The sequence below is a fragment of the Oncorhynchus kisutch genome, linkage group LG17 (assembly GCF_002021735.2).
Source record: "Oncorhynchus kisutch isolate 150728-3 linkage group LG17, Okis_V2, whole genome shotgun sequence".
In the NCBI taxonomy this organism is placed as follows: domain Eukaryota; kingdom Metazoa; phylum Chordata; class Actinopteri; order Salmoniformes; family Salmonidae; genus Oncorhynchus; species Oncorhynchus kisutch.
In genome coordinates, this window is record NC_034190.2 from 56,022,449 (window position 1) to 56,079,899 (window position 57,451).

The 57,451-nt window shown below is 40.3% G+C and overlaps 5 protein-coding genes across 5 annotated transcripts in view; all 5 read left to right on the plus strand.

The window, feature by feature from the left end:
- LOC116354355 (WAP four-disulfide core domain protein 2-like) overlaps nucleotides 1-13,251 on the plus strand; it is an 18,125-nt gene extending 4,874 nt beyond the window's left edge. Inside the window, exons 3-5 of the mRNA XM_031793309.1 lie at nucleotides 7,323-7,460; nucleotides 8,215-8,351; nucleotides 13,192-13,251. Coding sequence (XP_031649169.1) covers nucleotides 7,323-7,460; nucleotides 8,215-8,351; nucleotides 13,192-13,251 — 335 coding nt within the window. The remainder of the gene's footprint in view (nucleotides 1-7,322; nucleotides 7,461-8,214; nucleotides 8,352-13,191) is intronic.
- Nucleotides 13,252-16,464: 3,213 nt separating this feature from the next.
- LOC116354356 (perlwapin-like) lies at nucleotides 16,465-20,844 on the plus strand. Its single transcript, XM_031793310.1, has 6 exons — nucleotides 16,465-16,585; nucleotides 17,403-17,540; nucleotides 18,208-18,342; nucleotides 19,066-19,202; nucleotides 20,181-20,193; nucleotides 20,738-20,844. Exons 1-6 carry the CDS (start codon nucleotides 16,483-16,485, stop codon nucleotides 20,842-20,844), a joined length of 633 nt encoding a protein of 210 aa, XP_031649170.1. The 5' UTR covers nucleotides 16,465-16,482.
- A 6,725-nt stretch (nucleotides 20,845-27,569) lies between these two features.
- On the plus strand, nucleotides 27,570-34,628 carry LOC116354472 (WAP four-disulfide core domain protein 3-like). The gene is made up of 8 exons (XM_031794939.1): nucleotides 27,570-27,688; nucleotides 28,504-28,641; nucleotides 29,016-29,153; nucleotides 29,806-29,952; nucleotides 30,248-30,385; nucleotides 31,052-31,198; nucleotides 31,493-31,630; nucleotides 34,323-34,628. The coding sequence occupies exons 1-8, from the start codon at nucleotides 27,586-27,588 to the stop codon at nucleotides 34,427-34,429; spliced, it is 1,056 nt and encodes a 351-aa protein (XP_031650799.1). The 5' UTR covers nucleotides 27,570-27,585; the 3' UTR covers nucleotides 34,430-34,628.
- Nucleotides 34,629-41,165: 6,537 nt separating this feature from the next.
- Nucleotides 41,166-45,172, plus strand: LOC116354473 (WAP four-disulfide core domain protein 18-like). The gene is made up of 3 exons (XM_031794940.1): nucleotides 41,166-41,284; nucleotides 42,102-42,239; nucleotides 45,003-45,172. Exons 1-3 carry the CDS (start codon nucleotides 41,182-41,184, stop codon nucleotides 45,107-45,109), a joined length of 348 nt encoding a protein of 115 aa, XP_031650800.1. The 5' UTR covers nucleotides 41,166-41,181; the 3' UTR covers nucleotides 45,110-45,172.
- Nucleotides 45,173-53,148: 7,976 nt separating this feature from the next.
- On the plus strand, nucleotides 53,149-56,576 carry LOC116354357 (WAP four-disulfide core domain protein 18-like; the record flags this gene model as incomplete). Its single annotated transcript, XM_031793311.1, has 3 exons — nucleotides 53,149-53,272; nucleotides 54,090-54,227; nucleotides 56,470-56,576. Coding segments are annotated over 3 exons (369 nt in total), but the record flags the coding sequence as incomplete, so codon positions are not given.
- Nucleotides 56,577-57,451: the final 875 nt, after the last annotated feature.

Consider the following 57,451-nt stretch of genomic DNA (forward strand, 5'->3'; position numbering starts at 1 on the left):
TGGGGTTATTTGAGACTCGTGTGGTGCTCAGTGAATATCCTTCATTTTCCGGCTTCAGACCAATGCCTGTTCTCAGTTTAAACATAGTGTTTTGTTTTTAATTTCCATGGTTTTTACACCGGAAGGTGATCGTGCAACCTTATTATAGAACATTATAATTAAGCAAAAATGCACAAGGAGGTGTGGTATAGGCCAATATACCATGCTAAGGACTGTTCTTAGCACGTGCCTTCACATACAGCCCTTGGCCGTGGTATATTGGCCATATACCACAAACCCCCGAGGTTCCTTATTGCTATTATAAACTGATTACCAACGTAATTGAAGCTGTAAAATAAATGTTTTGTCATACCCGTGGTATATGGCCTGATATTCCACGGCTGTCAGCCAATCAGCATTCGGGGCACGAACCACCCACTTTATAATATAGTTTAACACATGCTCTCCTTGTGAATCTTCACGATGTTGTACGTTTTATTTATTGATAAGATCCATGGTCATAATCATACTGATCATGCTCACAGAAAATTGGCGGGAGCAAGGAAACAAAGACTGAAGCAAATATTTACTATGCGATTACACAATGTAGCTGGCTAGATAGACGACTACACACAGCCGGAAATATGGCCGAGCTGTTCTCAGTTGAAGGGTTCTGAAATATTCTCTCTCGCCGAGTCGAGTTGTGACCGTGAATATCGTCATCCATCTCGGTGGAAACAACTTGGACACACAAAGGGGACAGCCCTGGTGCGTCAGATGTGAGATGATTTGGAGGTAGTCCGCATGTCCCCTGGGACAATGGTGAGCTACTCTGACATCAAACAGTGGAATATTGCATTTCCTCCGTGGCAGGCGCATGCCCACAATCCACCACTTTGCATTAAATCACTGTGTCCCTGGGCAGTACCATAGGGCAGGGTTTCCCAAACTCGGTCCTGGGGCTCCTCCTGGGTTCACGTTTTGGTTTTTGCTCTAGCTCTACACAGCTGATGAAAGAATAATCAAAGCTTGATGATGAGTTGGTTATTTGAATCAGCTGTGTAGTGCTAGGGCAAAACCACAAATGTGCGCCCAGTGGTCCCTGTTAACAACCATTCCTGAACCTGACTACAAAAACAAGCCACCGATGGACATACCAAATAGATACTCTTATTGATTCTGTTCAATCCCCATATACTGAGCATCTTTTTGTAGCGGAATCTTATATAATACTTAAATTAAAAAGAAAATATTACTTCATAATCTGATGCCATGGTATTGGGATATCGAAAATCGTTCCCAACTATCTTGAATTTTAATGCGGTATAGTTTGTCAACCCTCTTGACCATAAGTGAAACTGATACATTTTACGATTCATATTGGTCATTTTAAGCCATTACGATTAATTAATTCCTTTCTCTTTTAAGTATTGCCTCTTCCATTTTCGGTGGCAGAGCTGCGATGAACTGGTTATAATTTTGTATTGAGCATACATTTCCTTATACGTGATTAATTGCTTGTGTGACATAATTTGACCTTTGTTGTTACAATGTCATTCTTAACATGACACGTTCCTTAGGCATTCTCTACAAGAAAAAGTTTTTCCTCTATCGGTACTTTCGAGATTTGCCATATATTTGCTGCCCTCTTCTGGAGGATAACATTTAAATAGTAGCCTACTCTGTTTGGCTAATTAAAAATGATACTTTAACAGAGTTCCATTGTCAATCCACCAGAAATGGATGGTTTTAATTTGTATAACCGCAAAGAGAACCGTTTTGAAATGGCTGTCTAGCACAGGTGGTTGGTGGCACCTAATTGGGGAGGAAGGCCCAACCAAGTGCTCAGCATATGTGGTGGAAACTCCTTCAAGACTGCTGGAAAAGCGTTCCAGGTGAAGCTGGTTGGAGAGAATGCCAAGCATGTGCAAAGCTGTCATCAAGGCAAAGTGTGGCTACTAAGAAGAATTTAAAATATATTTTATTTGTTTAACACTTTTTGGTTACTACTTGATTCCATATGTGTTATTTCATAGTGTTGATGTCTTCACTATTATAACACAATGTAGAAATAGTAAAATAATAATAATAATAATAATAAATGAAAAAACCTGGAATGACTAGGTGTGTCCCAAACTTTTGACTGGTACTGTATGTAAATGAGATATTTCTGTATTCACGTTCATAAATTAGCCAAACATTTCTAAAATCATGTTTTCTACTGTCATTATGAGATATTGTGGGCAGATTCTTTTTTAATGCTTTGCTGGTGGTGAAATTAGCAAAGGGGGGATGGGGGGATTGGACGTGTAGGTTACTTTTTGCAAGGGTTGGATACTCCCAATTGCTAACATGTATAGAGAGCAATAGTAATGATGTCTCTTTGTAGGGACTAACTCCATCATGGTTCTTTGAACAAAGCCTATGGGAAAATGTATTGAGTTTTTGTAGGGTTTTTGGATAAACGCTGAAATTACGTTTTGTGGTGAAGACCGGTTTGGGAGATCTATACGTTTTGTTCTATGAGATAATCTTCATCAGCTAATGTCACTTTTTGCGAATTTTGAAGCATTTATGTAATTAAGAAAAGCATTTAATTGACTAAAAACATTATGTTACTCAACATAGAGTTTGTCTGAAGTTACACATCACCATATCGCAACAGCGTGAACCGTTTCGGAATATTGTGTGCTTATTGTTTAGAAAGTATTTAGTATTTATTATGTATAAATAGCCCACACTTTAGATGAGGCCACGCAAAAAGACTAACTGATTATTAGTAAAGTCGTTTATAAAGACCTATATTACATATCTTGTGTAATGGTCTTATGAATATTAGTGTAACGATGTGCGCTGAGAGTGGGAAGCAAGTTCAGGGAGTGAGTGATTTAATCAATAAACAAAACATAATAGAAAACAAGAAACACAAACAACGCACAGACCAAACTGAAACAGAAACAATGACGCCTGGGGAAGGAACCAAAGCGAGTGACAAATATAGGGCAGGTAATCAGGGAGGTGATGGAGTCCAGGTGAGTGTCACAACACACTGATGACCGTAACGATGGTGACAGGGCTGCGCCATAACGAGCAGGCTGGTGACCTAGAGGACGGAGAGGGAGCACACGTGACATTTGCCCCTCCCTGACGCGCGGCTCCAGACACAGGACGCAGACCAAGATACGGTCCCGGGGATCAGGAGCAGACCGGTCACCTCTGATAAGGAGCCGGAACCTGTCGACCTAGAGCAACAGAGATCTTATAATAAATGCTCGCTTAGAGACAAGTAACACTGAAACATGCACGAGAGCATCAGCTGTTCCGGACAACTGTGTGATCACGCTTTCCGCAGCCGATGTGAGTAAGACCTTCAAACAGGTCAACATTCACAAGGCCGCAGGGCCAGACAGACTACCAGGGACATGTTCCCAGAGCAGGCGCTGACCAACTGGCAAGTGTCTTCACTGACATTTTCAACCTCTCCCTGTCTGAATCTGTAATACCAACATGTTTCAAGCAGACCACCATAGTCCCTGTGCCCGAGAAAAACTAAGATAGCCTGCCTAAATGATTACCGACCCGTGGTACTCATGTCTGCAGCATTCACCACACCAAAAGATCCACACACTATGCAAGCTCTATTGCACTCCACACTGCCCTGTCACACCTGGACAAAATGAACACCTATGTGAGAATGCTATCATTGACTACAGCTCAGTGTTCAACGCCATAGTGCCCTCAAAGCTCATCACTAAGCTAAGGACCCTGGGACTAAACACCTCCTTCTGTAACTGAATCCTGGATTTCATGATGGGCCGCCCCCAGGTGGTAAGGGTAGGGGCGCGTGCTCAGCCCCTTCCTGTACTCCCTGTTCACTCATGACTGCACGGCCAGGCACTATTCCAACACCATCATTAAGTTTGCTGATGACACAACAGTTGTAGACCTGATCACCGACAACGATGAGACAGGCCTATAGTGAGGAGTTCAGAGACCTGACCGTGTGGTGCAAGGACAACAACACCCACTCAACGTGATCAAGACAAAGGAGATGATTGTGGACTGCAGGAAAAGGAGGACCGAGCACGCCCCATTCTCATTGACGGGGCTGTAGTGGAGCAGGATTCAAGATCCTTGGCGTCCACATCACCAACAAACTAACATGGTCCAAACACACCAAGACAGTTGTAAAGAGGGCACGACAAAACATATTCCCCCTCAGTAGACTGAAAAGATTTGGCATGGGTCCTCAGATCCTCAAAAGATTTTACAGCTGCATCATCGAGAGCATCCTGACAGGTTGTTCACTGCCTTGTATGGCAACTGCTTGGCCTCTGCCTGCAAGGCACTACAGAGGGTAGTGCTTACGGCCCAGTACATCACCGGGGACAATCTTCCTGCCACCCAGGACCTCTATACCAGGCGGTGTCAGAGGAAGGCCCTAAAAATGGTCAAAGACTCCAGCCACCCTGGTCATAGACTGTTCTCTCTGCTACCGCACGGCAAGCAGTACCGGAGCGCCAAGTCTAGGTCCAAGAGGATCCTAAATAGCTTCTAACCCAAGCCATAAGACTCTTGAACAGCGAATCAATTGGCTAATCACTTTGTCAACCACAACATGTTATAGACTGACTGTACAAATATTATGAACATAGACTGATATAGACTGACCAGGTGAAGCTGCGATCCCTTATTAATTTCACCTGTTAAAACCACTTCAATCAGTGTAGATGAAGGGTAGGAGACAGGTTAACAGTCAGTCATATAGAATGTGATGTGTATAGTCCTACGACGTTATTGTGAGAGAATAATGTAAGAAAATCCAATGTTGAGAATTTATTTAGTCCGCCAAATAGTTGTCCGCTCTAAGCTACAAGATATCAGTGTAGTAAAATGATAAAAGCGTATAGGTCTGCCCATCATGAACAAGACAGATGAGAGAGAAAATATTTGATAGAAATTCAAAAAGTTATTTTGGGACATGTATAGGCCTATTTCTTAAAACGAATTACAAGTAAAAAATCATATACCATGTAAACATTTCCCAACCGTTGCCCAAAAATCAACCCATCAACAGTGTTATAGCTCTCCACATACTGTACTTTGAAACATTTCGTTATGAATGATTATACATTGTGGATTTTCACCTGCAGTTTAACAGTCATTGAACGACAAACTCAGTTGAAGACACACTATTGAAAATCAAATCAAATCAAATGTTTATTTGTCACATACACATGGTTAGCAGATGTTAATGCGAGTGTAGCGAAATGCTTGTGCTTCTAGTTCCAACAATGCAGTAATAACCAACAAGTAATGTAACTAACAATTCCAAAACTATATATATATAGTTATATAACTAGATATATGAAAGAGTGATGGTACAGAGCGGCATAGGCAAGATACAGTAGATGGTATCGAGTACAGTATATACATATGAGATGAGTATGTAAACAAAGTGGCATAGTTAAAGTGGCTAGTGATACATGTATTACATAAAGATGCAGTAGATGATATAGAGTACAGTATATACGTATACATATGAGATGAATAATGTAGGGTATGTAAACATTATATTAGGTAGCATTGTTTAAAGTGGCTAGTGATATATTTTACATAATTTCCCATCAATTCCCATTATTAAAGTGGCTGGAGTTGAGTCAGTGTGTTGGCAGCAGCCACTCAATGTTAGTGGTGGCTGTTTAACAGTCTGATGGCCTGATGGCCTTGAGATAGTTGTGAATTGTTTACATCAAATTTTGACTTAATTTCTGGACAATATTACTGTCCATTTGGGGGACCACTTTTGGATCAAGAGCACCCCCAGAGGCACAAGTTCCATATATCCTCTTTAATTATTCTCATTACATGTGACCTAAGCAAGTGTTCAGATCCGAACTCGGAATGTAATTTGATGGGCATAGGGACCCTGCAGATGCATTGTTCCTTGTGCATTCATCTTTTCTATGGTCTCTCCCCAATGATGTATATAAACCCTGGATTGCTGATGCTTTGTAATGGCCAATGAGAGGCTTTGAAGCCACAGGCTGCCACATTGGCACATCCCAGAAAGAGCAGTCCTCTATAGGAATGAATGGAATTCTACAATATTTAAATCAAATGTTTCAAGGACACAATTTCATGTATTTAAGTAATTCTTTGTTGTGGTGGGGGCAGTAACATTAACACTCTCAAAATATAAAATGTTCATGTTCAATTCAATTCATATAATTTGCATGTATGCATTAAGGTGTCTGTAATAGAATATATTTGTCAAATGAAGGAGGAGTACCAAAATGGCTGTGCGATGGCTTCAAAGCAGCGCTCCCCTCTTAGTCATCTAAGGTTAATACATATTATGGTCTCCTCCTCTTCTATTAAATTGATTTGGACTGCATTTGCTCTAACAGTCTTGAAGTCAGCATGGACATGAATTTGTCAGCGCGTTGTGCTTTGGTTCTTTTTCTGTTGGCATTTGTAGATTTGAAAATAGTCTCTGCTGCAGAAACGGAAGGCACATCTACAGGTGAGTTGTTCTAATTAGCCTACTTTGCATTATTTGTCATGAAACACACTGTGACAATTTGATGATTTATTTTAAGAAGCCTGCTACACTTGACTTAGGTGTTAAAGCCTACCTAATTGGTTATAAACAATAGCCTATAGTTGTGCATAGCCCCTTTGCAACCTATTTTGTTGCAACCTTACTAAGAAATACAAGCCAGCCATTATGACTTTGAAACAACCCAGCCTACCCTTGGCCATTTTTCGCATACACTGTCAAATAAATTCTAGTTGTTTCAACAAATGATTATGAAGTAAGTGGTTCCAAAGCCTTTTTCAGTTTATTCAACTTCTAGATAAAAATGTTACCTGAACTTATCATTTTTAGTTGGCCCAAACTTAGCTCCAACTTGAGAAAACATATGCAACAATTCAGTCAACATATAATGATGTGTTTGTCAATTTGTCTCATATGTTCATTTAACTAGAAATGATTATTTCTGCATCTTAAAAGCACTGTTTGTGTGTCTGTGTGTAACTAGCTGCACAGCCCATTTGAGTTAACATACAATGTTTTCAACCTACTTCTTTGAACCAATAGATTGTGAGTGTTCAGAAGGCTGTCATGCATTTTCATGGGTGTTATGGGGGAAACATTGATGATGGGGGACAAATGTCTCCAAAACTATTAATTAGACACTAAATTACTTGGAGTATGGCCTACAAACTTTCCAGAGATGCAAATAGATTTTCATAAATTGGTTCAGTCCAATTGTGTCTATGTCTCTTTGTGGCAAGTTGGGTTCCCTGACATCTGCTCAAATTGTGTTGTCCCAAAGCAAAGCCTGGAGTGTGCCCTGTTAGACGATGGGGCATGGGGATATGTGCAGAGTTATGTTCCAATGACAGTGACTGCCCCAATGACGAAAAATGCTGCCACAATGGATGTGGGCATAACTGCATTGCACCTTACACAGGTAGGATATGGTCCCAGAGTGACAGATACACCCATCTATTGCATTCATTATTGCTGCATTACTTTGGAAACAAGAAAGATGGAGCTTGTAATGTACATTTCATTCACATAGATCAATATGTTTCACATACACTCAAATTAGAGCTGAGACACTCAATTAAGAAGATTTCTGAGAGCCATGTAGGTATTTAGAGTTTTATATGTATATATATAAATATATATATATATATATATATATATATATATATATATATATATATATATATATATATATATATACACCATAAACATTTTGTAATGGGTACATTTAAGACCAGTAAAGCTCATATTTAATTTAGAGTGATCAACACAATGTTTAGTATAGAGCTTCTGTAATACACATGATTTCCATTGTTCTTCTTGTGACATTCAAGGTGTGGGTTGATGCTCACTAGACTTGATGATGAATGTTATGGATTGTTCTCATATCTGTTGATAGTGATTGACGCCAGACTGGAGGTCCCAGTAGAAGGACCGAGGACACACTGATTATTCACTGTTGTATTGTATTGATGACATTGTGGAACACTGTGTGATTCTGTAGCAGCTGACAATGTCACCGCTTTCTGTTTTGACTTCCTACAAATGCAAATGCCTATTTATCGTAACCATCTCCATTTCCAGAAAATGGTTCAGTCCAATTTTGTCCGTGTTCATGTCTCTTTGTGGTATGTCGGGTCCCCTGACATGTCTGCTCAAATTGTGTTGTCCTAAAGCAAAGCCTGGAGTGTGCCCTCGTAGACGATGGGGCATGGGGATGTGTGTGGAGTTCTGTTCCAATGACAGTGACTGCCCCAATAATGAAAAATGCTGCCACAATGGATGTGGGCATAACTGCATTGCACCGACACAGGTAGGAATGGTCCCAGAGTGACAGATACACACATCCACTGCATTCATTATTTGCTGCATTACTCTGGAAACAAGAAAGCTGGGGCTTGTACATTTCATACACATAGATAGATATTTTTCACATACACTCTCTTTAGAGCTGAGACACTCAATTAAGAAGATTTTCAAGATCCATGCAGGCCTTTAGAGTATATACCAATGTTATGCAACATCTATACACTCTGAGTATACCAAACTTTAGGAACACTTTCCTATTTTTGAGTTGCACCCCCATTTGCCCTAAGAAAAGCCTCAATTCATCAGGGCATGGGGTCTACAAGGTGTTTAAAGCGTTCCATAGGGATGCTGGCCCATGTTGACTCCAATGCTTCTCACAGTTGTGTCATGTTGGCTAGATGTCCTTTGGTTGGTGGACCGTTGTCGGCAGGGTAGCCTAGTGGTTAGAGCGTCGGACTAGTAACCGAAAGGTTGCAAAAGCAAATCCCTGAGCTGATAAAAATCTGTCGTTAAGAACAAGGCAGTTAACCCACTGTTCCTAGGCCGTCATTGAAAATGAGATTTTTTTCTTAACTGACTTGCCTAGATAAATAAAAGTAAAATATTTCAGGGAAAAAGGATTTTGGGAATATCAGGCTGAGACTTCAGAGGAGTAGCAACATACGTTTCTTACGATACAGCAATTCACAATTCACTGCCCATAGATTACTTTGTATATTTCTATGTTTTGGTTGGTCAGGGTGTGAGCTGAGTGGGCATTCTATGTTTCATGTCTAGTTTGTCTATTTCTATGTCTGGCCTGATATGGTTCTCAATCAGAGGCAGGTGTTAGTCATTGTCTCTGATTGGGAACCATATTTAGGTAGCCTGGGTTTCACTGTGTGTTTGTGGGTGATCTGTTCCTGTCTCTGTGTTTGCACCAGATAGGGCTGTTTCGGTTTTCGTTAAGTTTCCACGTTTGTAGTTTTTGTATTGATTCGTGTTTTACGTTTGTTGATTAAACATGGATCGCAATCTACACGCCGCATTTTGGTCCGACTCTCCTTCACCACAAGAGAACCGTTACATGTATATTCATGTACATACATTTTACATATACATTTTATATGGATATCGGCAGTGTATCAAATCAAAATCGGCAGTGTATCAAATACTTGTTCTCCCCACTGTACCACAAGAGAACCGTTACATGTATATTCATGCACATACATTGTACATATACATTTTACATGTATCGATTTATTATGGATAGATTTGATTGACTTTACCTGCGACTGCTTTTCTCGATTGTTATCCTGGAAATTCCTATTACACGTATGTTTCTACTGTATAACTAACAACTTTTAATTTGTTACCATAGTGAAGCCCGGTCGCTGTGTCCTGCCCAACGGGACCTACATGTGTGCCGAGTACTGTTACAAAGATGGCCAGTGCCCCGAGGAACAGATGTGTTTCCGGATATGTTGATTCTATGCCTGCAGTGAGCCATTGAAGCTTTATTGGAAATTCTTATTAGTTATAAGAAATAAGTAGAAAATACAAATCATTACATGTACAATTATGTCTATGAAAACTGATGATTTTATGCAATAATAAATATGAAAAATGATCATAGCTTTTATGGAAACTGGACCATTTTCATGGGCAGTATGTGAATTGACAAACGGCAGTATGTGAATGGACAAACTCATGTGGACTGCTGAATTTGAATAAAACAAGATTTTGAACACCTGTGCTTGGTTTTTTAGGGGGTTATTTGAGACTCGTGTGGTGCTCATGTGAATATCCTTCATTTTCCGGCTTCAGACCAATGCCTGTTCTCAGTTTAAACATAGTGTTTTGTTTTTAATTTCCATGGTTTTTACACCGGAAGGTGATCGTGCAACCTTATTATAGAACATTATAATTAAGCAAAAATGCACAAGGAGGTGTGGTATACGGCCAATATACCATGCTAAGGACTGTTCTTAGCACGTGCCTTCACATACAGCCCTTGGCCGTGGTATATTGGCCATATACCACAAACCCCCGAGGTTCCTTATTGCTATTATAAACTGATTACCAACGTAATTGAAGCTGTAAAAATAAATGTTTTGTCATACCCGTGGTATATGGCCTGATATTCCACGGCTGTCAGCCAATCAGCATTCGGGGCACGAACCACCCACTTTATAATATAGTTTAACACATGCTCTCCTTGTGAATCTTCACGATGTTGTACGTTTTATTTATTGATAAGATCCATGCTCATAATCATACTGATCATTGCTCACAGAAAATTGGCGAGAGCAAGGAAACAAAGACTGAAGCAAATATTTACTATGCGATTACACAATGTAGCTGGCTAGATAGACGACTACACGAGCCGGAAATATGGCAGAGCTGTTCTCAGTTGAAGGGTTCTGAAATATTCTCTCTCGCCGAGTCGAGTTGTGACCGTGAATATCGTCATCCATCTCGGTGGAAACAACTTGGACACACAAAGGGGACAGCGCTGGTGCGTCAGATGTGAGATGATTTGGAGGTAGTCCGCATGTCCCCTGGGACAATGGTGAGCTACTCTGACATCAAACAGTGGAATATTTGCATGTTCCTCCGTGGCAGGCGCATGCCCACAATCCACCACTTTGCATTAAATCACTGTGTCCCTGGGCAGTACCATAGGGCAGGGTTTCCCAAACTCGGTCCTGGGGCTCCTCCTGGGTTCACGTTTTGGTTTTTGCTCTAGCTCTACACAGCTGATGAAAATAATCAAAGCTTGATGATGAGTTGGTTATTTGAATCAGCTGTGTAGTGCTAGGGCAAAACCACCAAATGTGCGCCCAGTGGTACCCATGTTAACAACCATTCCTGAACCTGACTACAAAAACAAGCCACCGATGGACAGTACCAAAATAGATACTCTATTGATTCTGTTCAATGCCCCATATACTGAGCATTCTTTTTGTAGCGGGAATCTTATATAATAGCTTAAATTAAAAAGAAAATATTACTTCAATAAATCTGATGCCATGGTATTGGGATATCGAAAATCTGTTCCCAACTATCTTGAATTTTATGCGGTATAGTTGTCAACCCTCTTGACCATAAGTGAAACTGATACATTTTACGATTCATATTGGTCATTTTAAGCCATTTACGATTAATTAATTCCTTTCTCTTTTAAGTAATTGCCTCTTCCATTTTCGTGGCAGAGCTGCGATGAACTGGTTATAATTTTGTATTGAGCATACATTTCCTTATACTGTGATTAATTGCTTGTGTGACATAATTTGACCTTTGTTGTTTACAATGTCATTCATTAACATGACACCTTCCTTATGCATTCTCTACAAGAAAAAGTTTTTTCCTCTATCGGTACTTTCGAGATTTGACATTATTTGCTGTAATATAGCCTATGTTCTGCCTCTTCTGGAGGATAACATTTAAATAGTAGCCTACTCTGTTTGGCTTAATTTAAAAATGATACTTTAAACAGAGTTCCAGTGTCAATCCACCAGAAATGGATGGTTTTAATTTGTATAACCGCAAAGAGAACCGTTTTTGAAAATGGCTGTCTAGCACAGGTGGTTGGTGGCACCTTAATTGGGGAGGAAGGGCCAACAAGTGCTCAGCATATGTGGGGAACTCCTTCAAGACTGCTGGAAAAGCGTTCCAGGTGAAGCTGGTTGAGAGAATGCCAAGCATGTGCAAAGCTGTCATCAAGGCAAAGTGTGGCTACTAAGAAGAATTTAAAATATATTTTTATTTGTTTAACACTTTTTTGGTTACTACTTGATTCCATATGTGTTATTTCATAGTGTTGATGTCTTCACTATTATAACACAATGTAGAAAATAGTAAAATAATAATAATAATAATAATAATAAATGAAAAAACCTGGAATGACTAGGTGTGTCCAAACTTTTGACTGGTACTGTATGTAAATGAGATATTTCTGTATTTCACTTTCAATAAAGTAGCAAACATTTCTAAAATCATGTTTTCACTGTCATTATGAGATATTGTGGGCAGATTCTTTTTTAATGCTTTGCTGGTGGTGAAATTAGCAAAGGGGGGATGGGGGGATTGGACTGTGAGGTTACTTTTGCAAGGGTTGGATACTCCCAATTGCTAACATGTATAGAGAGCAATAGTAATGATGTCTCTTTGTAGGGACTAACTCCATCATGGTTCTTTGAACAAAGCCTATGGGAAAATGTATTGAGTTTTTGTAGGGTTTTTGGATAAACGCTGAAATTACGTTTTGTGGTGAAGACCGGTTTGGGAGATCTTATACGTTTTGTTCTATGAGATAATCTTCATCAGCTAATGTCACTTTTTGCGAATTTTGAAGCATTTATGTAATTAAGAAAAGCATTTATTGACTAAAAACATTATTTAGAAAGTATTTAGTATTTATTATGTATAAATAGCCCACACTTTAGATGAGGCCACGCAAAAAGACTTAACTGATGATTAGTAAAGTCGTTTATAAAGACCTATATTACATATCTTGTGTAATGGTCTTATGAATATTAGTGTAACGATGTGCGCTGAGAGTTGGGAAGCAAGTTCAGGGAGTGAGTGATTTAATCAATAAACAAAACATAATAGAAAACAAGAAACACAAACAACGCACAGACCAAACTGAAACAGAAACAATGACGCCTGGGGAAGGAACCGAAGCGAGTGACAAATATAGGGCAGGTAATCAGGGAGGTGATGGAGTCCAGGTGAGTGTCACAACACACTGATGACCGTAACGATGGTGACAGGGCTGCGCCATAACGAGCAGGCTGGTGACCTAGAGGACGGAGAGGGAGCACACGTGACATTTGCCCCTCCCTGACGCGCGGCTCTAGACACAGGACGCAGACCAAGATGACGGTCCCGGGGATCAGGAGCAGACCGGTCACCTCTGATAAGGAGCCGGAACCTGTCGACCTAGAGCAACAGAGATCTTATAATAAATGCTCGCTTAGAGACAAGTAACACTGAAACATGCACGAGAGCATCAGCTGTTCCGGACAACTGTGTGATCACGCTTTCCGCAGCCGATGTGAGTAAGACCTTCAAACAGGTCAACATTCACAAGGCCGCAGGGCCAGACAGACTACCAGGACATGTTCCCAGAGCAGGCGCTGACCAACTGGCAAGTGTCTTCACTGACATTTTCAACCTCTCCCTGTCTGAATCTGTAATACCAACATGTTTCAAGCAGACCACCATAGTCCCTGTGCCCGAGAAAAACTAAGATAGCCTGCCTAAATGATTACCGACCCGTGGTACTCATGTCTGCAGCATTCACCACACCAAAAGATCCACACACTATGCAAGCTCTATTGCACTCCACACTGCCCTGTCACACCTGGACAAAATGAACACCTATGTGAGAATGCTATTCATTGACTACAGCTCAGTGTTCAACGCCATAGTGCCCTCAAAGCTCATCACTAAGCTAAGGACCCTGGGACTAAACACCTCCTTCTGTAACTGAATCCTGGATTTCATGATGGGCCGCCCCCAGGTGGTAAGGGTAGGGGCGCGTGCTCAGCCCCTTCCTGTACTCCCTGTTCACTCATGACTGCACGGCCAGGCACTACTCCAACACCATCATTAAGTTTGCTGATGACACAACAGTTGTAGACCTGATCACCGACAACGATGAGACAGCCTATAGTGAGGAGTTCAGAGACCTGACCGTGTGGTGCAAGGACAACAACACCCACTCAACGTCATCAAGACAAAGGAGATGATTGTGGACTGCAGGAAAAGGAGGACCGAGCACGCCCCATTCTCATTGACGGGGCTGTAGTGGAGCAGGATTCAAGATCCTTTGCGTCCACATCACCAACAAACTAACATGGTCCAAACACACCAAGACAGTTGTAAAGAGGGCACGACAAAACATATTCCCCCTCAGTAGACTGAAAAGATTTGGCATGGGTCCTCAGATCCTCAAAAGATTTTACAGCTGCATCATCGAGAGCATCCTGACAGGTTGGTTCACTGCCTGGTATGGCAACTGCTTGGCCTCTGCCTGCAAGGCACTACAGAGGGTAGTGCTTACGGCCCAGTACATCACCGGGGACAATCTTCCTGCCACCCAGGACCTCTATACCAGGCGGTGTCAGAGGAAGGCCCTAAAAATGGTCAAAGACTCCAGCCACCCTGGTCATAGACTGTTCTCTCTGCTACCGCACGGCAAGCAGTACCGGAGCGCCAAGTCTAGGTCCAAGAGGATCCTAAATAGCTTCTACCCCAAGCCATAAGACTCCTGAACAGCGAATCAAATGGCTAATCACTTTGTCAACCACAACATGTTATAGACTGACTGTACAAAATATTATGAACATAGACTGATATAGACTGACCAGGTGAAGCTGCGATCCCTTATTAATTTCACCTGTTAAAACCACTTCAATCAGTGTAGATGAAGGGTAGGAGACAGGTTAACAGTCAGTCATATAGAATGTGATGTGTATAGTCCTACGACGTTATTGTGAGAGAATAATGTAAGAAAATCCAATGTTGAGAATTTATTTAGTCCGCCAAATAGTTGTCCGCTCTAAGCTACAAGATATCAGTGTAGTAAAATGATAAAAGCGTATAGGTCTGCCCATCATGAACAAGACAGATGAGAGAGAAAATATTTGATAGAAATTCAAAAAGTTATTTTGGGACATGTATAGGCCTATTTCTTAAAACGAATTACAAGTAAAAAATCATATACCATGTAAACATTTCCCAACCGTTGCCCAAAAATCAACCCATCAACAGTGTTATAGCTCTCCACATACTGTACTTTGAAACATTTCGTTATGAATGATTATACATTGTGGATTTTCACCTGCAGTTTAACAGTCATTGAACTACAAACTCAGTTGAAGACACACGATTGAAAATCAAATCAAATCAAATGTTTATTTGTCACATACACATGGTTAGCAGATGTTAATGCGAGTGTAGCGAAATGCTTGTGCTTCTAGTTCCGACAATGCAGTAATAACCAACAAGTAATGTAACTAACAATTCCAAAACTACTGTCATATACACACACAAGTGTAGGGGGATAAATAATATATACATAAAGATATATGAATGAGTGATGGTACAGAGCGGCATAGGCAAGATACAGTAGATGGTATCGAGTACAGTATATACATATGAGATGAGTATGTAAACAAAGTGGCATAGTTAAAGTGGCTAATGATACATGTATTACATAAAGATGCAGTAGATGATATAGAGTACAGTATATACGTATACATATGAGATTAATAATGTAGGGTATGTAAACATTATATTAGGTAGCATTGTTTAAAGTGGCTAGTGATATATTTTACATAATTTCCCATCAATTCCCATTATTAAAGTGGCTGGAGTTGAGTCAGTGTGTTGGCAGCAGCCACTCAATGTTAGTGGTGGCTGTTTAACAGTCTGATGGCCTGATGGCCTTGAGATAGTTGTGAATTGTTTACATCAAATTTTGACTTAATTTCTGGACAATATTACTGTCCATTTGGGGGACCACTTTTGGATCAAGAGCACCCCCAGAGGCACAAGTTCCATATATCCTCTTTAATTATTCTCATTACATGTGACCTAAGCAAGTGTTCGGATCCGAACTCGGAATGTAATTTGATGGGCATAGGGACCCTGCAGATGCATTGTTCCTTGTGCATTCATCTTTTCTATGGTCTCTCCCCAATGATGTATATAAACCTTGGATTGCTGATGCTTTGTAATGGCCAATGAGAGGCTTTGAAGCCACAGGCCGCCACATTGGCACATCCCAGAAAGAGCAGTCCTCTATAGGAATGAATGGAATTCTACAATATTTCAATCAAATGTTTCAAGGACACAATTTCATGTATTTAAGTAATTCTTTGTTGTGGTGGGGGCAGTAACATTAACACTCTCAAAATATAAAATGTTCATGTTCAATTCAATTCATATAATTTGCATGTATGCATTAAGGTGTCTGTAATAGAATATATTTGTCAAATGAAGGAGGAGTACCAAAATGGCTGTGCGATGGCTTCAAAGCAGCGCCCCCCTCTTAGTCATCTAAGGTTAATACATATTATGGTCTCCTCCTCTTCTATTAAATTGATTTGGACTGCATTTGCTCTAACAGTCTTGAAGTCAGCATGGACATGAATTTGTCAGCGCGTTGTGCTTTGGTTCTTTTTCTGTTGGCATTTGTAGATTTGAAAATAGTCTCTGCTGCAGAAACGGAAGGCACATCTACAGGTGAGTTGTTCTAATTAGCCTACTTTGCATTATTTGTCATGAAACACACTGTGACAATTTGATGATTTATTTTAAGAAGCCTGCTACACTTGACTTAGGTGTTAAAGCCTACCTAATTGGTTATAAACAATAGCCTATAGTTGTGCATAGCCCCTTTGCAACCTATTTTGTTGCAACCTTACTAAGAAATACAAGCCAGCCATTATGACTTTGAAACAACCCAGCCTACCCTTGGCCATTTTACGCATACACTGTCAAATAAATTCTAGTTGTTTCAACAAATGATTATGAAGTAAGTGGTTCCAAAGCCTTTTTCAGTTTATTCAACTTCTAGATAAAAATGTTACCTGAACTTATCATTTTTAGTTGGCCCAAACTTAGCTCCAACTTGAGAAAACATATGCAACAATTCAGTCAACATATAATGATGTGTTTGTCAATTTGTCTCATATGTTCATTTAACTAGAAATGATTATTTCTGCATCTTAATAGCACTGTTTGTGTGTCTGTGTGTAACTAGCTGCACAGCCCATTTGAGTTAACATACAATGTTTTCAACCTACTTCTTTGAACCAATAGATTGTGAGTGTTCAGAAGGCTGTCATGCATTTTCATGGGTGTTATGGGGGAAACATTGATGATGGGGGACAAATGTCTCCAAAACTATTAATTAGACACTAAATTACTTGGAGTATGGCCTACAAACTTTCCAGAGATGCAAATAGATTTTCATAAATTGGTTCAGTCCAATTGTGTCTATGTCTCTTTGTGGCAAGTTGGGTTCCCTGACATCTGCTCAAATTGTGTTGTCCCAAAGCAAAGCCTGGAGTGTGCCCTGTTAGACGATGGGGCATGGGGATATGTGCAGAGTTATGTTCCAATGACAGTGACTGCCCCAATGACGAAAAATGCTGCCACAATGGATGTGGGCATAACTGCATTGCACCTTACACAGGTAGGATATGGTCCCAGAGTGACAGATACACCCATCTATTGCATTCATTATTGCTGCATTACTTTGGAAACAAGAAAGATGGAGCTTGTAATGTACATTTCATACACATAGATCAATATATTTCACTTACACTCTCTTTTGAGCTGAGACACTCAATTAAGAAGTCACATAATAGAAAGACTTCATTGGGAAGAGTCAGTGTAGGCTGACAAGTTGCTACCATAAACCTATTTGTAATGGGGAAATGTAGGATCACTAAAGATCATATTTAGTTGAGAGTGATCAACAAAACATTTAGCGTATACAGTTTATGTTATACACAATGGTTCCAGTATCCTAGTTGTGACATTCAAGGTGTGGGTTGATGGTCACTAGACTTGATCCTGAATGTTATGGATTGTTCTCATATCTGTTGATAGTGATTGACGCCAGACTGGAGGCCCCAGTAGAAGGACCGAGGACACACTGATTATTCACTGTTGTATTGTACTGATGACGTTCTGTGACCACTGTGTGATTCTGTAGCAGCTAACATTTATCGCAACGATCTCCACACAAATGTGACAGATTTTCAGAAAATGGTTCAGTGTAATTGTGTCCATGTTCATGTGTCTTTGTGGTAAGTCGTGTTCCCTGACATGTCTGCTCAAATTGTTTTGTCCCAAAGCAAAGCCTGGAGTGTGCCCTCGCCCATGGGGCGTAGGGACGTGTGCAGAGTTCTGTTCCAATGACAGTGACTGCCCCAATGATGAAAAATGCTGCTACAATGGATGTGGACATAACTGCATTGCTCCGTACACAGGTAGGATATGGTCCCAGAGTGACAGATACACCCATCTATTGAATTCATTATTGCTGCATTACTTTGGAAACAAGAAAGCTGGAGATTGTAATGTACATTTCATTCACATAGATCAATATATTTCACATACACTCTCTTTAGAGCTGAGACACTCAATTAAGAAGATTTCTGAGAGCCATGTAGGTATTTAGAGTTTTATATGTATATAAATAAATATATATATATATATATACACCATAAACATTTTGTAATGGGTACATTTAAGACCAGTAAAGCTCATATTTAATTTAGAGTGATCAACACAATGTTTAGTATAGAGCTTCTGTAATACACATGATTTCCATTGTTCTTCTTGTGACATTCAAGGTGTGGGTTGATGCTCACTAGACTTGATGATGAATGTTATGGATTGTTCTCATATCTGTTGATAGTGATTGACGCCAGACTGGAGGTCCCAGTAGAAGGACCGAGGACACACTGATTATTCACTGTTGTATTGTATTGATGACATTGTGGAACACTGTGTGATTCTGTAGCAGCTGACAATGTCACCGCTTTCTGTTTTGACTTCCTACAAATGCAAATGCCTATTTATCGTAACCATCTCCTCACAAATATGACTGATTTCCAGAAAATGGTTCAGTCCAATTTTGTCCGTGTTCATGTCTCTTTGTGGTATGTCGGGTCCCCTGACATGTCTGCTCAAATTGTGTTGTCCTAAAGCAAAGCCTGGAGTGTGCCCTCGTAGACGATGGGGCATGGGGATGTGTGTGGAGTTCTGTTCCAATGACAGTGACTGCCCCAATAATGAAAAATGCTGCCACAATGGATGTGGGCATAACTGCATTGCACCGACACAGGTAGGAATGGTCCCAGAGTGACAGATACACACATCCACTGCATTCATTATTTGCTGCATTACTCTGGAAACAAGAAAGCTGGGGCTTGTAATGTACATTTCATACACATAGATAGATATTTTTCACATACACTCTCTTTAGAGCTGAGACACTCAATTAAGAAGATTTTCAAGATCCATGCAGGCCTTTAGAGTATATACCAATGTTATGCAACATCTATACACTCTGAGTATACCAAACTTTAGGAACACTTTCCTATTTTTGAGTTGCACCCCCATTTGCCCTAAGAAAAGCCTCAATTCATCAGGGCATGGGGTCTACAAGGTGTTTAAAGCGTTCCATAGGGATGCTGGCCCATGTTGACTCCAATGCTTCTCACAGTTGTGTCATGTTGGCTAGATGTCCTTTGGTTGGTGGACCGTTGTCGGCAGGGTAGCCTAGTGGTTAGAGCGTCGGACTAGTAACCGAAAGGTTGCAAAAGCAAATCCCTGAGCTGATAAAAATCTGTCGTTAAGAACAAGGCAGTTAACCCACTGTTCCTAGGCCGTCATTGAAAATGAGATTTTTTTCTTAACTGACTTGCCTAGATAAATAAAAGTAAAATATTTCAGGGAAAAAGGATTTTGGGAATATCAGGCTGAGACTTCAGAGGAGTAGCAACATACGTTTCTTACGATACAGCAATTCACAGAACTTTAAGCTGCCAATTTGTCAAGGGCCACCAACAAAAATCCAACTCATTGTAATAGTAAGACCTCAATTCAAAGAATCAGTGTACAGATGATTTCCAGTGTTCTACTTGTGACACTCAAGGTGTGGATTGATGGTCACTAGACTTGATGCTGAATGTTATGGATTGTTCTCATATCTGTTGATAGAGGTTCACGCCGGACTTGAGGTATAAGGGCCGAGGACACACTGATTATTCACTGTTATGTTGTATTGATGACATTCTGTGAACACTGTGTGATTCTGTAGCAGCTGACAGCCTGTTTGTTTTGACTTCCTACAAGCCTCTAGAGCTGGTGTTTACAGAACATTTGGTGCTGTCTGATTAGAATGTAAAGGACATGTCTCCAAGATGCCAGTTAGACATTTTCTATGCTTCTGTGCTGGAAGTGTCTCCCTGTTGCAGCTTGTAATAAACTGGATATAATTATTTTCTAAATAAAAAAGAATTAATATTAACCAATCCACCTCTTTGGAGGACACAAATATTTTGGAGTTTTACAGTTTTTCTGCTGTATATTCATGTACATACATTTTACATATACATTTTATATGGATATCGGCAGTGTATCAAACCAAAATCGGCAGTGTATCAAATACTTGTTCTCCCCACTGTACCACAAGAGAACCGTTACATGTATATTCATGCACATACATTGTACATATACATTTTACATGTATCGATTTATTATGGATAGATTTGATTGACTTTACCTGCGACTGCTTTTCTCGATTGTTATCCTGGAAATTCCTATTACACGTATGTTTCTACTGTATAACTGACAACTTTTAATTTGTTACCATAGTGAAGCCCGGTCGCTGTGTCCTGCCCAACGGGACCTACATGTGTGCCGAGTACTGTTACAAAGATGGCCAGTGCCCCGAGGAACAGATGTGTTTCCGGATATGTTGATTCTATGCCTGCAGTGAGCCATTGAAGCTTTATTGGAAATTCTTATTAGTTATAAGAAATAAGTAGAAAATACAAATCATTACATGTACAATTATGTCTATGAAAACTGATGATTTTCTGTAATAATAAATATGAAAAATGATCATAGCTTTTATGGAAACTGGACCATTTTCATGGGCAGTATGTGAATTGACAAACGGCAGTATGTGAATGGACAAACTCATGTGGACTGCTGAATTTGATTAAAACAAGATTTTGAACACCTGTGCTTGGTTTTTTAGGGGGTTATTTGAGACTCGTGTGGTGCTCATGTGAATATCCTTCATTTTCCGGCTTCAGACCAATGCCTGTTCTCAATTTAAACATAGTTTTTTGTTTTTAAATACCATGGTTTTTACACCGGAAGGTGATCGTACAACCTTATTATAGAACATTATAATTAAGCAAAAATGCACAAGGAGGTGTGGTATACGGCCAATATACCATGCTAAGGACTGTTCTTAGCACGTGCCTTCACATACAGCCCTTGGCCGTGGTATATTGGCCATATACCACAAACCCCCGAGGTTCCTTATTGCTATTATAAACTGATTACCAACGTAATTGAAGCTGTAAAAATAAATGTTTTGTCATACCCGTGGTATATGGCCTGATATTCCACGGCTGTCAGCCAATCAGCATTCGGGGCACGAACCACCCACTTTATAATATAGTTTAACACATGCTCTCCTTGTGAATCTTCACGATGTTGTACGTTTTATTTATTGATAAGATCCATGCTCATAATCATACTGATCATTGCTCACAGAAAATTGGCGAGAGCAAGGAAACAAAGACTGAAGCAAATATTTACTATGCGATTACACAATGTAGCTGGCTAGATAGACGACTACACGAGCCGGAAATATGGCCGAGCTGTTCTCAGTTGAAGGGTTCTGAAATATTCTCTCTCGCCGAGTCGAGTTGTGACCGTGAATATCGTCATCCATCTCGGTGGAAACAACTTGGACACACAAAGGGGACAGCCCTGGTGCGTCAGATGTGAGATGATTTGGAGGTAGTCCGCATGTCCCCTGGGACAATGGTGAGCTACTCTGACATCAAACAGTGGAATATTTGCATGTTCCTCCGTGGCAGGCGCATGCCCACAATCCACCACTTTGCATTAAATCACTGTGTCCCTGGGCAGTACCATAGGGCAGGGTTTCCCAAACTCGGTCCTGGGGCTCCTCCTGGGTTCACGTTTTGGTTTTTGCTCTAGCTCTACACAGCTGATGAAAATAATCAAAGCTTGATGATGAGTTGGTTATTTGAATCAGCTGTGTAGTGCTAGGGCAAAACCACCAAATGTGCGCCCAGTGGTACCCATGTTAACAACCATTCCTGAACCTGACTACAAAAACAAGCCACCGATGGACAGTACCAAAATAGATACTCTATTGATTCTGTTCAATGCCCCATATACTGAGCATTCTTTTTGTAGCGGGAATCTTATATAATAGCTTAAATTAAAAAGAAAATATTACTTCAATAAATCTGATGCCATGGTATTGGGATATCGAAAATCTGTTCCCAACTATCTTGAATTTTATGCGGTATAGTTGTCAACCCTCTTGACCATAAGTGAAACTGATACATTTTACGATTCATATTGGTCATTTTAAGCCATTTACGATTAATTAATTCCTTTCTCTTTTAAGTAATTGCCTCTTCCATTTTCGTGGCAGAGCTGCGATGAACTGGTTATAATTTTGTATTGAGCATACATTTCCTTATACTGTGATTAATTGCTTGTGTGACATAATTTGACCTTTGTTGTTTACAATGTCATTCATTAACATGACACCTTCCTTATGCATTCTCTACAAGAAAAAGTTTTTTCCTCTATCGGTACTTTCGAGATTTGACATTATTTGCTGTAATATAGCCTATGTTCTGCCTCTTCTGGAGGATAACATTTAAATAGTAGCCTACTCTGTTTGGCTTAATTTAAAAATGATACTTTAAACAGAGTTCCATTGTCAATCCACCAGAAATGGATGGTTTTAATTTGTATAACCGCAAAGAGAACCGTTTTTGAAAATGGCTGTCTAGCACAGGTGGTTGGTGGCACCTTAATTGGGGAGGAAGGGCCAACAAGTGCTCAGCATATGTGGGGAACTCCTTCAAGACTGCTGGAAAAGCGTTCCAGGTGAAGCTGGTTGAGAGAATGCCAAGCATGTGCAAAGCTGTCATCAAGGCAAAGTGTGGCTACTAAGAAGAATTTAAAATATATTTTTATTTGTTTAACACTTTTTTGGTTACTACTTGATTCCATATGTGTTATTTCATAGTGTTGATGTCTTCACTATTATAACACAATGTAGAAAATAGTAAAATAATAATAATAATAATAATAATAAATGAAAAAACCTGGAATGACTAGGTGTGTCCAAACTTTTGACTGGTACTGTATGTAAATGAGATATTTCTGTATTTTACTTTCAATAAATTAGCAAACATTTCTAAAATCATGTTTTCACTGTCATTATGAGATATTGTGGGCAGATTCTTTTTTAATGCTTTGCTGGTGGTGAAATTAGCAAAGGGGGGATGGGGGGATTGGACTGTGAGGTTACTTTTGCAAGGGTTGGATACTCCCAATTGCTAACATGTATAGAGAGCAATAGTAATGATGTCACTTTGTAGGGACTAACTCCATCATGGTTCTTTGAACAAAGCCTATGGGAAAATGTATTGAGTTTTTGTAGGGTTTTTGGATAAACGCTGAAATTACGTTTTGTGGTGAAGACCGGTTTGGGAGATCTTATACGTTTTGTTCTATGAGATAATCTTCATCAGCTAATGTCACTTTTTGCGAATTTTGAAGCATTTATGTAATTAAGAAAAGCATTGATTGACTAAAAACATTATGTTACTCAACATAGAGTTACACATCACCATATCGCAACAGCGTGACCGTTTCGGAATATTGTGTGCTTATTGTTTAGAAAGTATTTAGTATTTATTATGTATAAATAGCCCACACTTTAGATGAGGCCACGCAAAAAGACTTAACTGATGATTAGTAAAGTCGTTTATAAAGACCTATATTACATATCTTGTGTAATGGTCTTATGAATATTAGTGTAACGATGTGCGCTGAGAGTTGGGAAGCAAGTTCAGGGAGTGAGTGATTTAATCAATAAACAAAACATAATAGAAAACAAGAAACACAAACAACGCACAGACCAAACTGAAACAGAAACAATGACGCCTGGGGAAGGAACCGAAGCGAGTGACAAATATAGGGCAGGTAATCAGGGAGGTGATGGAGTCCAGGTGAGTGTCACAACACACTGATGACCGTAACGATGGTGACAGGGCTGCGCCATAACGAGCAGGCTGGTGACCTAGAGGACGGAGAGGGAGCACACGTGACATTTGCCCCTCCCTGACGCGCGGCTCCAGACACAGGACGCAGACCAAGATGACGGTCCCGGGGATCAGGAGCAGACCGGTCACCTCTGATAAGGAGCCGGAACCTGTCGACCTAGAGCAACAGAGATCTTATAATAAATGCTCGCTTAGAGACAAGTAACACTGAAACATGCACGAGAGCATCAGCTGTTCCGGACAACTGTGTGATCACGCTTTCCGCAGCCGATGTGAGTAAGACCTTCAAACAGGTCAACATTCACAAAGCCGCAGGGCCAGACAGACTACCAGGACATGTTCCCAGAGCAGGCGCTGACCAACTGGCAAGTGTCTTCACTGACATTTTCAACCTCTCCCTGTCTGAATCTGTAATACCAACATGTTTCAAGCAGACCACCATAGTCCCTGTGCCCGAGAAAAACTAAGATAGCCTGCCTAAATGATTACCGACCCGTGGTACTCATGTCTGCAGCATTCACCACACCAAAAGATCCACACACTATGCAAGCTCTATTGCACTCCACACTGCCCTGTCACACCTGGACAAAATGAACACCTATGTGAGAATGCTATTCATTGACTACAGCTCAGTGTTCAACGCCATAGTGCCCTCAAAGCTCATCACTAAGCTAAGGACCCTGGGACTAAACACCTCCTTCTGTAACTGAATCCTGGATTTCATGATGGGCCGCCCCCAGGTGGTAAGGGTAGGGGTGCGTGCTCAGCCCCTTCCTGTACTCCCTGTTCACTCATGACTGCACGGCCAGGCACTATTCCAACACCATCATTAAGTTTGCTGATGACACAACAGTTGTAGACCTGATCAACGACAATGATGAGACAGCCTATAGTGAGGAGTTCAGAGACCTGACCGTGTGGTGCAAGGACAACAACACCCACTCAACGTGATCAAGACAAAGGAGATGATTGTGGACTGCAGGAAAAGGAGGACCGAGCACGCCCCATTCTCATTGACGGGGCTGTAGTGGAGCAGGATTCAAGATCCTTGGCGTCCACATCACCAACAAACTAACATGGTCCAAACACACCAAGACAGTTGTAAAGAGGGCACGACAAAACATATTTCCCCTCAGTAGACTGAAAAGATTTGGCATGGGTCCTCAGATCCTCAAAAGATTTTACAGCTGCATCATCGAGAGCATCCTGACAGGTTGGTTCACTGCCTGGTATGGCAACTGCTTGGCCTCTGCCTGCAAGGCACTACAGAGGGTAGTGCTTACGGCCCAGTACATCACCGGGGACAATCTTCCTGCCACCCAGGACCTCTATACCAGGCGGTGTCAGAGGAAGGCCCTAAAAATGGTCAAAGACTCCAGCCACCCTGGTCATAGACTGTTCTCTCTGCTACCGCACGGCAAGCAGTACCGGAGCGCCAAGTCTAGGTCCAAGAGGATCCTAAATAGCTTCTACCCCAAGCCATAAGACTCCTGAACAGCGAATCAAATGGCTAATCACTTTGTCAACCACAACATGTTATAGACTGACTGTACAAAATATTATGAACATAGACTGATATAGACTGACCAGGTGAAGCTGCGATCCCTTATTAATTTCACCTGTTAAAACCACTTCAATCAGTGTAGATGAAGGGTAGGAGACAGGTTAACAGTCAGTCATATAGAATGTGATGTGTATAGTCCTACGACGTTATTGTGAGAGAATAATGTAAGAAAATCCAATGTTGAGAATTTATTTAGTCCGCCAAATAGTTGTCCGCTCTAAGCTACAAGATATCAGTGTAGTAAAATGATAAAAGCGTATAGGTCTGCCCATCATGAACAAGACAGATGAGAGAGAAAATATTTGATAGAAATTCAAAAAGTTATTTTGGGACATGTATAGGCCTATTTCTTAAAACGAATTACAAGTAAAAAATCATATACCATGTAAACATTTCCCAACCGTTGCCCAAAAATCAACCCATCAACAGTGTTATAGCTCTCCACATACTGTACTTTGAAACATTTCGTTATGAATGATTATACATTGTGGATTTTCACCTGCAGTTTAACAGTCATTGAACTACAAACTCAGTTGAAGACACACTATTGAAAATCAAATCAAATCAAATGTTTATTTGTCACATACACATGGTTAGCAGATGTTAATGCGAGTGTAGCGAAATGCTTGTGCTTCTAGTTCCGACAATGCAGTAATAACCAACAAGTAATGTAACTAACAATTCCAAAACTACTGTCATATACACACACAAGTGTAGGGGGATAAATAATATATACATAAAGATATATGAATGAGTGATGGTACAGAGCGGCATAGGCAAGATACAGTAGATGGTATCGAGTACAGTATATACATATGAGATGAGTATGTAAACAAAGTGGCATAGTTAAAGTGGCTAGTGATACATGTATTACATAAAGATGCAGTAGATGATATAGAGTACAGTATATACGTATACATATGAGATTAATAATGTAGGGTATGTAAACATTATATTAGGTAGCATTGTTTAAAGTGGCTAGTGATATATTTTACATAATTTCCCATCAATTCCCATTATTAAAGTGGCTGGAGTTGAGTCAGTGTGTTGGCAGCAGCCACTCAATGTTAGTGGTGGCTGTTTAACAGTCTGATGGCCTGATGGCCTTGAGATAGTTGTGAATTGTTTACATCAAATTTTGACTTAATTTCTGGACAATATTACTGTCCATTTGGGGGACCACTTTTGGATCAAGAGCACCCCCAGAGGCACAAGTTCCATATATCCTCTTTAATTATTCTCATTACATGTGACCTAAGCAAGTGTTCGGATCCGAACTCGGAATGTAATTTGATGGGCATAGGGACCCTGCAGATGCATTGTTCCTTGTGCATTCATCTTTTCTATGGTCTCTCCCCAATGATATATATAAACCCTGGATTGCTGATGCTTTGTAATGGCCAATGAGAGGCTTTGAAGCCACAGGCCGCCACATTGGCACATCCCAGAAAGAGCAGTCCTCTATAGGAATGAATGGAATTCTACAATATTTCAATCAAATGTTTCAAGGACACAATTTCATGTATTTAAGTAATTCTTTGTTGTGGTGGGGGCAGTAACATTAACACTCTCAAAATATAAAATGTTCATGTTCAATTCAATTCATATAATTTGCATGTATGCATTAAGGTGTCTGTAATAGAATATATTTGTCAAATGAAGGAGGAGTACCAAAATGGCTGTGCGATGGCTTCAAAGCAGCGCCCCCCTCTTAGTCATCTAAGGTTAATACATATTATGGTCTCCTCCTCTTCTATTAAATTGATTTGGACTGCATTTGCTCTAACAGTCTTGAAGTCAGCATGGACATGAATTTGTCAGCGCGTTGTGCTTTGGTTCTTTTTCTGTTGGCATTTGTAGATTTGAAAATAGTCTCTGCTGCAGAAACGGAAGGCACATCTACAGGTGAGTTGTTCTAATTAGCCTACTTTGCATTATTTGTCATGAAACACACTGTGACAATTTGATGATTTATTTTAAGAAGCCTGCTACACTTGACTTAGGTGTTAAAGCCTACCTAATTGGTTATAAACAATAGCCTATAGTTGTGCATAGCCCCTTTGCAACCTATTTTGTTGCAACCTTACTAAGAAATACAAGCCAGCCATTATGACTTTGAAACAACCCAGCCTACCCTTGGCCATTTTACGCATACACTGTCAAATAAATTCTAGTTGTTTCAACAAATGATTATGAAGTAAGTGGTTCCAAAGCCTTTTTCAGTTTATTCAACTTCTAGATAAAAATGTTACCTGAACTTATCATTTTTAGTTGGCCCAAACTTAGCTCCAACTTGAGAAAACATATGCAACAATTCAGTCAACATATAATGATGTGTTTGTCAATTTGTCTCATATGTTCATTTAACTAGAAATGATTATTTCTGCATCTTAATAGCACTGTTTGTGTGTCTGTGTGTAACTAGCTGCACAGCCCATTTGAGTTAACATACAATGTTTTCAACCTACTTCTTTAAACCAATAGATTGTGAGTGTTCAGAAGGCTGTCATGGGTGTTATGGGGGAATGGGGGAAACATTGATGATGGGGGACAAATGTCTCCAAAACTATTAATTAAACACTAAATTACTTGGAGTATGGCCTACAAACTTTCCAGAGATGCAAATAGATTTTCATAAATTGGTTCAGTCCAATTGTGTCTATGTCTCTTTGTGGCAAGTTGGGTTCCCTGACATCTGCTCAAATTGTGTTGTCCCAAAGCAAAGCCTGGAGTGTGCCCTGTTAGACGATGGGGCATGGGGATATGTGCAGAGTTATGTTCCAATGACAGTGACTGCCCCAATGACGAAAAATGCTGCCACAATGGATGTGGGCATAACTGCATTGCACCTTACACAGGTAGGATATGGTCCCAGAGTGACAGATACACCCATCACCCACCATTGCATTGACATTCAAGGTGTGGATTGATGGTCACTAGACTTGATGCTGAATGTTATGGATTGTTCTCATATCTGTTGATAGTGATTGACGCCAGACTGGAGGCCCCAGTAGAAGGACCGAGGACACACTGATTATTCACTGTTGTATTGTACTGATGACGTTCTGTGACCACTGTGTGATTCTGTAGCAGCTAACATTTATCGCAACGATCTCCACACAAATGTGACAGATTTTCAGAAAATGGTTCAGTGTAATTGTGTCCATGTTCATGTGTCTTTGTGGTAAGTCGTGTTCCCTGACATGTCTCCTCAAATTGTTTTCTCCCAAAGCAAAGCCTGGAGTGTGCCCTCGTAGACCATGGGGCGTAGGGACGTGTGCAGAGTTCTGTTCCAATGACAGTGACTGCCCCAATGATGAAAAATGCTGCTACAATGGATGTGGACATAACTGCATTGCTCCGTACACAGGTAGGATATGGTCCCAGAGTGACAGATACACCCATCTATTGCATTCATTATTGCTGCATTACTCTGGAAACAAGAAAGCTGGAGATTGTAATGTACATTTCATTCACATAGATCAATATGTTTCACATACACTCTCTTTAGAGCTGAGACACTCAATTAAGAAGATTTCAGAGAGCCATGTAGGTATTTAGAGTTTTATATATATATACCATAAACATTTTGTAATGGGGACATTTAAGACCAGTAAAGCTCATATTTAATTTAGAGTGATCAACACAATGTTTAGTATAGAGCTTCTGTAATACACATGATTTCCATTGTTCTTCTTGTGACATTCAAGGTGTGGGTTGATGGTCACTAGACTTCATGATGAATGTTATGGATTGTTCTCATATCTGTTGATAGTGATTGACGCCAGACTGGAGGTCCCAGTAGAAGGACCGAGGACACACTGATTATTCACTGTTGTATTGTATTGATGACATTGTGGAACACTGTGTGATTCTGTAGCAGCTGACAATGTCACCGCTTTCTGTTTTGACTTCCTACAAATGCAAATCCCTATTTATCGTAACCATCTCCTCACAAATATGACAGATTTTCAGAAAATGGTTCGGTCCAATTGTTTCCTATTCCTCCTGCTCTCTCACAGTGCCGATCCCCCCGAAGGCAGGTCAGTGCCCACTGCTTCTGAATGTCGTGCCGTCACACAAGGGATGTGTCCGCGATGAGGACTGTCCTAAAGATGACAAATGCTGCATCTTTGACTCTGACACCTTGTGTGTCCCACCTGACTTCAGTAAGAACCTGACTGGTTTATTAACAGTGTTCAGGAGGCTGCCATGCGTTTTCATGGGTGTTATGGGGGAAACATTGATGATGGTGGCCAAATGTCTCCAAAACTAATTAGACACAAAAAATATTAGGGGTATACTCTGCAATCTTTTCACAAATACAAATTCCTATTTATCGTAACCATCTACTCACAAATATGACAGATTTTCTGAAATTGGTTCAGTCCAAATGTGTCTATGTTCATGTCTCTTTGTGGCAATTTGGGTTCCCTGACATCTGCTCAAATTGTGCTCACAAAGCAAAGCCTGGAGTGTGCCCTCGTAGACGATGGGGCGAAGGGACGTGTGCAGAGTTATGTTCCAATGACAGTGACTGCCCCAATGATGAAAAATGCTGCCACAATGGATGTGGGCATGACTGTATTGCACCGTACACAGGTAGGATATGGTCCCAGAGTGACATATACACACATCCATTGCCTTCATTATTGCTGCATTTCTCTGGAAACAAGAAAGATGGAGCTTGTAATGTACATTTCATACACATAGATCAATATATTTCACTTACACTCTCTATAGAGCTGAGACACTCAATTAAGAAGTCACAAAATATAAAGACTTCAATGGCAATAGTCAGTGTAGGCTGACAAGTTGCTACCATAAACCTATTTGTAATGGGGAAATGTAGGATCGCTAAAGATCATATTTAGTTGAGAGTGATCAACAAAACATTTAGCGTATACAGTTTATGTTATACACAATGGTTCCAGTATCCTAGTTGTGACATTCAAGGTGTGGGTTGATGGTCACTAGACTTGATCCTGAATGTTATGGATTGTTCTCATATCTGTTGATAGTGATTGACGCCAGACTGGAGGTCCCAGTAGAAGGACCGAGGACACACTGATTATTCACTGTTGTATTGTATTGATGACATTGTGGAACACTGTGTGATTCTGTAGCAGCTGACAATGTCACCGCTTTCTGTTTTGACTTCCTACAAATGCAAATCCCTATTTATCGTAACCATCTCCTCACAAATATGACAGATTTTCAGAAAATGGTTCGGTCCAATTGTTTCCTATTCCTCCTGCTCTCTCACAGTGCCGATCCCCCCGAAGGCAGGTCAGTGCCCACTGCTTCTGAATGTCGTGCCGTCACACAAAGGATGTGTCCGCGATGAGGACTGTCCTAAAGATGACAAATGCTGCATCTTTGACTCTGACACCTTGTGTGTCCCACCTGACTTCAGTAAGAACCTGACTGGTTTATTAACAGTGTTCAGGAGGCTGCCATGCGTTTTCATGGGTGTTATGGGGGAAACATTGATGATGGTGGCCAAATGTCTCCAAAACTAATTAGACACAAAAATATTAGGGGTATACTCTGCAATCTTTTCACAAATACAAATTCCTATTTATCGTAACCATCTACTCACAAATATGACAGATTTTCTGAAATTGGTTCAGTCCAAATGTGTCTATGTTCATGTCTCTTTGTGGCAATTTGGGTTCCCTGACATCTGCTCAAATTGTGCTCACAAAGCAAAGCCTGGAGTGTGCCCTCGTAGACGATGGGGCGAAGGGACGTGTGCAGAGTTATGTTCCAATGACAGTGACTGCCCCAATGATGAAAAATGCTGCCACAATGGATGTGGGCATGACTGTATTGCACCGTACACAGGTAGGATATGGTCCCAGAGTGACATATACACACATCCATTGCGTTCATTATTGCTGCATTTCTCTGGAAACAAGAAAGATGGAGCTTGTAATGTACATTTCATACACATAGATCAATATATTTCACTTACACTCTCTATAGAGCTGAGACACTCAATTAAGAAGTCACAAAATATAAAGACTTCAATGGCAATAGTCAGTGTAGGCTGACAAGTTGCTACCATAAACCTATTTGTAATGGGGAAATGTAGGATCGCTAAAGATCATTTTTAGTTGAGAGTGATCAACAAAACATTTAGCGTATACAGTTTATGTTATACACAATGGTTCCAGTATCCTAGTTGTGACATTCAAGGTGTGGGTTGATGGTCACTAGACTTGATCCTGAATGTTATGGATTGTTCTCATATCTGTTGATAGTGATTGACGCCAGACTGGAGGTCCCAGTAGAAGGACCGAGGACACACTGATTATTCACTGTTGTATTGTATTGATGACATTGTGGAACACTGTGTGATTCTGTAGCAGCTGACAATGTCACCGCTTTCTGTTTTGACTTCCTACAAATGCAAATGCCTATTTATCGTAACCATCTCCTCACAAATATGACATGTCTGCTCAAATTGTGTTGTCCTAAAGCAAAGCCTGGAGTGTGCCCTCGTAGACGATGGGGCATGGGGATGTGTGTGGAGTTCTGTTCCAATGACAGTGACTGCCCCAATAATGAAAAATGCTGCCACAATGGATGTGGGCATAACTGCATTGCACCGACACAGGTAGGAATGGTCCCGGAGTGACAGATACACACATCCACTGCATTCATTATTTGCTGCATTACTCTGGAAACAAGAAAGCTGGGGCTTGTACATTTCATACACATAGATAGATATTTTTCACATACACTCTCTTTAGAGCTGAGACACTCAATTAAGAAGATTTTCAAGATCCATGCAGGCCTTTAGAGTATATACCAATGTTATGCAACATCTATACACTCTGAGTATACCAAACTTTAGGAACACTTTCCTATTTTTGAGTTGCACCCCCATTTGCCCTAAGAAAAGCCTCAATTCATCAGGGCATGGGGTCTACAAGGTGTTTAAAGCGTTCCATAGGGATGCTGGCCCATGTTGACTCCAATGCTTCTCACAGTTGTGTCATGTTGGCTAGATGTCCTTTGGTTGGTGGACCGTTGTCGGCAGGGTAGCCTAGTGGTTAGAGCGTCGGACTAGTAACCGAAAGGTTGCAAAAGCAAATCCCTGAGCTGATAAAAATCTGTCGTTAAGAACAAGGCAGTTAACCCACTGTTCCTAGGCCGTCATTGAAAATTAGATTTTTTTCTTAACTGACTTGCCTAGATAAATAAAAGTAAAATATTTCAGGGAAAAAGGATTTTGGGAATATCAGGCTGAGACTTCAGAGGAGTAGCAACATACGTTTCTTACGATACAGCAATTCACAGAACTTTAAGCTGACAATTTGTCAAGGGCCACCAACAAAATACCAACTCATTGTAATAGTAAGACCTCAATGGAAAGAATCAGTGTACAGATGATTTCCAGTGTTCTACTTGTGACACTCAAGGTGTGGATTGATGGTCACTAGACTTGATGCTGAATGTTATGGATTGTTCTCATATCTGTTGATAGAGGTTCACGCCGGACTTGAGGTATAAGGGCCGAGGACACACTGATTATTCACTGTTATGTTGTATTGATGACATTCTGTGAACACTGTGTGATTCTGTAGCAGCTGACAGCCTGTTTGTTTTGACTTCCTACAAGCCTCTAGAGCTGGTGTTTACAGAACATTTGGTGCTGTCTGATTAGAATGTAAAGGACATGTCTCCAAGATGCCAGTTAGACATTTTCTATGCTTCTGTGCTGGAAGTGTCTCCCTGTTGCAGCTTGTAATAAACTGGATATAATTATTTTCTAAATAAAAAATCATTAATATTAACCAATCCACCTCTTTGGAGGACACAAATATTTTGGAGTTTTACAGCTTTTCTGCTGTATTGTCACACCCTGACCATAGATTACTTTGTATATTTCTATGTTTTGGTTGGTCAGGGTGTGAGCTGAGTGGGCATTCTATGTTTCATGTCTAGTTTGTCTATTTCTATGTCTGGCCTGATATGGTTCTCAATCAGAGGCAGGTGTTAGTCATTGTCTCTGATTGGGAACCATATTTAGGTAGCCTAGGTTTCACTGTGTGTTTGTGGGTGATCTGTTCCTGTCTCTGTGTTTGCACCAGATAGGGCTGTTTCGGTTTTCGTTACGTTTCCACGTTTGTAGTTTTTGTATTGATTCGTGTTTTACGTTTGTTGATTAAACATGGATCGCAATCTACACGCCGCATTTTGGTCCGACTCTCCTTCACCACAAGAGAACCGTTACATGTATATTCATGTACATACATTTTACATATACATTTTATATGGATATCGGCAGTGTATCAAATCAAAATCGGCAGTGTATCAAATACTTGTTCTCCCCACTGTACCACAAGAGAACCGTTACATGTATATTCATGCACATACATTGTACATATACATTTTACATGTATCGATTTATTATGGATAGATTTGATTGACTTTACCTGCGACTGCTTTTCTCGATTGTTATCCTGGAAATTCCTATTACACGTATGTTTCTACTGTATAACTGACAACTTTTAATTTGTTACCATAGTGAAGCCCGGTCGCTGTGTCCTGCCCAACGGGACCTACATGTGTGCCGAGTACTGTTACAAAGATGGCCAGTGCCCCGAGGAACAGATGTGTTTCCGGATATGTTGATTCTATGCCTGCAGTGAGCCATTGAAGCTTTATTGGAAATTCTTATTAGTTATAAGAAATAAGTAGAAAATACAAATCATTACATGTACAATTATGTCTATGAAAACTGATGATTTTATGCAATAATAAATATGAAAAATGATCATAGCTTTTATGGAAACTGGACCATTTTCATGGGCAGTATGTGAATTGACAAACGGCAGTATGTGAATGGACAAACTCATGTGGACTGCTGAATTTGAATAAAACAAGATTTTGAACACCTGTGCTTGGTTTTTTAGGGGGTTATTTGAGACTCGTGTGGTGCTCATGTGAATATCCTTCATTTTCCGGCTTCAGACCAATGCCTGTTCTCAGTTTAAACATAGTGTTTTGTTTTTAATTTCCATGGTTTTTACACCGGAAGGTGATCGTGCAACCTTATTATAGAACATTATAATTAAGCAAAAATGCACAAGGAGGTGTGGTATACGGCCAATATACCATGCTAAGGACTGTTCTTAGCACGTGCCTTCACATACAGCCCTTGGCCGTGGTATATTGGCCATATACCACAAACCCCCGAGGTTCCTTATTGCTATTATAAACTGATTACCAACGTAATTGAAGCTGTAAAAATAAATGTTTTGTCATACCCGTGGTATATGGCCTGATATTCCACGGCTGTCAGCCAATCAGCATTCGGGGCACGAACCACCCACTTTATAATATAGTTTAACACATGCTCTCCTTGTGAATCTTCACGATGTTGTACGTTTTATTTATTGATAAGATCCATGCTCATAATCATACTGATCATTGCTCACAGAAAATTGGCGAGAGCAAGGAAACAAAGACTGAAGCAAATATTTACTATGCGATTACACAATGTAGCTGGCTAGATAGACGACTACACGAGCCGGAAATATGGCCGAGCTGTTCTCAGTTGAAGGGTTCTGAAATATTCTCTCTCGCCGAGTCGAGTTGTGACCGTGAATATCGTCATCCATCTCGGTGGAAACAACTTGGACACACAAAGGGGACAGCCCTGGTGCGTCAGATGTGAGATGATTTGGAGGTAGTCCGCATGTCCCCTGGGACAATGGTGAGCTACTCTGACATCAAACAGTGGAATATTTGCATGTTCCTCCGTGGCAGGCGCATGCCCACAATCCACCACTTTGCATTAAATCACTGTGTCCCTGGGCAGTACCATAGGGCAGGGTTTCCCAAACTCGGTCCTGGGGCTCCTCCTGGGTTCACGTTTTGGTTTTTGCTCTAGCTCTACACAGCTGATGAAAATAATCAAAGCTTGATGATGAGTTGGTTATTTGAATCAGCTGTGTAGTGCTAGGGCAAAACCACCTAATGTGCGCCCAGTGGTACCCATGTTAACAACCATTCCTGAACCTGACTACAAAAACAAGCCACCGATGGACAGTACCAAAATAGATACTCTATTGATTCTGTTCAATGCCCCATATACTGAGCATTCTTTTTGTAGCGGGAATCTTATATAATAGCTTAAATTAAAAAGAAAATATTACTTCAATAAATCTGATGCCATGGTATTGGGATATCGAAAATCTGTTCCCAACTATCTTGAATTTTATGCGGTATAGTTGTCAACCCTCTTGACCATAAGTGAAACTGATACATTTTACGATTCATATTGGTCATTTTAAGCCATTTACGATTAATTAATTCCTTTCTCTTTTAAGTAATTGCCTCTTCCATTTTCGTGGCAGAGCTGCGATGAACTGGTTATAATTTTGTATTGAGCATACATTTCCTTATACTGTGATTAATTGCTTGTGTGACATAATTTGACCTTTGTTGTTTACAATGTCATTCATTAACATGACACCTTCCTTATGCATTCTCTACAAGAAAAAGTTTTTTCCTCTATCGGTACTTTCGAGATTTGACATTATTTGCTGTAATATAGCCTATGTTCTGCCTCTTCTGGAGGATAACATTTAAATAGTAGCCTACTCTGTTTGGCTTAATTTAAAAATGATACTTTAAACAGAGTTCCATTGTCAATCCACCAGAAATGGATGGTTTTAATTTGTATAACCGCAAAGAGAACCGTTTTTGAAAATGGCTGTCTAGCACAGGTGGTTGGTGGCACCTTAATTGGGGAGGAAGGGCCAACAAGTGCTCAGCATATGTGGGGAACTCCTTCAAGACTGCTGGAAAAGCGTTCCAGGTGAAGCTGGTTGAGAGAATGCCAAGCATGTGCAAAGCTGTCATCAAGGCAAAGTGTGGCTACTAAGAAGAATTTAAAATATATTTTTATTTGTTTAACACTTTTTTGGTTACTACTTGATTCCATATGTGTTATTTCATAGTGTTGATGTCTTCACTATTATAACACAATGTAGAAAATAGTAAAATAATAATAATAATAATAATAATAAATGAAAAAACCTGGAATGACTAGGTGTGTCCAAACTTTTGACTGGTACTGTATGTAAATTAGATATTTCTGTATTTCACTTTCAATAAATTAGCAAACATTTCTAAAATCATGTTTTCACTGTCATTATGAGATATTGTGGGCAGATTCTTTTTTAATGCTTTGCTGGTGGTGAAATTAGCAAAGGGGGGATGGGGGGATTGGACTGTGAGGTTACTTTTGCAAGGGTTGGATACTCCCAATTGCTAACATGTATAGAGAGCAATAGTAATGATGTCTCTTTGTAGGGACTAACTCCATCATGGTTCTTTGAACAAAGCCTATGGGAAAATGTATTGAGTTTTTGTAGGGTTTTTGGATAAACGCTGAAATTACGTTTTGTGGTGAAGACCGGTTTGGGAGATCTTATACGTTTTGTTCTATGAGATAATCTTCATCAGCTAATGTCACTTTTTGCGAATTTTGAAGCATTTATGTAATTAAGAAAAGCATTTATTGACTAAAAACATTATGTTACTCAACATAGAGTTTGTCTGAAGTTACACATCACCATATCGCAACAGCGTGACCGTTTCGGAATATTGTGTGCTTATTGTTTAGAAAGTATTTAGTATTTATTATGTATAAATAGCCCACACTTTAGATGAGGCCACGCAAAAAGACTTAACTGATGATTAGTAAAGTCGTTTATAAAGACCTATATTACATATCTTGTGTAATGGTCTTATGAATATTAGTGTAACGATGTGCGCTGAGAGTTGGGAAGCAAGTTCAGGGAGTGAGTGATTTAATCAATAAACAAAACATAATAGAAAACAAGAAACACAAACAACGCACAGACCAAACTGAAACAGAAACAATGACGCCTGGGGAAGGAACCGAAGCGAGTGACAAATATAGGGCAGGTAATCAGTGAGGTGATGGAGTCCAGGTGAGTGTCACAACACACTGATGACCGTAACGATGGTGACAGGGCTGCGCCATAACGAGCAGGCTGGTGACCTAGAGGACGGAGAGGGAGCACACGTGACATTTGCCCCTCCCTGACGCGCGGCTCCAGACTCAGGACGCAGACCAAGATGACGATCCCGGGGATCAGGAGCAGACCGGTCACCTCTGATAAGGAGCCGGAACCTGTCGACCTAGAGCAACAGAGATCTTATAATAAATGCTCGCTTAGAGACAAGTAACACTGAAACATGCACGAGAGCATCAGCTGTTCCGGACAACTGTGTGATCACGCTTTCCGCAGCCGATGTGAGTAAGACCTTCAAACAGGTCAACATTCACAAGGCCGCAGGGCCAGACAGACTACCAGGACATGTTCCCAGAGCAGGCGCTGACCAACTGGCAAGTGTCTTCACTGACATTTTCAACCTCTCCCTGTCTGAATCTGTAATACCAACATGTTTCAAGCAGACCACCATAGTCCCTGTGCCCGAGAAAAACTAAGATAGCCTGCCTAAATGATTACCGACCCGTGGTACTCATGTCTGCAGCATTCACCACACCAAAAGATCCACACACTATGCAAGCTCTATTGCACTCCACACTGCCCTGTCACACCTGGACAAAATGAACACCTATGTGAGAATGCTATTCATTGACTACAGCTCAGTGTTCAACGCCATAGTGCCCTCAAAGCTCATCACTAAGCTAAGGACCCTGGGACTAAACACCTCCTTCTGTAACTGAATCCTGGATTTCATGATGGGCCGCCCCCAGGTGGTAAGGGTAGGGGCGCGTGCTCAGCCCCTTCCTGTACTCCCTGTTCACTCATGACTGCACGGCCAGGCACTATTCCAACACCATCATTAAGTTTGCTGATGACACAACAGTTGTAGACCTGATCACCGACAACGATGAGACAGCCTATAGTGAGGAGTTCAGAGACCTGACCGTGTGGTGCAAGGACAACAACACCCACTCAACGTGATCAAGACAAAGGAGATGATTGTGGACTGCAGGAAAAGGAGGACCGAGCACGCCCCATTCTCATTGACGGGGCTGTAGTGGAGCAGGATTCAAGATCCTTTGCGTCCACATCACCAACAAACTAACATGGTCCAAACACACCAAGACAGTTGTAAAGAGGGCACGACAAAACATATTCCCCCTCAGTAGACTGAAAAGATTTGGCATGGGTCCTCAGATCCTCAAAAGATTTTACAGCTGCATCATCGAGAGCATCCTGACAGGTTGGTTCACTGCCTGGTATGGCAACTGCTTGGCCTCTGCCTGCAAGGCACTACAGAGGGTAGTGCTTACGGCCCAGTACATCACCGGGGACAATCTTCCTGCCACCCAGGACCTCTATACCAGGCGGTGTCAGAGGAAGGCCCTAAAAATGGTCAAAGACTCCAGCCACCCTGGTCATAGACTGTTCTCTCTGCTACCGCACGGCAAGCAGTACCGGAGCGCCAAGTCTAGGTCCAAGAGGATCCTATATAGCTTCTACCCCAAGCCATAAGACTCCTGAACAGCGAATCAAATGGCTAATCACTTTGTCAACCACAACATGTTATAGACTGACTGTACAAAATATTATGAACATAGACTGATATAGACTGACCAGGTGAAGCTGCGATCCCTTATTAATTTCACCTGTTAAAACCACTTCAATCAGTGTAGATGAAGGGTAGGAGACAGGTTAACAGTCAGTCATATAGAATGTGATGTGTATAGTCCTACGACGTTATTGTGAGAGAATAATGTAAGAAAATCCAATGTTGAGAATTTATTTAGTCCGCCAAATAGTTGTCCGCTCTAAGCTACAAGATATCAGTGTAGTAAAATGATAAAAGCGTATAGGTCTGCCCATCATGAACAAGACAGATGAGAGAGAAAATATTTGATAGAAATTCAAAAAGTTATTTTGGGACATGTATAGGCCTATTTCTTAAAACGAATTACAAGTAAAAAATCATATACCATGTAAACATTTCCCAACCGTTGCCCAAAAATCAACCCATCAACAGTGTTATAGCTCTCCACATACTGTACTTTGAAACATTTTGTTATGAATGATTATACATTGTGGATTTTCACCTGCAGTTTAACAGTCATTGAACTACAAACTCAGTTGAAGACACACTATTGAAAATCAAATCAAATCAAATGTTTATTTGTCACATACACATGGTTAGCAGATGTTAATGCGAGTGTAGCGAAATGCTTGTGCTTCTAGTTCCGACAATGCAGTAATAACCAACAAGTAATGTAACTAACAATTCCAAAACTACTGTCATATACACACACAAGTGTAGGGGGATAAATAATATATACATAAAGATATATGAATGAGTGATGGTACAGAGCAGCATAGGCAAGATACATTAGATGGTATCGTGTACAGTATATACATATGAGATGAGTATGTAAACAAAGTGGCATAGTTAAAGTGGCTAGTGATACATGTATTACATAAAGATGCAGTAGATGATATAGAGTACAGTATATACGTATACATATGAGATTAATAATGTAGGGTATGTAAACATTATATTAGGTAGCATTGTTTAAAGTGGCTAGTGATATATTTTACATAATTTCCCATCAATTCCCATTATTAAAGTGGCTGGAATTGAGTCAGTGTGTTGGCAGCAGCCACTCAATGTTAGTGGTGGCTGTTTAACAGTCTGATGGCCTGATGGCCTTGAGATAGTTGTGAATTGTTTACATCAAATTTTGACTTAATTTCTGGACAATATTACTGTCCATTTGGGGGACCACTTTTGGATCAAGAGCACCCCCAGAGGCACAAGTTCCATATATCCTCTTTAATTATTCTCATTACATGTGACCTAAGCAAGTGTTCGGATCCGAACTCGGAATGTAATTTGATGGGCATAGGGACCCTGCAGATGCATTGTTCCTTGTGCATTCATCTTTTCTATGGTCTCTCCCCAATGATGTATATAAACCCTGGATTGCTGATGCTTTGTAATGGCCAATGAGAGGCTTTGAAGCCACAGGCCGCCACATTGGCACATCCCAGAAAGAGCAGTCCTCTATAGGAATGAATGGAATTCTACAATATTTCAATCAAATGTTTCAAGGACACAATTTCATGTATTTAAGTAATTCTTTGTTGTGGTGGGGGCAGTAACATTAACACTCTCAAAATATAAAATGTTCATGTTCAATTCAATTCATATAATTTGCATGTATGCATTAAGGTGTCTGTAATAGAATATATTTGTCAAATGAAGGAGGAGTACCAAAATGGCTGTGCGATGGCTTCAAAGCAGCGCCCCTCTCTTAGTCATCTAAGGTTAATACATATTATGGTCTCCTCCTCTTCTATTAAATTGATTTGGACTGCATTTGCTCTAACAGTCTTGAAGTCAGCATGGACATGAATTTGTCAGCGCGTTGTGCTTTGGTTCTTTTTCTGTTGGCATTTGTAGATTTGAAAATAGTCTCTGCTGCAGAAACGGAAGGCACATCTACAGGTGAGTTGTTCTAATTAGCCTACTTTGCATTATTTGTCATGAAACACACTGTGACAATTTGATGATTTATTTTAAGAAGCCTGCTACACTTGACTTAGGTGTTAAAGCCTACCTAATTGGTTATAAACAATAGCCTATAGTTGTGCATAGCCCCTTTGCAACCTATTTTGTTGCAACCTTACTAAGAAATACAAGCCAGCCATTATGACTTTGAAACAACCCAGCCTACCCTTGGCCATTTTACGCATACACTGTCAAATAAATTCTAGTTGTTTCAACAAATGATTATGAAGTAAGTGGTTCCAAAGCCTTTTTCAGTTTATTCAACTTCTAGATAAAAATGTTACCTGAACTTATCATTTTTAGTTGGCCCACACTTAGCTCCAACTTGAGAAAACATATGCAACAATTCAGTCAACATATAATGATGTGTTTGTCAATTTGTCTCATATGTTCATTTAACTAGAAATGATTATTTCTGCATCTTAATAGCACTGTTTGTGTGTCTGTGTGTAACTAGCTGCACAGCCCATTTGAGTTAACATACAATGTTTTCAACCTACTTCTTTGAACCAATAGATTGTGAGTGTTCAGAAGGCTGTCATGCATTTTCATGGGTGTTATGGGGGAAACATTGATGATGGGGGACAAATGTCTCCAAAACTATTAATTAGACACTAAATTACTTGGAGTATGGCCTACAAACTTTCCAGAGATGCAAATAGATTTTCATAAATTGGTTCAGTCCAATTGTGTCTATGTCTCTTTGTGGCAAGTTGGGTTCCCTGACATCTGCTCAAATTGTGTTGTCCCAAAGCAAAGCCTGGAGTGTGCCCTGTTAGACGATGGGGCATGGGGATATGTGCAGAGTTATGTTCCAATGACAGTGACTGCCCCAATGACGAAAAATGCTGCCACAATGGATGTGGGCATAACTGCATTGCACCTTACACAGGTAGGATATGGTCCCAGAGTGACAGATACACCCATCTATTGCATTCATTATTGCTGCATTACTTTGGAAACAAGAAAGATGGAGCTTGTAATGTACATTTCATTCACATAGATCAATATGTTTCACATACACTCTCATTAGAGCTGAGACACTCAATTAAGAAGATTTCTGAGAGCCATGTAGGTATTTAGAGTTTTATATGTATATATATAAATATATATATATATATATATATATACACCATAAACATTTTGTAATGGGTACATTTAAGACCAGTAAAGCTCATATTTAATTTAGAGTGATCAACACAATGTTTAGTATAGAGCTTCTGTAATACACATGATTTCCATTGTTCTTCTTGTGACATTCAAGGTGTGGGTTGATGCTCACTAGACTTGATGATGAATGTTATGGATTGTTCTCATATCTGTTGATAGTCATTGACGCCAGACTGGAGGTCCCAGTAGAAGGACCGAGGACACACTGATTATTCACTGTTGTATTGTATTGATGACATTGTGGAACACTGTGTGATTCTGTAGCAGCTGACAATGTCACCGCTTTCTGTTTTGACTTCCTACAAATGCAAATGCCTATTTATCGTAACCATCTCCTCACAAATATGACTGATTTCCAGAAAATGGTTCAGTCCAATTTTGTCCGTGTTCATGTCTCTTTGTGGTATGTCGGGTCCCCTGACATGTCTGCTCAAATTGTGTTGTCCTAAAGCAAAGCCTGGAGTGTGCCCTCGTAGACGATGGGGCATGGGGATGTGTGTGGAGTTCTGTTCCAATGACAGTGACTGCCCCAATAATGAAAAATGCTGCCACAATGGATGTGGGCATAACTGCATTGCACCGACACAGGTAGGAATGGTCCCAGAGTGACAGATACACACATCCACTGCATTCATTATTTGCTGCATTACTCTGGAAACAAGAAAGCTGGGGCTTGTACATTTCATACACATAGATAGATATTTTTCACATACACTCTCTTTAGAGCTGAGACACTCAATTAAGAAGATTTTCAAGATCCATGCAGGCCTTTAGAGTATATACCAATGTTATGCAACATCTATACACTCTGAGTATACCAAACTTTAGGAACACTTTCCTATTTTTGAGTTGCACCCCCATTTGCCCTAAGAAAAGCCTCAATTCATCAGGGCATGGGGTCTACAAGGTGTTTAAAGCGTTCCATAGGGATGCTGGCCCATGTTGACTCCAATGCTTCTCACAGTTGTGTCATGTTGGCTAGATGTCCTTTGGTTGGTGGACCGTTGTCGGCAGGGTAGCCTAGTGGTTAGAGCGTCGGACTAGTAACCGAAAGGTTGCAAAAGCAAAATCCCTGAGCTGATAAAAATCTGTCGTTAAGAACAAGGCAGTTAACCCACTGTTCCTAGGCCGTCATTGAAAATGAGATTTTTTTCTTAACTGACTTGCCTAGATAAATAAAAGTAAAATATTTCAGGGAAAAAGGATTTTGGGAATATCAGGCTGAGACTTCAGAGGAGTAGCAACATACGTTTCTTACGATACAGCAATTCACAGAACTTTAAGCTGACAATTTGTCAAGGGCCACCAACAAAATACCAACTCATTGTAATAGTAAGACCTCAATGGAAAGAATCAGTGTACAGATGATTTCCAGTGTTCTACTTGTGACACTCAAGGTGTGGATTGATGGTCACTAGACTTGATGCTGAATGTTATGGATTGTTCTCATATCTGTTGATAGAGGTTCACGCCGGACTTGAGGTATAAGGGCCGAGGACACACTGATTATTCACTGTTATGTTGTATTGATGACATTCTGTGAACACTGTGTGATTCTGTAGCAGCTGACAGCCTGTTTGTTTTGACTTCCTACAAGCCTCTAGAGCTGGTGTTTACAGAACATTTGGTGCTGTCTGATTAGAATGTAAAGGACATGTCTCCAAGATGCCAGTTAGACATTTTCTATGCTTCTGTGCTGGAAGTGTCTCCCTGTTGCAGCTTGTAATAAACTGGATATAATTATTTTCTAAATAAAAAATCATTAATATTAACCAATCCACCTCTTTGGAGGACACAAATATTTTGGAGTTTTACAGCTTTTCTGCTGTATTGTCACACCCTGACCATAGATTACTTTGTATATTTCTATGTTTTGGTTGGTCAGGGTGTGAGCTGAGTGGGCATTCTATGTTTCATGTCTAGTTTGTCTATTTCTATGTCTGGCCTGATATGGTTCTCAATCAGAGGCAGGTGTTAGTCATTGTCTCTGATTGGGAACCATATTTAGGTAGCCTGGGTTTCACTGTGTGTTTGTGGGTGATCTGTTCCTGTCTCTGTGTTTGCACCAGATAGGGCTGTTTCGGTTTTCGTTACGTTTCCACGTTTGTAGTTTTTGTATTGATTCGTGTTTTACCTTTGTTGATTAAACATGGATCGCAATCTACACGCCGCATTTTGGTCCGACTCTCCTTCACCACAAGAGAACCGTTACATGTATATTCATGTACATACATTTTACATATACATTTTATATGGATATCGGCAGTGTATCAAATCAAAATCGGCAGTGTATCAAATACTTGTTCTCCCCACTGTACCACAAGAGAACCGTTACATGTATATTCATGCACATACATTGTACATATACATTTTACATGTATCGATTTATTATGGATAGACTGCTTTTCTCGATTGTTATCCTGGAAATTCCTATTACACGTATGTTTCTACTGTATAACTAACAACTTTTAATTTGTTACCATAGTGAAGCCCGGTCGCTGTGTCCTGCCCAACGGGACCTACATGTGTGCCGAGTACTGTTACAAAGATGGCCAGTGCCCCGAGGAACAGATGTGTTTCCGGATATGTTGATTCTATGCCTGCAGTGAGCCATTGAAGCTTTATTGGAAATTCTTATTCGTTATAAGAAATAAGTAGAAAATACAAATCATTACATGTACAATTATGTCTATGAAAACTGATGATTTTATGCAATAATAAATATGAAAAATGATCATAGCTTTTATGGAAACTGGACCATTTTCATGGGCAGTATGTGAATTGACAAACGGCAGTATGTGAATGGACAAACTCATGTGGACTGCTGAATTTGAATAAAACAAGATTTTGAACACCTGTGCTTGGTTTTTTAGGGGGTTATTTGAGACTCGTGTGGTGCTCATGTGAATATCCTTCATTTTCCGGCTTCAGACCAATGCCTGTTCTCAGTTTAAACATAGTGTTTTGTTTTTAATTTCCATGGTTTTTACACCGGAAGGTGATCGTGCAACCTTATTATAGAACATTATAATTAAGCAAAAATGCACAAGGAGGTGTGGTATACGGCCAATATACCATGCTAAGGACTGTTCTTAGCACGTGCCTTCACATACAGCCCTTGGCCGTGGTATATTGGCCATATACCACAAACCCCCGAGGTTCCTTATTGCTATTATAAACTGATTACCAACGTAATTGAAGCTGTAAAAATAAATGTTTTGTCATACCCGTGGTATATGGCCTGATATTCCACGGCTGTCAGCCAATCAGCATTCGGGGCACGAACCACCCACTTTATAATATAGTTTAACACATGCTCTCCTTGTGAATCTTCACGATGTTGTACGTTTTATTTATTGATAAGATCCATGCTCATAATCATACTGATCATTGCTCACAGAAAATTGGCGAGAGCAAGGAAACAAAGACTGAAGCAAATATTTACTATGCGATTACACAATGTAGCTGGCTAGATAGACGACTACACGAGCCGGAAATATGGCCGAGCTGTTCTCAGTTGAAGGGTTCTGAAATATTCTCTCTCGCCGAGTCGAGTTGTGACCGTGAATATCGTCATCCATCTCGGTGGAAACAACTTGGACACACAAAGGGGACAGCCCTGGTGCGTCAGATGTGAGATGATTTGGAGGTAGTCCGCATGTCCCCTGGGACAATGGTGAGCTACTCTGACATCAAACAGTGGAATATTTGCATGTTCCTCCGTGGCAGGCGCATGCCCACAATCCACCACTTTGCATTAAATCACTGTGTCCCTGGGCAGTACCATAGGGCAGGGTTTCCCAAACTCGGTCCTGGGGCTCCTCCTGGGTTCACGTTTTGGTTTTTGCTCTAGCTCTACACAGCTGATGAAAATAATCAAAGCTTGATGATGAGTTGGTTATTTGAATCAGCTGTGTAGTGCTAGGGCAAAACCACCAAATGTGCGCCCAGTGGTACCCATGTTAACAACCATTCCTGAACCTGACTACAAAAACAAGCCACCGATGGACAGTACCAAAATAGATACTCTATTGATTCTGTTCAATGCCCCATATACTGAGCATTCTTTTTGTAGCGGGAATCTTATATAATAGCTTAAATTAAAAAGAAAATATTACTTCAATAAATCTGATGCCATGGTATTGGGATATCGAAAATCTGTTCCCAACTATCTTGAATTTTATGCGGTATAGTTGTCAACCCTCTTGACCATAAGTGAAACTGATACATTTTACGATTCATATTGGTCATTTTAAGCCATTTACGATTAATTAATTCCTTTCTCTTTTAAGTAATTGCCTCTTCCATTTTCGTGGCAGAGCTGCGATGAACTGGTTATAATTTTGTATTGAGCATACATTTCCTTATACTGTGATTAATTGCTTGTGTGACATAATTTGACCTTTGTTGTTTACAATGTCATTCATTAACATGACACCTTCCTTATGCATTCTCTACAAGAAAAAGTTTTTTCCTCTATCGGTACTTTCGAGATTTGACATTATTTGCTGTAATATAGCCTATGTTCTGCCTCTTCTGGAGGATAACATTTAAATAGTAGCCTACTCTGTTTGGCTTAATTTAAAAATGATACTTTAAACAGAGTTCCATTGTCAATCCACCAGAAATGGATGGTTTTAATTTGTATAACCGCAAAGAGAACCGCACCTTAATTGGGGAGGAAGGGCCAACAAGTGCTCAGCATATGTGGGGAACTCCTTCAAGACTGCTGGAAAAGCGTTCCAGGTGAAGCTGGTTGAGAGAATGCCAAGCATGTGCAAAGCTGTCATCAAGGCAAAGTGTGGCTACTAAGAAGAATTTAAAATATATTTTTATTTGTTTAACACTTTTTTGGTTACTACTTGATTCCATATGTGTTATTTCATAGTGTTGATGTCTTCACTATTATAACACAATGTAGAAAATAGTAAAATAATAATAATAATAATAATAAATGAAAAAACCTGGAATGACTAGGTGTGTCCAAACTTTTGACTGGTACTGTATGTAAATGAGATATTTCTGTATTTCACTTTCAATAAATTAGCAAACATTTCTAAAATCATGTTTTCACTGTCATTATGAGATATTGTGGGCAGATTCTTTTTTAATGCTTTGCTGGTGGTGAAATTAGCAAAGTTGGGATGGGGGGATTGGACTGTGAGGTTACTTTTGCAAGGGTTGGATACTCCCAATTGCTAACATGTATAGAGAGCAATAGTAATGATGTCTCTTTGTAGGGACTAACTCCATCATGGTTCTTTTTTTATTTATTTATTTATTTTTATTTATTTTACCTTTATTTAACCAGGTAGGCAAGTTGAGAACAAGTTCTCATTTACAATTGCGACCTGGCCAAGATAAAGCAAAGCAGTTCGACAGATAAAACGACACAGAGTTACACATGGAGTAAAAACAAACATACAGTCAATAATACAGTATAAACAAGTCTATATACAATGTGAGCAAATGAGGTGAGAAGGGAGGTAAAGGCAAAAAAAAGGCCAAGATGGCAAAGTAAATACAATATAGCAAGTAAAATACTGGAATGGTAGTTTTGCAATGGAAGAATGTGCAAAGTAGAAATAAAAAAATAATGGGGTGCAAAGGAGCAAAATAAATAAATAAATTAAAATTAAATACAGTTGGGAAAGAGGTAGTTGTTTGGGCTAAATTATAGGTGGGCTATGTACAGGTGCAGTAATCTGTGAGCTGCTCTGACAGTTGGTGCTTAAAGCTAGTGAGGGAGATAAGTGTTTCCAGTTTCAGAGATTTTTGTAGTTCGTTCCAGTCATTGGCAGCAGAGAACTGGAAGGAGAGGCGGCCAAAGAAAGAATTGGTTTTGGGGGTGACTAGAGAGATATACCTGCTGGAGCGTGTGCTACAGGTGGGAGATGCTATGGTGACCAGCGAGCTGAGATAAGGGGGGACTTTACCTAGCAGTGTCTTGTAGATGACATGGAGCCAGTGGGTTTGGCGACGAGTATGAAGCGAGGGCCAGCCAACGAGAGCGTACAGGTCGCAATGGTGGGTAGTATATGGGGCTTTGGTGATAAAACGGATTGCACTGTGATAGACTGCATCCAATTTGTTGAGTAGGGTATTGGAGGCTATTTTGTAAATGACATCACCAAAGTCGAGGATTGGTAGGATGGTCAGTTTTACAAGGGTATGTTTGGCAGCATGAGTGAAGGATGCTTTGTTGCGAAATAGGAAGCCAATTCTAGATTTAACTTTGGATTGGAGATGTTTGATATGGGTCTGGAAGGAGAGTTTACAATCTAACCAGACACCTAAGTATTTGTAGTTGTCCACGTATTCTAAGTCAGAGCCGTCCAGAGTAGTGATGTTGGACAGGCGGGGAGGTGCAGGCAGCGATCGGTTGAAGAGCATGCATTTAGTTTTACTTGCATTCAAGAGCAATTGGAGGCCACGGAAGGAGAGTTGTATGGCATTGAAGCTTGCCTGGAGGGTTGTTAACACAGTGTCCAGAGAAGGGCCGGAAGTATACAGAATGGTGTCGTCTGCGTAGAGGTGGATCAGGGACTCACCAGCAGCAAGAGCGACCTCATTGATGTATACAGAATGTATACAGGCTTTGAACAAAGCCTATGGGAAAATGTATTGAGTTTTTGTAGGGTTTTTGGATAAACGCTGAAATTACGTTTTGTGGTGAAGACCGGTTTGGGAGATCTTATACGTTTTGTTCTATGAGATAATCTTCATCAGCTAATGTCACTTTTTGCGAATTTTGAAGCATTTATGTAATTAAGAAAAGCATTGATTGACTAAAAACATTATGTTACTCAACATAGAGTTTGTCTGAAGTTACACATCACCATATCGCAACAGCGTGACCGTTTCGGAATATTGTGTGCTTATTGTTTAGAAAGTATTTAGTATTTATTATGTATAAATAGCCCACACTTTAGATGAGGCCACGCAAAAAGACTTAACTGATGATTAGTAAAGTCGTTTATAAAGACCTATATTACATATCTTGTGTAATGGTCTTATGAATATTAGTGTAACGATGTGCGCTGAGAGTTGGGAAGCAAGTTCAGGGAGTGAGTGATTTAATCAATAAACAAAACATAATAGAAAACAAGAAACACAAACAACGCACAGACCAAACTGAAACAGAAACAATGACGCCTGGGGAAGGAACCGAAGCGAGTGACAAATATAGGGCAGGTAATCAGGGAGGTGATGGAGTCCAGGTGAGTGTCACAACACACTGATGACCGTAACGATGGTGACAGGGCTGCGCCATAACGAGCAGGCTGGTGACCTAGAGGACGGAGAGGGAGCACACGTGACATTTGCCCCTCCCTGACGCGCGGCTCCAGACACAGGACGCAGACCAAGATGACGGTCCCGGGGATCAGGAGCAGACCGGTCACCTCTGATAAGGAGCCGGAACCTGTCAACCTAGAGCAACAGAGATCTTATAATAAATGCTCGCTTAGAGACAAGTAACACTGAAACATGCACGAGAGCATCAGCTGTTCCGGACAACTGTGTGATCACGCTTTCCGCAGCCGATGTGAGTAAGACCTTCAAACAGGTCAACATTCACAAGGCCGCAGGGCCAGACAGACTACCAGGACATGTTCCCAGAGCAGGCGCTGACCAACTGGCAAGTGTCTTCACTGACATTTTCAACCTCTCCCTGTCTGAATCTGTAATACCAACATGTTTCAAGCAGACCACCATAGTCCCTGTGCCCGAGAAAAACTAAGATAGCCTGCCTAAATGATTACCGACCCGTGGTACTCATGTCTGCAGCATTCACCACACCAAAAGATCCACACACTATGCAAGCTCTATTGCACTCCACACTGCCCTGTCACACCTGGACAAAATGAACACCTATGTGAGAATGCTATTCATTGACTACAGCTCAGTGTTCAACGCCATAGTGCCCTCAAAGCTCATCACTAAGCTAAGGACCCTGGGACTAAACACCTCCTTCTGTAACTGAATCCTGGATTTCATGATGGGCCGCCCCCAGGTGGTAAGGGTAGGGGCGCGTGCTCAGCCCCTTCCTGTACTCCCTGTTCACTCATGACTGCACGGCCAGGCACTATTCCAACACCATCATTAAGTTTGCTGATGACACAACAGTTGTAGACCTGATCACCGACAACGATGAGACAGCCTATAGTGAGGAGTTCAGAGACCTGACCGTGTGGTGCAAGGACAACAACACCCACTCAACGTGATCAAGACAAAGGAGATGATTGTGGACTGCAGGAAAAGGAGGACCGAGCACGCCCCATTCTCATTGACGGGGCTGTAGTGGAGCAGGATTCAAGATCCTTTGCGTCCACATCACCAACAAACTAACATGGTCCAAACACACCAAGACAGTTGTAAAGAGGGCACGACAAAACATATTCCCCCTCAGTAGACTGAAAAGATTTGGCATGGGTCCTCAGATCCTCAAAAGATTTTACAGCTGCATCATCGAGAGCATCCTGACAGGTTGGTTCACTGCCTAGTATGGCAACTGCTTGGCCTCTGCCTGCAAGGCACTACAGAGGGTAGTGCTTACGGCCCAGTACATCACCGGGGACAATCTTCCTGCCACCCAGGACCTCTATACCAGGCGGTGTCAGAGGAAGGCCCTAAAAATGGTCAAAGACTCCAGCCACCCTGGTCATAGACTGTTCTCTCTGCTACCGCACGGCAAGCAGTACCGGAGCGCCAAGTCTAGGTCCAAGAGGATCCTAAATAGCTTCTACCCCAAGCCATAAGACTCCTGAACAGCGAATCAAATGGCTAATCACTTTGTCAACCACAACATGTTATAGACTGACTGTACAAAATATTATGAACATAGACTGATATAGACTGACCAGGTGAAGCTGCGATCCCTTATTAATTTCACCTGTTAAAACCACTTCAATCAGTGTAGATGAAGGGTAGGAGACAGGTTAACAGTCAGTCATATAGAATGTGATGTGTATAGTCCTACGACGTTATTGTGAGAGAATAATGTAAGAAAATCCAATGTTGAGAATTTATTTAGTCCGCCAAATAGTTGTCCGCTCTAAGCTACAAGATATCAGTGTAGTAAAATGATAAAAGCGTATAGGTCTGCCCATCATGAACAAGACAGATGAGAGAGAAAATATTTGATAGAAATTCAAAAAGTTATTTTGGGACATGTATAGGCCTATTTCTTAAAACGAATTACAAGTAAAAAATCATATACCATGTAAACATTTCCCAACCGTTGCCCAAAAATCAACCCATCAACAGTGTTATAGCTCTCCACATACTGTACTTTGAAACATTTCGTTATGAATGATTATACATTGTGGATTTTCACCTGCAGTTTAACAGAAATGCATTCAGTCATTGAACTACAAACTCAGTTGAAGACACACTATTGAAAATCAAATCAAATCAAATGTTTATTTGTCACATACACATGGTTAGCAGATGTTAATGCGAGTGTAGCGAAATGCTTGTGCTTCTAGTTCCGACAATGCAGTAATAACCAACAAGTAATGTAACTAACAATTCCAAAACTACTGTCATATACACACACAAGTGTAGGGGGATAAATAATATGTACATAAAGATATATGAATGAGTGATGGTACAGAGCGGCATAGGCAAGATACAGTAGATGGTATCGAGTACAGTATATACATATGAGATGAGTATGTAAACAAAGTGGCATAGTTAAAGTGGCTAGTGATACATGTATTACATAAAGATGCAGTAGATGATATAGAGTACAGTATATACGTATACATATGAGATGAATAATGTAGGGTATGTAAACATTATATTAGGTAGCATTGTTTAAAGTGGCTAGTGATATATTTTACATAATTTCCCATTAATTCCCATTATTAAAGTGGCTGGAGTTGAGTCAGTGTGTTGGCAGCAGCCACTCAATGTTAGTGGTGGCTGTTTAACAGTCTGATGGCCTGATGGCCTTGAGATAGTTGTGAATTGTTTACATCAAATTTTGACTTAATTTCTGGACAATATTACTGTCCATTTGGGGGACCACTTTTGGATCAAGAGCACCCCCAGAGGCACAAGTTCCATATATCCTCTTTAATTATTCTCATTACATGTGACCTAAGCAAGTGTTCGGATCCGAACTCGGAATGTAATTTGATGGGCATAGTGACCCTGCAGATGCATTGTTCCTTGTGCATTCATCTTTTCTATGGTCTCTCCCCAATGATGTATATAAACCCTGGATTGCTGATGCTTTGTAATGGCCAATGAGAGGCTTTGAAGCCACAGGCCGCCACATTGGCACATCCCAGAAAGAGCAGTCCTCTATAGGAATGAATGGAATTCTACAATATTTCAATCAAATGTTTCAAGGACACAATTTCATGTATTTAAGTAATTCTTTGTTGTGGTGGGGGCAGTAACATTAACACTCTCAAAATATAAAATGTTCATGTTCAATTCAATTCATATAATTTGCATGTATGCATTAAGGTGTCTGTAATAGAATATATTTGTCAAATGAAGGAGGAGTACCAAAATGGCTGTGCGATGGCTTCAAAGCAGCGCTCCCCTCTTAGTCATCTAAGGTTAATACATATTATGGTCTCCTCCTCTTCTATTAAATTGATTTGGACTGCATTTGCTCTAACAGTCTTGAAGTCAGCATGGACATGAATTTGTCAGCGCGTTGTGCTTTGGTTCTTTTTCTGTTGGCATTTGTAGATTTGAAAATAGTCTCTGCTGCAGAAACGGAAGGCACATCTACAGGTGAGTTGTTCTAATTAGCCTACTTTGCATTATTTGTCATGAAACACACTGTGACAATTTGATGATTTATTTTAAGAAGCCTGCTACACTTGACTTAGGTGTTAAAGCCTACCTAATTGGTTATAAACAATAGCCTATAGTTGTGCATAGCCCCTTTGCAACCTATTTTGTTGCAACCTTACTAAGAAATACAAGCCAGCCATTATGACTTTGAAACAACCCAGCCTACCCTTGGCCATTTTACGCATACACTGTCAAATAAATTCTAGTTGTTTCAACAAATGATTATGAAGTAAGTGGTTCCAAAGCCTTTTTCAGTTTATTCAACTTCTAGATAAAAATGTTACCTGAACTTATCATTTTTAGTTGGCCCAAACTTAGCTCCAACTTGAGAAAACATATGCAACAATTCAGTCAACATATAATGATGTGTTTGTCAATTTGTCTCATATGTTCATTTAACTAGAAATGATTATTTCTGCATCTTAATAGCACTGTTTGTGTGTCTGTGTGTAACTAGCTGCACAGCCCATTTGAGTTAACATACAATGTTTTCAACCTACTTCTTTGAACCAATAGATTGTTAGTGTTCAGAAGGCTGTCATGCATTTTCATGGGTGTTATGGGGGAAACAGTGATGATGGGGGACAAATGTCTCCAAAACTATTAATTAGACACTAAATTACTTGGAGTATGGCCTACAAACTTTCCAGAGATGCAAATAGATTTTCATAAATTGGTTCAGTCCAATTGTGTCTATGTCTCTTTGTGGCAAGTTGGGTTCCCTGACATCTGCTCAAATTGTGTTGTCCCAAAGCAAAGCCTGGAGTGTGCCCTGTTAGACGATGGGGCATGGGGATATGTGCAGAGTTATGTTCCAATGACAGTGACTGCCCCAATGACGAAAAATGCTGCCACAATGGATGTGGGCATAACTGCATTGCACCTTACACAGGTAGGATATGGTCCCAGAGTGACAGATACACCCATCTATTGCATTCATTATTGCTGCATTACTTTGGAAACAAGAAAGATGGAGCTTGTAATGTACATTTCATTCACATAGATCAATATGTTTCACATACACTCTCATTAGAGCTGAGACACTCAATTAAGAAGATTTCTGAGAGCCATGTAGGTATTTAGAGTTTTATATGTATATATATAAATATATATATATATATATATATATATATATATATATATATATATACACCATAAACATTTTGTAATGGGTACATTTAAGACCAGTAAAGCTCATATTTAATTTAGAGTGATCAACACAATGTTTAGTATAGAGCTTCTGTAATACACATGATTTCCATTGTTCTTCTTGTGACATTCAAGGTGTGGGTTGATGCTCACTAGACTTGATGATGAATGTTATGGATTGTTCTCATATCTGTTGATAGTGATTGACGCCAGACTGGAGGTCCCAGTAGAAGGACCGAGGACACACTGATTATTCACTGTTGTATTGTATTGATGACATTGTGGAACACTGTGTGATTCTGTAGCAGCTGACAATGTCACCGCTTTCTGTTTTGACTTCCTACAAATGCAAATGCCTATTTATCGTAACCATCTCCTCACAAATATGACTGATTTCCAGAAAATGGTTCAGTCCAATTTTGTCCGTGTTCATGTCTCTTTGTGGTATGTCGGGTCCCCTGACATGTCTGCTCAAATTGTGTTGTCCTAAAGCAAAGCCTGGAGTGTGCCCTCGTAGACGATGGGGCATGGGGATGTGTGTGGAGTTCTGTTCCAATGACAGTGACTGCCCCAATAATGAAAAATGCTGCCACAATGGATGTGGGCATAACTGCATTGCACCGACACAGGTAGGAATGGTCCCAGAGTGACAGATACACACATCCACTGCATTCATTATTTGCTGCATTACTCTGGAAACAAGAAAGCTGGGGCTTGTACATTTCATACACATAGATAGATATTTTTCACATACACTCTCTTTAGAGCTGAGACACTCAATTAAGAAGATTTTCAAGATCCATGCAGGCCTTTAGAGTATATACCAATGTTATGCAACATCTATACACTCTGAGTATACCAAACTTTAGGAACACTTTCCTATTTTTGAGTTGCACCCCCATTTGCCCTAAGAAAAGCCTCAATTCATCAGGGCATGGGGTCTACAAGGTGTTTAAAGCGTTCCATAGGGATGCTGGCCCATGTTGACTCCAATGCTTCTCACAGTTGTGTCATGTTGGCTAGATGTCCTTTGGTTGGTGGACCGTTGTCGGCAGGGTAGCCTAGTGGTTAGAGCGTCGGACTAGTAACCGAAAGGTTGCAAAAGCAAATCCCTGAGCTGATAAAAATCTGTCGTTAGGAACAAGGCAGTTAACCCACTGTTCCTAGGCCGTCATTGAAAATGATATTTTTTTCTTAACTGACTTGCCTAGATAAATAAAAGTAAAATATTTCAGGGAAAAAGGATTTTGGGAATATCAGGCTGAGACTTCAGAGGAGTAGCAACATACGTTTCTTACGATACAGCAATTCACAATTCACTGCCCATAGATTACTTTGTATATTTCTATGTTTTGGTTGGTCAGGGTGTGAGCTGAGTGGGCATTCTATGTTTCATGTCTAGTTTGTCTATTTCTATGTCTGGCCTGATATGGTTCTCAATCAGAGGCAGGTGTTAGTCATTGTCTCTGATTGGGAACCATATTTAGGTAGCCTGGGTTTCACTGTGTGTTTGTGGGTGATCTGTTCCTGTCTCTGTGTTTGCACCAGATAGGGCTGTTTCGGTTTTCGTTACGTTTCCACGTTTGTAGTTTTTGTATTGATTCGTGTTTTACGTTTGTTGATTAAACATGGATCGCAATCTACACGCCGCATTTTGGTCCGACTCTCCTTCACCACAAGAGAACCGTTACATGTATATTCATGTACATACATTTTACATATACATTTTATATGGATATCGGCAGTGTATCAAATCAAAATCGGCAGTGTATCAAATACTTGTTCTCCCCACTGTACCACAAGAGAACCGTTACATGTATATTCATGCACATACATTGTACATATACATTTTACATGTATCGATTTATTATGGATAGATTTGATTGACTTTACCTGCGACTGCTTTTCTCGATTGTTATCCTGGAAATTCCTATTACACGTATGTTTCTACTGTATAACTAACAACTTTTAATTTGTTACCATAGTGAAGCCCGGTCGCTGTGTCCTGCCCAACGGGACCTACATGTGTGCCGAGTACTGTTACAAAGATGGCCAGTGCCCCGAGGAACAGATGTGTTTCCGGATATGTTGATTCTATGCCTGCAGTTAGTCATTGAAGCTTTATTGGAAATTCTTATTAGTTATAAGAAATAAGTAGAAAATACAAATCATTACATGTACAATTATGTCTATGAAAACGGATGATTTTATGCAATAATAAATATGAAAAATGATCATAGCTTTTATGGAAACTGGACCATTTTCATGGGCAGTATGTGAATTGACAAACGGCAGTATGTGAATGGACAAACTCATGTGGACTGCTGAATTTGAATAAAACAAGATTTTGAACACCTGTGCTTGGTTTTTTAGGGGGTTATTTGAGACTCGTGTGGTGCTCATGTGAATATCCTTCATTTTCCGGCTTCAGACCAATGCCTGTTCTCAGTTTAAACATAGTGTTTTGTTTTTAATTTCCATGGTTTTTACACCGGAAGGTGATCGTACAACCTTATTATAGAACATTATAATTAAGCAAAAATGCACAAGGAGGTGTGGTATACGGCCAATATACCATGCTAAGGACTGTTCTTAGCACGTGCCTTCACATACAGCCCTTGGCCGTGGTATATTGGCCATATACCACAAACCCCCGAGGTTCCTTATTGCTATTATAAACTGATTACCAACGTAATTGAAGCTGTAAAAATAAATGTTTTGTCATACCCGTGGTATATGGCCTGATATTCCACGGCTGTCAGCCAATCAGCATTCGGGGCACGAACCACCCACTTTATAATATAGTTTAACACATGCTCTCCTTGTGAATCTTCACGATGTTGTACGTTTTATTTATTGATAAGATCCATGGTCATAATCATACTGATCATTGCTCACAGAAAATTGGCGAGAGCAAGGAAACAAAGACTGAAGCAAATATTTACTATGCGATTACACAATGTAGCT

Excerpts from the sequence above, each read along its gene's own strand:
- LOC116354356 (XM_031793310.1), top strand. The coding sequence starts at position 16,483 with ATGGACATGAATTTGTCAGCGCGTTGTGCTTTGGTTCTTTTTCTGTTG. Across the intron at positions 17,541-18,207 it reads CTGCATTGCACCTTACACAG|CAAAGCCTGGAGTGTGCCCT; the intron begins GTAGGATATGGT and ends TTTGTCCCAAAG. Across the intron at positions 18,343-19,065 it reads CTGCATTGCTCCGTACACAG|CAAAGCCTGGAGTGTGCCCT; the intron begins GTAGGATATGGT and ends GTTGTCCTAAAG.
- LOC116354472 (XM_031794939.1), top strand. The coding sequence starts at position 27,586 with ATGGACATGAATTTGTCAGCGCGTTGTGCTTTGGTTCTTTTTCTGTTG. Across the intron at positions 30,386-31,051 it reads CTGTATTGCACCGTACACAG|TGCCGATCCCCCCGAAGGCA; the intron begins GTAGGATATGGT and ends GCTCTCTCACAG. Across the intron at positions 31,631-34,322 it reads CTGTATTGCACCGTACACAG|TGAAGCCCGGTCGCTGTGTC; the intron begins GTAGGATATGGT and ends TTGTTACCATAG.
- LOC116354473 (XM_031794940.1), top strand. The coding sequence starts at position 41,182 with ATGGACATGAATTTGTCAGCGCGTTGTGCTTTGGTTCTTTTTCTGTTG. Across the intron at positions 41,285-42,101 it reads AACGGAAGGCACATCTACAG|CAAAGCCTGGAGTGTGCCCT; the intron begins GTGAGTTGTTCT and ends GTTGTCCCAAAG. Across the intron at positions 42,240-45,002 it reads CTGCATTGCACCTTACACAG|TGAAGCCCGGTCGCTGTGTC; the intron begins GTAGGATATGGT and ends TTGTTACCATAG.